At 37.3% G+C, this 72,089-nt stretch overlaps 3 protein-coding genes across 5 annotated transcripts; all 3 read right to left on the reverse strand.

The window, feature by feature from the left end:
• Positions 1-11,280: 11,280 nt before the first annotated feature.
• LOC113069269 (neuropeptide FF receptor 2-like) lies at positions 11,281-15,044 on the reverse strand. Its single transcript, XM_026242301.1, has 2 exons — positions 14,730-15,044; positions 11,281-13,025 (listed from the first exon to the last, which is right to left on the reverse strand). The coding sequence occupies exon 2, from the start codon at positions 12,850-12,852 to the stop codon at positions 11,563-11,565; it is 1,290 nt and encodes a 429-aa protein (XP_026098086.1). The 5' UTR covers positions 12,853-13,025; positions 14,730-15,044; the 3' UTR covers positions 11,281-11,562.
• A 2,706-nt stretch (positions 15,045-17,750) lies between these two features.
• LOC113069270 (grifin) lies at positions 17,751-20,388 on the reverse strand. Its single transcript, XM_026242302.1, has 4 exons — positions 20,303-20,388; positions 18,403-18,482; positions 18,028-18,190; positions 17,751-17,913 (listed from the first exon to the last, which is right to left on the reverse strand). Exons 1-4 carry the CDS (start codon positions 20,312-20,314, stop codon positions 17,752-17,754), a joined length of 417 nt encoding a protein of 138 aa, XP_026098087.1. The 5' UTR covers positions 20,315-20,388; the 3' UTR covers position 17,751.
• Positions 20,389-42,511: 22,123 nt separating this feature from the next.
• On the reverse strand, positions 42,512-49,248 carry LOC113069271 (sterile alpha motif domain-containing protein 3-like). Of its 3 annotated transcripts, none has more exons than XM_026242305.1 (7): positions 48,944-49,248; positions 48,080-48,119; positions 46,602-46,678; positions 44,367-45,325; positions 44,132-44,290; positions 43,962-44,057; positions 42,512-43,186 (listed from the first exon to the last, which is right to left on the reverse strand). In XM_026242305.1, the coding sequence occupies exons 4-7, from the start codon at positions 45,309-45,311 to the stop codon at positions 42,872-42,874; spliced, it is 1,515 nt and encodes a 504-aa protein (XP_026098090.1). In that variant the 5' UTR covers positions 45,312-45,325; positions 46,602-46,678; positions 48,080-48,119; positions 48,944-49,248; the 3' UTR covers positions 42,512-42,871. The 3 variants fall into 3 exon arrangements, with proteins under 3 accessions (XP_026098090.1, XP_026098089.1, XP_026098088.1); XM_026242304.1 differs by having other exon boundaries at positions 46,555-46,678; positions 48,944-49,247; XM_026242303.1 differs by lacking the exon at positions 46,602-46,678.
• Positions 49,249-72,089: the final 22,841 nt, after the last annotated feature.

Genomic DNA, 72,089 nt, shown 5'->3' on the forward strand with positions numbered 1-72,089 from the left:
ATGATATCCAATTTTCCTGTGTCGGCCATTTTAGGCGTCGGCCATTTTGAATTATGTTTTTAAAATGCTGTATTTTTTGAACGCAGCATCGTATCGTTTCGCAAATAATTACAAAAATATTCGGCTCCATGCCCTGAAGGTACTCAAAAAGTTTGGTGGCAGCGCCACCTTGTGGCCAATAGTTATAATGAAATATCACATAAATGCTAATAACTTTTGAATAAATTAGACTATTAAAATTAAAATGGTCTCGCTATATTCTGTGGGTCATGCTGAGAGCATTGATATCAATTATGTGAAAATTGGCTATACTTCCTGTCCGCCATTTTGCTTAATGTTGAAAACCTACTTTTTCGAACTCCTCCTAGACCGTTAGTCCGATTTCACCAAATTTGACGTGAATCATCTTCAGACCATGCTGGCAAAAAGTTATGGATTTCGTGTCGATATACGAAACGGTTCTCATTTAGCGCATCAAAGAATTTCCTGGAAGGGTGCCAAAATGCATTTGAGGCTGTATCTCTGCAACACTTTGACATATTTGCACCAAACTTTGTATGTGTCATCGCCACCTCACACTGACCATGCCACATAAATTTGGTAACAGCGCCACCTATTGGTCAAAAGTAATAAACCATTCATTAACAATGAATAATTGCACTTATAAAAATGCTAATAACTTTTAAATGCATTAGCCTATTGCAATGAAACTGGGCTCAAAATATTCCCTGGCTTATGCCGATAACATAGATACCAAATATGCCATAGTAAGCTGAACTTCCGGTCCGCCATTTTGATTTATGTTGAAAACATACTTTTTCGAACTCCTCATCAACCGTATGTCCGATTTTCACCAAATTCGAATCAAATGATCTTCAGACTATGGTGACTCAAAGTTATGGATTTTGAGTCGATAGATAAAACCGTTTTCGAATACCAAAGTGACGAATTTGAGGCACAATGAGAAAATGACACTTAAGGCTGTATCCCTGGAATGCTTTGGCATATTGACACCAAACTTTTGTGTGTGTCATTGAAAAGTCACACAGAGTACACCAAATTGATTTTATAACAGTGCCACCTATTGGTCAAGCTTGATAAGCCAAGTAATCATGCTACTAGAGGTGGTATTATGATTTTTTTTTTAGCCATTTCAATTACAATAATTCCAAAATTGCTGTTATTGCTCATCAATGTATTTGGTGTGATGCTTCATGCGATGCTTATCTTTTACATTTGCCGTTGGAGTGCTTGGCCCCGTAATTGCTGCTTGCAGCTATATTTATTATTATTATTATTATTATTATTAGGGGCCAAGCACCGAAGGTGCGTAGGACCCTCTTGTTTTTGTTGGCGTTCTTATTATTAGGGGCCAAGCACCGAAGGTGCGAGGCACCTATTGTTTTTGTTCCGGTTCTTATTATTATTATTATTAGGGGCCAAGCACCGAAGGTGCGAGGCACCTATTGTTTTTGTTCCGGTTCTTATTATTATTATTAGGGGCCAAGCACCGAAGGTGCGTAGGCACCTATTGTTTTCGTTGGCGTTATTCTTCTTCTTCTTCTTCTTCTTCCGCCGCAAGTCTATGGCAGCCCATAGAACCGTTTGCGGGAAAGTTGTATAATTTGGCACACTGATAGAGGACAGTCCCAACATTAACTATAGCAAATTTGAAGCCTCTAACTCCTACTCTCTAGCGCCACCACTTGTCCAAACTTTCAATGTTTGTATGCTAATAACTTTTGAACCGTAAGCCAGAAAATGGAAATTCTTTTTTCCTCTGAATCCTTGGCTTAAGCCAAGTCGAATGAACCCTAAAATTCAAAAATCGCAAGGTTTAGTTTTTTTCGCTATTTTCAACTTTTCGAAAAACTTACTTTTTCGAACTCGTCCTAGACGGTTTGGTCCGATTTTCACGAAAATTGGCTCAGATCATCAACAGACCATGCTGGCAAAAAGTTATGGAATTCAAGTTGATTCGTCCAACCGTTCTCGAATGACACGTGAAAAAATATGACGAAAAGCACGCAAAAATACACGTGAGGCTATATCTCCGCAACGGTTTGGCATATTGAGACCAAACTTGGTGTGTGTTATAATAAGCATGACCTGAGACTACCTGCAGTGTTTCGACACAGCGCCACCTAGTGGTCAGGAGATATGAAAAATGCATATTTTGGCTTATAACTTCTGAATGGTTTGGCCAAAAATTACAAAACTGGTCTCTGTAGATTCAGTGCATCATGTCGAGTCGATTGATATCCAATTTTCCCGTGTCGGCCATTTTAGGCGTCGGCCATTTTGAATTATGTTTCAAAATGCTGTATTTTTTGAACGCATCATCGTATCGTTTCGCAAATAATTACAAAAATATTCGGCTCCATGCCCTGAAGATACTCAAAAAGTTTTGTGGCAGCGCCACCTTGTGGCCAATAGTTATAATGAAATATCACATAAATGCTAATAACTTTTGAATAAATTAGACAATTGAAATGCAAATGGTCACCCCGTATTCTTTGGGTCATGCCGAGAACATAGATACCAATTATGCCAAAATTGGCCATACTTCCTGTCCGCCATTTTGATTAATGTTGAAAACCTACTTTTTTGAACTCCTCCTAGACCGTTAGTCCGATTTTCACCAAATTTGACGTGAATCATCTTCAGACCATGCTGGCAAAAAGTTATGGATTTCGTGTCGATATACAAAACGGTTCTGATTTAGCGCATCAACGAATTTGCTGGAAGGGTGCCAAAATGCATTTGAGGCTGTATCTCTGCAACGCTTTGACATTTTTTGCACCAAACTTTGTATGTGTCATCGCCACCTGACACTGACCATGCCACATAAATTTGGTAACAGCGCCACCTATTGGTCAAGAGTAATGAACCATTCATTAACAATGAATAATTACACTTATAAAAATGCTAGTAACTTTTTAATGCATTAGCCTATTGTAATGAATCTGGCCTCAAAATATTCCCTGGCTTATGCCGACAACATAGATACCATATATGCCAGAGTAAGCCGAACTTCCTGTCCGCCATTTTGATTTATGTTGAAAACCTACTTTTTCGAACTCCTCATCAACCGTTAGTCCGATTTTCACCAAAATTGACTCAGATGATCTGTAGACTGTACTGACAAAATGTTATGGATTTTGTATCGATAGACAAAACCGTTTTCGCATACCACAGCGACGAATTTGAGGCACAATTCCAAAATGACACTTGAGGCTGTATCTCTGCAATGCTTTGGCATATTGACACCGAACTTTGTTTGTGTCATTGAAAAGTCACACAGAGTACACCAAATTGACTTGATAACAGCACCACCTATTGGTCAATTTTGATAAGCCAGTAAATCATGCTAATAGTGGTTGTATTTATGATTTTTTTAGCCATTTCAATTACAATCATCCTAAAATTGCTGTTATTGCTCATTAATGCATTTGTTGTGATGCTCCATGCCATGCTTAGCTCCTACATTTGCCGTTGGAGTGCTTGGCCCCGTAATTGCTGCTTGCAGCTATATTTTGTATCTAGTTTTGTGATGTTCAGAGTTGGTCTGTTTATCTGAATATGTTGTTTGTCACCGTTGTTGAGATTCATACGTTGATTATTGTTATCTGTGTGTGCCTAAAATTAGAATTCTTTAATAAAAAAAAATCACTTGCAAGAGATACCTACAAAATGTATAGAAAATACAGATTTTTTCATTGTGGAATCAAAGCTGTGACAATCAATAATGGAAATTTTACTTTGAGAAAAGACTGTAAATGAGTTCAGTGATTCATGTCAAACAACGATTACATTAAAACATAATCATCAACACGCGATGATTTTTGCTCTTGGTTTGACAAACAAACTTTAAAAGTAAAAAGTTACAAGCCAAGATCCCAGCTAAAGCAAACACTGAACACTATAATGGTGATACACAAATTGTGATTTTTCTCGTTTGGTGATTCTGCTTGTTAACATCAGGTGTCCTTAATCATCCTTAATCTCAATAATGCTTAATCATAACTCAATTAACTTCTTAATTATCTCATTAACTTCAACTCTGCTTCAGTGTTACTTTTAACACTGCTTCAGTGTTTATATGAGTCCACACTCAGAGTGTTAAATTAACACTGGGGATTTTGCTGTGTATGATCATATTTTCTTGACCTCATAAGGACTCTAGCTGCTGCATTTTGGACTACCTGTAGCTTGTTTATTGACGAAGCAGGACAACCACCTAGAAGTGCATTACAATAGTCCAGTCTAGAGGTCATAAATGCATGAACTAGCTTTTCTGCATCAGAAACAGATAACATGTTTCGTAGCTTGGCAATGTTTCTAAGATGGAAGAATGCTGTTTTAGTAACATGGAAAATATGATTTTCAAAAGACAAGTTGCTGTCTAATATAACACCCAGATTTCTGACTGTAGAGGAAGTAACAGTACATCCGTCTAGTTGCAAACTGGAGTCTACGAGATTGTGTGTACTGTTTTTTGGTCCAATAAGTAATATCTGTCTTATCTTTAATAGGAGAAAACTATTATTTACATTTTTAACACTCTGTTAGCTTAGATAATTAAGAAAGTTTCATCTGGTCTCGTTGAGATAAATAGTTGAACATTAAAGATTTCGGACACATTTCCATACAAAAGTTAACAGCAAAAGATACCCTTCAAAGAAGATTTCCACCAATATCTGTGGATGTTGCTTAATTCAAGGTTGAACATTTAAGAGTGGTGTTAGTTGACCTTGCTGTCAGTATTTTTATCTCTTTTTATTTATTTCTTTATTTTTTGAAAGGCCAGCTGGCATGTCCCCAGGACTTAACCCAGGGAGATGATTGCAGATGTTTACATGCAGCACTCATCCTCTCTCTCCTCTTGATGGAATGCTATTACAGCTGATGGTAGAGCAAGCCATCACACATCTGCCATGTCACTAAAGTCAGAGCTTCCACCCTCTGTAGAGAAGGTGATAGCATCGCAGGGATGGAGTTGTTGTCACTTTGCTGTCTCCACAGGACATAAGTGTCCTGTAAACATGTTTTGGAAAAGATGTCAGGCTGGGCATATGGCCTGCGGTGCAAACAGCTTTCTAAAAAATGCTGAAACTATGTCTGCAGAAAAGGGGTCAATGATGTGACCCAGATTTGATTTGTCCAGATCTCTATTTTATTTGAAAATACATTAAAATGTATGATGAGTGTACTTTTTAATATCTGAAATTATTAGATTTTTTTGGGTGCATAAAAATGAAAAATAACTTTCTACAAGAATTACATTCTTGAAAAGAAAACATTATTTATGATTATGGATTGCCTAATATTGTGTCAGTCCCCCTTGTTCTGCCAAAACAGCCCTGATGCGTCGAGGCATGGACTCCTCTGAACATGTCCTGTGGCACCAAGACGTTAGCAGCAGATTCTTTAAGTCCTGCAAGTTGCAAGATGAGACCTACATGGATTTGTTGGTCAAGCACATCCCACGGATGGTCAACCGGATTGAGATCCAGGCAGTTTGGAGGCCAAAGCAAAATCTTGTCATGTTCCCAAACCATCCCTGAACAGTTTTTGCAGTGTGACAACTGTATTATCCTTCTGAAAGATGGCCACTGCCATCAGAAAACAACATCGCCATTAAATGGTCTGCAACATTTTTTTAGATAGGATTTACAAGTCAAAGTAACATCCACATAAATGCAAGGATCCAGGCTTTCTTAGAAGAACATTACCCATAGTATTACACTGCTTCTGCTGCCTACCGGTCTACCTCCCTTAGTGCATCCTTCTGCCATCTCTTCCACAGGTAAACAACACACACGCACCCATCCACCAGATCTAAAATCAAATGTGATTCATCAGACCAGACAACCTTCTTCCATTGCTCCATGGTGCAGGTCTGACTCTCACATGCTTATTGTAGATGCTTTCGGCAGTAGAAAGTTGCTTCACCGGCTGTCCTTCTTTGCACTTCTTTTTGCAGGCACTAACCTCTAACCACAAAACTTGCCGTTTTGGACATGCTCTTACCCAACTATTTTGTCCTTGTCAAAGTAACTCAGATCTTTTCACTTGCCCATTTTTTTTTTCTCCTTCCCTCACATGAAATTCAAAAACTTCCTGTTGGTTTTAATGGCTGATCAGGGTATAAGGACCGAGGATTTTCATTTTTTTCCATTACTGACCCTGTCATTTGTCTTACGTAAAGGTCTTTTACACTACCTCTAAATGGATTCTACACATGGACCATTTGTGACACATGACATCCTTCTTGGAAACTGCAAAGGTTTAATTGGTCGGTTATCATAAAAACCTCATCTAAAGATCTGAAAATTTGAGACAATAGCACTTAAACTGTATTACTTGATGATCTATCACTCTAGATGTGATTCAGGCTGGAGATTCAGGTCACCTCTGCATCTTTATTGATGATGAAGTCATCTGTCTCCAGTCTGCATCCTAATGTAGCGAAAGCCCAATCTTAACTATATCCTGCAGCGACCACCCTTGGTATATTTATATTCCCTCTGGTCTTCCCTTTGACATCTTGAGAGAATTTGTGGGCTCAAGTTGATGCGGCACAGCTAATGGATCAAAGCAAAGGAGCTCTAGGGATCCACTTCTTGAGTGTTTGTATTAGCCGTATATAATCTGTGTCCTCTTGATGCGAAACCACTTGCATATCGTGTCCTGTAATTGCATTGGAACACAACATGAGTACTACTAATGTCCTGTGTGTTGGATATTTTCAAGCTATGCCATGGTATGGCTTTGTTTATGTTGGATGTTTTTCGGGGGAAGCGGGTGTGCAGATCATCATGAGTGTATTCAACCCATGCTCTCACTCTGCTGACTCTATCTAGGATTTATCCTAGGAAATTAGTGGCATTAATGGGAATGTCCTAGACTGAATCGGTTGGATGATGTGTGACTGTCTGTATTCACAGACTCATCCTGCTGAGGTTAATGGTAATGTAACCACGGTTAAGATGAATCGTAGAAGTGACATTAGCACTGTGAAGGAGGAGGATCTATCACTGGAAATCACTTGAAACCACTGAACTGTTTGGTGCAGGTTGGATCAATGGAGTTCACATGATGACCAAAGGTGATTAGGAGGGTAAAGAACGGAGGCACACGAGTCGCCCATTATACTTTCTTATACTTGAGATATTACTATCACTGAAAGCTTGCCAAGTTTTTTCTCTAATGATCCAATTTTGTTGATTGAATGCTGTATAGAGGAGACTGCAAATAGTTTTAACCTTATCCATTACCATCCTTAGTGTTTTATAAAAAATAATAATAATAATTTCATTCAACAGAGGTGTATATTTGAAATTTCTATTCACCAAAGAATTCCCCCAAAAATGTTTCATGGTTTCCATAAAAATATTAAACAGCCACAGGGTACGGGTGGGACATGTCCACCACTTTTTGCTAGGGTCGATATTGTGCCTACCATTTTTTGAAAGTAATTTTAAAAATATCTTCCGGAAGGTATAGCATGTTGTGCTACAAACAAACAAAAAAAAAAAAAAAACAATAGTGCTCGTGCGACCACCTGGGAAAGTTAGTCGTAAAAGAGCGACCAGTGGGAAGAATGAGTCTGGAGCCCTGAAATGGCCAGCTTCCTATTAATGATCTAGCACCATGTTTCAAAATTCTCTGATGCCGCACCTGGTACATCGATGTATTTTTGAAAAGTGAAAATTAAGTTTTTCCACCTCTTAACCAAGTCCCTGAGTAAATTAGGTTATTAAATAAAAAACAGGCAAAACGAGTTGCGCTGTGTCCGTGCCACTTGTCAATGCAAAGTTACACAGCACAGCTGTTTTCGACATTGATAATTATAAGAAATATTTCTTTAGCAGCAAAACAGCATTTTGGAATGACTTTTTAAGGAACATCTGACACTAAATATATTGGAGTAATAGCTGCTGAAAATTCAGCTTTGCCATCACAGGAATAAAGTATATTTTAAAATGAAAAACAGTCATTTAACAGTGAAAAAAAAAATGATGTAGAGTTTACTTTGAAACAAATTTCACTCAGGAATGGAAACATTTCGCAAATAATTACACAGAGCACATTAGATTAAATATGAAATTCTTAAATTCTTGTAAAACCTACTTCAATGATCTGTTTTATTTACAAATTTGAAAAAACAAACCTTTACACTAAAATATTTCACAACAAATAAATGAAGCTTTCATAAGCATAAAAGTTTTTCAAAAAACATAAAATAATCTTTCTCAAACTTTTGAGTATATATACACTTTTTTGCATGCAAATTGTACAGATTTTTATACAGATTAAATTTGTTATTGCTGAATTGCGTACTCAACAATAGTCGGTGGAGTCGGTTGTAACATTATAAAAATATTGGACAATCATTTTAATTATCTTGGAGGAATTTTTATTGATTTGCTCAAAACCCAGGTCTTTGTAATGAATTACTGTGATGAGAGTGGACCAGACTCCATAAGCCAACATCAGTGTACTGATGAGAGCAAACCCTGCAGCCATGTTCCGACATCTAGTGGAGGACGTCCAAGAAGAACCAGTTGGGAGAATCATCTTCTTATTAATAAACACGGCTTTGAAATGATCTGTTCAGTGACAGACCAGAGCAACAAATGCAGCACAGGGCTGGTTTGGTCAGCACAAGAGACTGGAGAATTTGCTGTGTAATTCGCAGTTGCACTCTTTTAAAAACACAACAATAACACAGAACAGACTCATCTGATATTTGATATTTATAGCATGGCTATCTTGATTTGTTACTTGATGATCAAACCTGAAGATGATGTTCTCCAGCATGATTTGGGATGATCCATAGAGCTAGAACTCCATGATTCATAGAACTATTTCTTCAATTTAAACATTTTATTTTTCAAAAAAAAAAAAAAAAAAAAAACCTGAAAGATATTTAATAAACTTGTGGTATATTATTTGAGATTAAAACATTAACCTGTACTTTTTATTTTGTAACTCTTCATTAAAACCATGGACTACAAACTACAAATGTAATTTGTTTGTTTTTAAATTGTACTAAAATAACAATGCAATCAATTGGTTGTGTTTAGTTAAGTTTGATCAAATCAACATTTTTATTTTGAATATTCTTTATGGTAAATATAAAATATCACTTTACACCGAAAGTCTCCGATTGTAAGCTTATAATGCCAGTTCATCTGAGGGATGATAACATCTGCCATCTCTCTAAGACATTCTTATACATTCATTTTTTTCCCACTTTTATTCAAGAAGTGCTCCTTGTATTTTCAATGACACCCCTTTCCTGTGAAAGACGTACTGAGCTGCAATCTTTATCTCTCCTGAACAGAATTACTATTCATCAGCTTCCAATATCTGCTCAGTAGACGCTCATTCTTACTAAAGTGAAATACTTCTAGTCTAATCAAGCCCCATTCTGCATATTGAGTGATGTGACAGTTGCTAATCAGAATTAGCATGAATATGAAGAGCACTGCTAGTTTTGATGATTGCATGTCTGTGGAAGATAAAGATGGAGCTGTTGCTGAGAAAAGGATTCTTGACGATTAATATTTGAATGAGGATATAATATATATGGCTTCATGTAAACTCTTTTGTTTCTGTTTTTGGAGTGTTCCTATACTAGGTCATTCAGATTTCCTCAGAACCTGAACAAAATATAAAAAAAATCACACACACACACACACACACTATATATATATATATATATATAATTGTTTTGTAGATTTATCATTGATGATTGTTTGTTTTTCATGTGGTACATTATGTTCTTATATACTTTGGTGTGTAGATCTATTCATACCAAAAGATCCGAGGGCAGCTCTGCTTGGTGAAATCTGATTCTATTCACGTTGGTTTTTATTGAAGAAGGCAAGTAATGATTCACAATCAAGCACAGTACATTTAATGACATCAAATTGCTATGAATCTTCACATGGCATCTAGAACCTTTACCTTCTGTCTGACCTTCATTTTATTAATGCACGCTTGAAACTCTCGAACAAGTAGGAGTTTTTTTTTTTGAATGCAAATGCATGTGTATATGATTATAAGATAGTGTGGTATATCTATTTAAAACAATGTACAATAATAAAAAAAAACAGGATTTCAAAACTTTTAAGTCAAGGACCCTGATATGATGATTGTGATGGTCTCCTTTTCTTAAATATAATTCCATATATTCGTACACTGACATATTTACACTGTTTGAGAAACACAATAAATGTGTGAAATTACAGATAATAGAATAATGAATAGAATATGAAATAACTGAATTGCACCAAAGCCAAAGAAAATGATTAAATATCTAGAAGATATTTACTTCATTTAAGTTTAAAGAGTATTTTCTTTTTTTTAACCAGTAGTAAAGTACAGTTAGATGCATAACCTGAAGCTTTTATTACAGAAGTGCTTTTCACGATGAATAATTATTTTCATAGCAGCTTTATACATAAACTTAAAGCCATTAAGGCAAAAAGTCAACGGTGGCAAAGATAAACTCTTCTGAAAGTTACAAGCATAAAGTAGCATTTAACATATGTAAATCATAAGGAAAGAGAAATGGCTACTTTGAAATAAATACATATTTTCACAAAACTTAATGCAAATTTGTTTCTTACTTAAACTTGGCTGTCAATAGTAAGCAGAATGAAGCATAATAATATCCAATTCAGTAAATGTGTTTAAGAGTATGGTGTTAAATGTTTTATTAATATTATTAATTAAATTATTATAATTAAATTATATATTGTGTAAAATCTTTTATTCTGTGGAGCCTTTGTGGGGCTCCCAGTTTGAAACCCAGAGCCCAAAATTTGGTTTAATTTTTGCATGTGAAGTCAAAAGTATATATTTTCTAACTGCTGTTTAGATTTTTGTATTCACTATGGTGTTTATCAAACAACACCAAATACAAGAACACAGAGACAAAAGTAGTAGTTTCATATAACAGCAGTGGCTCCGGGCATGTGACCAAAAGTGAGAATCCTATTGGTTGGCCAGTTTTCTTCACCTGAACATAAATGCTCAATTAAGGCCTGTTCACACCAAGACAAATGTTTGAATGTGAAAATTCAGTGCGATAAATATTTACATTTGAATGAACAGCTGGTCAGACCAACATGAAAATTCGCATGCAGTCAGTGCGAAGGAATTCTTTTTTTTTACTGGGATATGTTCTTATCTCTTTTCAGTTAGAGGTCAGTGATGTCTATACAAAACTGTCCTTTATTTAAAGGAAGTCCCACTTTACATCAAGCAACTTTTATTCATGTACAATATATGTGACGATACAATGTAACTGTGGACAGTTAGTTATGAATACAAACTATGCCGATGTTGCATCAAATCATCGGAATCACATGCTTTTTGGCAGTACTACAAAGCAAATGATCAATTCTTAAAGAGAACGTTCACCCAAAAGTGAAAATTCATTAAACTTCTATGACTTTCTTTCTTCTGTGAAACACAAACGATGTTTTGGGTGAACTATCCCGAAATGTGAAGTGCCCTGCTTCCTTTTGAGACTATGCACCTTGACTACAAGTTGGATAACTCAGGATTGTTTGTAGACACTATCTTCTCTGAGAGGCTTTGGAGCGACACCATTTGGCTGTTGTTAGAACACCAATCAGAAAGAGTCTCCACCGACACCTGGCTCACGGCACCCTGTCGCCGGTCAGATTTCTGCTTTTTGAGAGAAAGCAAACTGGACAGTTTAAAAGAGCTGGAGGATCTAAGGACGGAAAGCATTCTCTGATGATATCTGGACCTGACTGCTCTGGCAGAGCGGTACAGATCGCCCAAGAAACAATAGCAGATGGGATTGAGGCTGGAGTTAGTGAGGCCAAGCCACTGCGCAAAAGGACGACTCTGCAGAACCCAGTGAGGTGGATGAACCTCGTGGTCAATCAGGATGTCTGCAACGTAAAGCGGGAGCCAGGAGATGGCGAATAAGAGAACCAGAGTGACCACCACCTTGGCGATCTTCTTGCGCATCTTCAGATGTATAGCGTGCATGGCATGGCTGTGTGGATCAAAATCGTCGAAATGATGAGAAGCCTTCCAGAGCTTCCTTCCCGTCAGAAAACTGATGATGAGGTTGAAGGTTACGGGGATGCAGTAGAGAGCTACGAAGAGGAGCACGTTGTAGACCTGCTTGAGTCTCGCCTGCGGCCAAAGCTCTCTGCAGATTGGCACGACGATGTCGATTAAGTGGATCTCGTCCAGCTTGATCATGAAGAGTAAAGGTGCGCAAATGGCCGAGGACAAGATCCAAACGCATACGATGGTGATGTAGATCTTCTTCTGGGTGAAGTACGAGAGGGAATTGAGCGGGCTGTGAACACTGTAGTATCGGTTGATGCTGATGACGGTCAGGCTGAGGACGCTTGCAGACACGGACACGGCCTGGATGAAGGGAACGGCCCGACACAGGAGGTCTCCGTACACCCATGCGGTGTAGATAGTGTGGCCGAGCGTGATAGGCATGCAGATGCAAACCACCATCAGATCACACACTGCCAGGTTGATGAGCAAACTCCGGGTGGCACTGATGCTCTGCATCCTCTTAGTCTTCTGGCAGGTGAGCATTCGAATGGCCATGAGATTTCCAATGAAGCCCACCCCAAATGATAATGAATACATCACGGTGAGAGCGATAGTGGTGGGCTCTTTGATTGTCAGCAGCAGCAGTCTCTCCAGCTCTCCACTCTGGTGGAGGAAAGCATCGTTTGTGAAGTCCTCGGCATCGTGGAAAGAGGCGTTCGAGGACAGCAAGGCATTTGAGAGCAGAAGCTCTTTTTTCAGCAAGCCTGCGGTGAAATTCATATTCCGTTTGTTTCTCCTAAAGGTTCGGGGGATATTTGTGATGTTTGATATGCGGTAGTTAGAATCCAATGGCTGCTTCAGGCATCCCAGAGTCGATTACTAAAGCTCAAGGCGTCTTCATCTTCAGCCAAAACCAATAAGCTAATGAAATCCATCATTTAGCCAACCGCCCTCTATGGAAACATGACACACATTAGGAGGGAAATTAAATTACAAGGTAACAAGAAATTCAAGCAATTGCACTGACTAAACTGTAAGCCTTAACCTCCTGAAACCCGAGAGATTGCCTGTTGTGCATTTTATAATTTTTCTTGCTATTTGGGATATGTAGGACCTAATAAGTATAATACCTAAAATTTGTTTTTGTACAGGAAGTAGTTTTCCCAGAAAAAAGATGTCCTCATGTGAGGACAGTGGGTCTATCATGATGTGAAATGCTGCAAAGCAGTTTCATTCACTTTGCAAGCACAGATGCACATTGCATGTCATGCATCGCACACAGGATTTCCCAGTGCAGCCTTGTGCTCTGCATTCATGCATTTCATTTATAAAGTTATGTTATGTCCTCGGCAGAGGACATCGGGACTCAATTTCTAAAAAAAAAATTAAAAGACATGAATGAAAATGCATAGGCAAAAACAATAGATTTTTTTAAATCACCAATAAATTTTTAATGTTCAAGATTTTTTTTTTTTTTTTTTACCAAACTTTGTATAAAGATGATTCTCAACTATGGTATAACAGAATAATTCAGTATAACATTTTTCTTTCTGCAAAATGTGTGTAAAATTACCATTAATGGGTTTTCTAATTATATACAATGTATCTATAAACTAAATCTAATTTGCATATAAATGTGTTTTTGGGGCAACATGTAATGAAAAAAGAAGTGTAATAATGTGAGTAATAATTGTCAAGATTTTCATAATAATATATAATATTTCATAGAATATTGAAATATAATTTCTTTCTCTAGTCATTTGTTATGTCTCCAAAAATGCGTCATAAGCATGCGTTTAGTCCCGGTGTCCTCATCTGAGGACATGTATGAAATCAATGTCCTGTTTAGTAACAGAAAGTCATATTTTGATTTGAAACCCCATAACATATTTCTGAGATGTTGATTTATGACACAGAATTAAAAAATTAGACAGATTTAAATGATAACTACAATATATTATAGAAATATTATCATATTTCTATAAGAGTGTCACTAAATTAATTTCAGACATTTTGATGACCAAGGAGAGGGAGTGGTCATGTGAAACATCCAATCATTTGGTATCTCTGAAAAGCCCTGAATGTGCTCTGTACAGGACATCCAGATCTAAAACTGTGGCATGAACAGACTCAGAGAAATTCACAAAAATATAATGTCCTCATATGAGGCCACAGGGTCTCAAGAGGTTAAAATGCAGTGCCTGATTAATGATAAATATCACAAATAACATTTTTCTCCACATTCTTCTTATTTATCATGCTAGATTACATTGTGAATTATGCAAACCACAATAAGTCAGCTGCTTAAGTAAGATAAATTGTGTGTGATATTGTGTGATGCTTCTTAGGGGCACCATTTAGCAAAATTACTCTCATTTCAGACAGTTTTGAGCTACATTTTGTAACCAACAAACACAACCTCAAGGAAAAACAGGCATTTGTGTTACTGGTCTTCAGAAATAATTAAAATGTAATCTCAGCACAGGCTAGTACTAATTAATTTCATATAGGACATATATCTCAGTCTTTTAATAACCCATGTTTGTCTCCGCAAGTTAAGTCCTTTTTTCCTTATTTACTTCTGTCATGCATTAGGTAATTATCGAATGCACAAAACTGCATCGAAATGAATGAATTTGAGTAATATTAATACATACCGATGGTTTGTGTGCAGTAGCAGGTGCGAGCGCATCATGTGCAGTCAGAGGAAGGACTGAGTTCAGTGTGCTTCTCCTTCATCTCCAGCTGATGGGAAGAAATGAGCGACTCTCTGCTGCTATGGGAGCAGTTTTGTCATTCACCTCAGAGCTCCGCACACACCGAGCTGTAGCGCCTGAGTAATTAAAGCGGCACTCGCCAATGTTTTGCTAATTAAAAAAGTTGTGCACATAACCAAAATGACATCACTTTGCATATTCGCACGAGATGAAGACTCTACAAATGACATTTTTGTTCAAGAAAAATCCGTTTTATTCTACATGGAACGGGTCGGCTCATCGTGGGTGCCTCCATGAGATCACATGACCAGCTGCGTCATCCAATTAAATAATAATAATATGTTCACCTTACTTAGAACAAAAAGTAGGCTAACATAAAAACACAAAAAGTGCATTTAAACAAAACCAACAAGCACACCAAACAGTCTGATCAGCTCGGGTCAATATTGTTCAGAGTTATAAAAAAGTGTATTATAGGCACTGCTGGAAGCTTTAACTGCATAAATGCTATTGAAGAAAGTTTGCCTTATATAGATATTTACTTTCTCACATTGTGTGGTGAAAGTTGTCACAGAGGTAACCTGCAGGTATACAGTCTATTATCAGCTTTTAATGGCTTTTTAAGCTGTAACGTTATATGATGTGATGCCTTTATGATGTAATGCACTTTATTAAAGCACTTTGTTTGAGCTATATTTAGCCAGCCTGATGTAAGGCTACACATCAGCTCTCTCACCAGGCTTTGACGTCATGTGGAGTCTCTGCCAAAAAACAAGAACACAGTGCATTATCATTGATTGAAGAAAGATTTGTGACCACTTATCACTTGTATACTACTTTTCAAAAGTTTGGGGTCAGGAATATTTTTTCCCCTTTTCTTTTATTTAGCAAGGATTTATTAAACTAAACTGGAAATAAACACATTTATGATGTTACAAAAAACTTTCTCTTCTAAACCTTCTGTTCATCAGTTAATTGTCATAAAGTTAATATGTCAAATGTGTCAAATATGTTAAAAATGGACATATATTTTAACATATTTCAATGTGAATAATAATAAGGAATTTTTAGTGAGAAGCAATTCAGCATATATGAATGATTTCTGATGAATCATGTCACACTGCAAACTATGATGCTGAAAATCCAGCTTTATCATCACAGGAATAAAAAGCATTTTAAAACACATTCAATAAAGTTATTTATAATGATAATAATAGTACCAATTATGTATATATATATATATATATATATATATATATATATATATATATATATATATATAGTGAGCATCAGTGATACAGTAGAAGAATAAAACTTCCAATCCCTGGATTTGCACAGTAAAAAGTATATATAAAAATGAATATAAAATTTGAGAGAGAGTTTAGCCAGTCTTATTTTGTTTTACTTGTAATTTGGCAACGTCATCTTATGAGATCTTCATCTTCATTCTCAGCAACAGCGACCGTCACATTCAAAGCCCACGCTCGGTATGATTCGAATTTAAGATAGACTGTTAAAAAATGGACACAGCGACCCCCTTGGATTCAATGGAGACAAGTGAAGTCAATTAGAAGCACGCACTTCCTGGGGGTCAAACGAACTGCGCAGACTCAAACTGAGCTTGATGACGTAGATGTCACGTGAGCAACCTGTCTGACAATTGTAAGTCTTCTAATCGCTGTGCCAAGAGAAAACTGAATCACACTGAATCTTGCAGACGTTGTTGAGCAATTTTGTCCCGTTGCTTCTATGGACTCTCTATGGGCTTCTCCCTTGACTTCATGCGTCCACGTCCCCCGATTGCCTCATAGACAGTAAAAGATTGCCTGCGAGCTTCTCCTCTGGTCCATACAGTCATTTCTCTACTGTGTGACAGAGAGTCACAGGTTATGGCGCAATCATTAACCTATTTTTACAAAAACTGCTTCTACTGGGCCACAACCTAAGATACAAGGTAATGGGGCTTTTTATACATTTTCGTGTTTCTTTAAACGAGTCTTTAAATGCCTCAGATGTAAAGTTATTCGCTGTCAAAGTTACGCCAAAATGAATGGGAGTCAATGGAATGCTAACAGCAGGTGGGGGTCCACTAGCCAATGAAACCCTGCCCCCCTGGAATTTAATAGTGCCAGTGCGCCACCCTCGAGAAACGTTACGACATGGTTTACGGCACTGATTTCGAACACTCATTGGTTCTCACTTAATTCGTCACAGATTGCGACATGTGTTTCAGTTGATTGACATTTGAAATGAGTGTCGCACCTTCACAGAGAGAAAACCTATCTTTTAAAGTTTTTTTTTTAAGTTATGTAATAACTACGTATTAACAAGGAGACCAGGCTGAATTTGGACACTTTCTACACATATACTTATGTTTTATTCATAAGTATGTTTTATATTGGAAAAAGAGTTTTATGCTAGTTTGACTGATTGTTAAACTTTCATGCTACAGTAAAATGCTTATGTGCAAAGACAAAGTAAAACATATTTTGTGTTCTTTGAGAATGCATGTGATGTCACAGTAGAACAATACTATTGATGTGTATATATATATATATATATATATATATATATATATATATATATATATATATATATATATATATATATATATATATATATATATGTGAGCATATTTTTAGTATTGATTTCTTAGGATGTTTCACCACAAGCAGACCCAGATGGATCTCCGCATCTATTTTTTGACATTGATTTTGTGGAAAAACACAAATTCTGAGTCACCCAGATTCTTTTCAAACCTTCCATTTATTCACAAATTCATATGAATATGAAGTTTAGGTAAGGCATGTCAATGCCAAATATCACACAGAGGATAATTAACCCAAGAGGATAATTATGAGTATTGAAAGGTGTGTAAACAGAAATGTGAAGACAATAACCCACCATACAAACACAAGGCTCACTCCAAACTAATCATCTGTTTGGCCCTATGCCCCACCACTTATAAATGTTTTTTGGCGATCTCTAAAGAGGAGATATTGACGTCATTGACCACTTGTACTTTCGTGACGGTCTTCAGGTCTTCCACACGGTGTTTATACTGCATCACCTTGGTTTCGTCAATGTAAACATGGAAGTTATCATTGTCAGAGTAAATTTCAATCTGTTGAGAGACAAGGAGTTGATGCTGACTAAATCATCCTCACTCATTGTGAAACATAATTCCTGCTGCTCATGATACTTTGTCAATACAAATGTGCTTGCTCTGCTATATCACCTGAAAAGGCTCTTCTATCCCGAGGGGAAAGCTGCTGCACCTCTCCTCCTGTCCCCAGTGGTTGGCCATGTAGGAGTTGCAGATGATATCTGACTCAGTGAAGCGTGGGTTGAAATGGAAGGCTATTTTGTCATCGCGGTCACACATGAAATTGATCTCAAACCTTTAGGACAGAGAAAGACATACGCTATAATGAACAAATTTTTATGGCCAATACTAAACCTATGAGACCGCTGCTTGAAGGGCTATCAAGCAGTAATAAAGACTAGGCTCTCAAGAAACACTCTATTAGCATTACTGGATACGTGTTTGTTTCACTTTGAGAGAATCTTGCCAGAAAGTTCCCTGTTAGCTGGAAAGGGACTGAAGACTTACTTGCTGGCTTCTGCTGGGGTCTCTCCTTTCAGGATGACACTCCATCCTGGACATAGACCATCAGGACAGGATGCCTCAAACTGTTACAAAACATTAAAAACATAACAAGCATTATCACTTTCACTGAAAAGGAGAGAGTGCATTTAGAGTTTCTCAAAAGGATGATGTTTATGACAAAAACTGATAGGTAGAGGCTAATATTATAATGTATATATACACAAATACAAATATATATATATATATATATATATATATATATATATATATAGAGAGAGAGAGAGAGAGAGAGAGAGAGAGAGAGAGAGAGAGAGAGAGAGAGAGAGAGAGAGAGAGAGAGAGAGAGAGAGAGAGAGAGAGAGAGAGAGAGAGAGAGAGAGAGATCAAATTCATTGACTTGGCTGTCGGTAGATTCTGGGTATCAGCCAAAGCTGATAATGTCCAGATGCTCTCTATCAGCAGATATATATAAGCCCAGCACTGATCTATCACTAATGTAGAGTATTTATGGTTCAGGCGACCCAGGGTGCTTAGGAGCTATAATTGTCCAATTACCAAAGGCTTCCATTCAGGAATCACATCTCTGACTTCATCATGAATTAATAGACCATTGTTTTACTGCACGGCTATCACCGTTTAAGAAAGAAATTAAGATGTTAAAGCAATATTCTGTAGCCTGAAGCTATGACATTAATAATCAAGCAGGCAGTAGTTTTTCATGCAGATACAGTAGCTTGCCAGGATTGTCCGTAACTGATCCCATTAGTCACTGCTGAATGAAACCCCATCTTTCTTTTTTTTTTTCGTGCTAGGCATAAAAATGTATTGCCTAATGAAGTCAGAAAATCCCAGTTTGCGAAATGTAAAATATATAAAGGCATAGCATAAATAAAAACAAATAAGAAAATTAAATTAATAAAATGTTATTTATTTTAAACCTAAAACCCTCCTTTGTTAGAACAATGTGCACTTAGTATTTGCTTCTCTAATGTTATGCTGATGAAAGCAGATTAGATATAACATGGTTATATACAAATACTTAGCTGACTTTGAATACTGATTACAGACATAGAAAATTGAACTCAGCTATGTCTGAAAGCACATTAGAGGATGACGTTCCTTTGAGCATAGGTGAGACGTCGCCTGCATCCACATTATCAGTTCAGCTACAGGCCAGCACCTGTTTTATCTCAGATGTTTGTGTGCTACTATGCTGTGCCGCATGCGCTGTTATCTGGATTATGAGTCACTTTCATAATGCTTGGTGCCACAGAGTGAGGACTGTTTGGGGAACCGAGGGGAAATGCAAAACTCGACACGCTTCCTATGCTCATCCCTGCTAGGCGTCAGACTCCGGTTACTGCTTGCAGAGATACGCGTGAGATTTCATGCAGCATATACGAACATATATTGCAAGCAGAATCAAATATCTGTGAACTAGAAGAGTGCAGATTTGGAGCCTTACCAAAAATCACTGCTTGTTTAAAAGCCTCTCAATGACATTGGAAAGGAAAGCAAGCTGATTTCTGGAGTTTCACAGGTAGTGATGGAGTGTTCTTTAGATCGAAACTGAGCCTGTTTTAATGCCTCCACTACTTTAAGCGCAGTCGCATGGAAAATAATTAAAGAATCATTAGTTTAGCTTTCAGAGAGATAGAGAGTGATGAGCTATGCAGAAGAGTTAAGTGTCACGCCACGAAGAAGCTATGCATTTTAAATCAAATATTGAATTATTAAAATTAAAGACCAATGCCAGACCCCAAAACTGCTTTAATCACGCCAGCAACTTTCCATTTATGTGCTCAAGCACATTTCAGCATCACTAATACTTAGCTGTTACTTAACACAATAAGCAAACTTGACCTGATTCTGTTCGCATGTTAGCAGACAGTGTTTTCCTTACCCGTAATGCCATCTTGTCATCAGGGCTGTCTATTGATCAGCTTCCAGCTGGATGTGTTTTGGCAGTGAGGGGTCATTTAAAGAGAGGGCAACACCACGTGAGAGTGAGCTTAGCAAGGTTTAGGCGGCAAAATAGGCTTTTGTGTGTGACAGGCTCATTCATAGAAAAAACTGTAGCGTAGAAATACAATGCAATAAAATAACTTTGCCTTAGGCCACATGGGAAGCTTGTGACATGCAATCAGCAATAACATTAGGTCAGAATTTCAGGTACTACACCAGTTGCATAAACATGACTGCAGGTATAATGGAAACCATATATGGAAATAACGATGTGGTTAACTATCCATCGCTCATTATGCAACACAAAACATCACTTTTGAAATGAATCACAGGATTTGTTTTTCAGCCAATGGAGTGTGTGGGGAAAGATAATGTGATTTTGATGGCCATATTTCAGCCGCCCGGGACTCCTGTAGGAGCTGGCTGAGAGGAATTGTTGACATCAGCAGTAACAAAAGGTGTCATGTGACATTTGCAATGTTTTTTTTTTTTTTTTTTCTGTAGCAGTGAATGATTGGCTGCTGATCCTGGGGATTTAAAAACTATCCATGTGGGTGTCTGTTTGGACTTTATAGCCTATCAAATCTGCCAGCCCTCAGGAATTTCCTGTCTGCATTTAGTCACAATGGCTCGCTAAAGCTCATCAGGGCCGTATGTATGTCCCTGCTTACTGCTGCAAAATACTCTGAATTTCTATACCACCAAGGCCTTAACAACATGGCCTTGTGCACAATATCACTCAAACTTTGCACCAAGTTAAAGCAAGTAACCAAATCAGACAGCTCTCCTAAGCAGGCTATTTTTACTATGGCCTTTGGAGACTGAATGTCCAAAATTACCCACTCTATTCTCTGCCAGTCATCGTATATAGTTTGTATAGTTCCTTGTGCGTGTGTTTACACACATGGCCCCTGGCTCTGGATTCTCATCAGTTGACCAGGCGGTTTCATGGCCGAGGACCCCACCCTAAATTCCCTCCTCCACCCCTGAGATAGCAGGGAAGGACACAGCAGCATTCTGATCACAGTGTGCTGTCATCTTCATGCATGCCAGGGGCTCCGTCCTGCTAGATTACATCTCATATGAGGCTGTGAGTTGCCTCTCGGGTACCACAAGCCCAGACACACAGTGACAACAAATGGCTTGGAAGTGAGTGGGGGTCTAAACAGAATGCTAATACGAACTATCAAGCACAACACGCAAACAAAGCATTGTGACACATCGTGTCGCTTTATAATGTTGGGGCTGTGAAATCAAACACTATCTGGTGAAGTCTGCTTCAGGCTTGTAGGAATCTTGAAATTAAGTGTATGAGTCTTGTGAGAAAAGATATTCACATTTACATAACAATAGAACGTTAGATAGATAGAATGCTAGACAGAATGCTAGATAGATAGATAGTTGATACCCAGTTGAAGGCGTTACATAAAGTGCATTTCTGATTTCACACATGCATGAATGCACTGGGTCAAGGAGTGTGAAATTAACTGTCCAGTGTGGTAATATGGTGGAGGTTTGAGGGAAGGTTGTACTGTCTGATAAAGTGAGAATGAAAAAGTCCTCTATATCCCTTTTTCATACAGCATTATTTATAATACATGTTAATTTAATTTGGTAACTGTAGCATGTTTCATGACCTGTGTATGTCCCGACTGAAGTCCGAATCCAGTGTTTGTGTTGGCAGCACGGGCTCATACTGTAAACTTTCTCATCGCAGAAAATCACTTGTGGACACATCAGCATGGGCTGAAAATTACCATACATACATTTTTATTTAGAAACTAAGCCACAGGGGGAAATCTGTGGAGAAGAGGAATGTTTTGAGTCACCAACATCACATATATGCTGTATTTCTCCCCATCAACCTTCATATGTTCAGATGCTGTCTAGCATCATTACACAGCGTGATCACAATATTACAGATTTTGTCAGTGCAGGGCTTTGCAAAGTGAAACCATTACTGACTTCATGTTCTGGATCTTTATTACTTGTGCCAATCTTATGAAAACTGATGACAAACTTGATAGCACACTGTATCTGTTTGTGTCTCAGAGACCTTTAATATAAACCATGAATAAGTGTAGTGAATTTTTACATGGTAAGACCCTATGACTGGTGAACACACTTTAGATGTTGAATTCATTCATTCATTCACTCACTCCAGCTTTTTCTGGGGTCAAATTGAATTATAAAACATGAATTGAAAAAATTCACCCCAGTCAAAAGCAACATTATTATATATATATTTTAGATATAATTATTATACATTATGTATGTCTTCTCTAAATTTTCTATACATCAAATAATAATTTTAGATAAGTCACAGGAATATATTAATATTTAAAGCTAATATAAAGGTAAATAAAAATATATATTATTATCACTGTTACTCTTAGTAAAAGTGTTAATTGAATGTTATTAACGTCCTCCTTGGTAAAACTTTAGAAATCATTAGCCAAATAAATTGTCAATCCTAACAGAACATTAGGGATAGGCAGGTCTACAGTTGGCCAGGAGAGGGCGACAAATATTCACTTATATTAATAATGAATCCATGAAAAGTCTAATCTGTGAAAGGAAAAACCCTGTTGCTAATGGCGTCAAACTAGACCATTGTAATTTTTATAACATTGTTAATTTGTTTTTGTGAAAGGTGGGGACATACCATGGGTGTAATGGTTTTTATTCTGTACTATATTCTATGGCCCTACACCAACCCTACCTCTAACCCTAACCCTCACAGGAAACTTTGTGCATTTTAACTTTCTCAAAAAAAAAAAAAAAAAAAAAAAAAAAAAAACTCATTCTGTATGATTTATAAGCGTTTTGAAAAAATGGGGACATTGGTTATGTCCTCATAAGTCACCCTCTCTCTGTAATACCTGTGTCATACCCATGTCATTAGACAGAGTTGTGATATGTCACAAAAACAAGAGCACACACGCGCACATTTTTTTTTTTTAATCATCAACTCAACTGTCTTCATTGACCTTTAAATGATGCACTTCATCTCCATAACATAATTGTATTGTTAAGGCAGCCGAATACATTCTAGTTTTCCACTTTAATTCACACAATATTGAGTTAAACATCACCAAACATCAGGGCTTGGGAGAAAACTCCTGTGAACTGCATTATCAGGCTACCAATACTCCCACTGTACAAAAAGCAAACTACCCTGGTCTTCACTGAAGCGATATTATGTTCCATAAATATAAGCTCTAAAAGGGGCCCATATGAATTCGTCTTTCTTTTATAAACAATCAGGCTATACGTTATTCCAGTATATGTCACAGATAAGTTTTACCCCTTCCCAAAACACCCCATAAAATGCTTCTTTGAGAGACACAACCAGACACATGAGCTACACAGAGCACTAAACAACTCAAGCATGTTCCCAGATGATTCTCAAGGCCTGATTTCTTCAAACCTCAAGTTTGTTGTTTACATCTCAGTCCTGTCTCAGGGTTTAAAGCTCTCATTCCCATGAGAGTCTAGACAAAAAGCCAAACATGCGTCAACCATGTCTCCATTTTTAAAAGGCCTCCATTCTCCACTGTGTCATTATGCCTTGTCTTTGTTTGCTCTGTCCTGTGTGCATAATAATGAGAGGAGGCTGAAGTTTCAGCCTTGTATGCAAGGCCCCCACTGATCTCATAATCTCATTTGCATAATGATGCAGTGAGTCTCTGCTCTCTCAGAGGCTTGTGAATATGTGCCATATGGTGCAGATGGGACCAGACTACAGCATGACAGCGAGGGCAGCCTGATGGAGCTCTGACAGGCTTTTTCCCACCCTGTGCCAGACAGAGGTCACACAACAGGCTGCTCTTGTGTGCTTTTCTCTGTGACAGTCAAAGCATCATGAATCATCCCACCTGTGTTGGAATGAGCCATATGAATGCTAAAATCCTATAATATTTCATGGGTAGAAAGACATGGAAACTGTTCCCTGGCTCTGGCACATCTTACATGCCTTGAATTTTGCAACCTGAAATTTAGCCACCTGCTTTCATGACTTGAACGTAGACTTGAACTAGAAGAACAATAGAAGAAGAAAATGTGAGAAAATTTCAAATATATTTCAAAATATACAATTAATGAGCTAAATATATACATTTTCTACATATTTATATATATAAATACATTTCACTGAGCTTCACTGTTTAAAATATATTTTTGCCAGATTATATAATTTTTTTGCCCTATGGGACATACCACCAGGACATTTTTCCAACTATCTTTTTTTTCTTCTCCCAAGCCATAATAAATAGCATATGAAGCTGTTTATAAGTATAATCTTCCACAAAGCAACGTTATGACTCAAATTCTGATTTAAAACACATCTTCATGTGGATCTGTTTTTCCCAAAAAGCACAGATTCACAAAAATATGCGCTCACACGGATATACATGTACAACAGATGGACAGATGCATCACTACAATAGGGTAACTAGGTCCAGATGGGGGCTATATTAGCTCTACTAGCCCCAGCTGCTGTCTGAACATGACTATGCAAAATCTGTCAGCTGTCCCTAACAGACAGCGAACGGTTCATAGTCATCACAGCAGCTCGCCTGCCTCGTCTGGTACCCTCAAAAGCAGGATCACATGTGCCTAACTGAGCAAAGGGGTACGACACATGTATCAAGCGCTCTGATTGGCCGATTGGCCAACTGGCCTCCTGCTCTTTAGCTCTGTTTGTGTCTCACTATGGGGCAAAGGCTGGGGATCCTTTGAAGATGACAGTCCTCTAACTTCTCATGACTTGTAGAGACAAAAGGGCACACAGAGTTAAATTTGATTGCTTGGAGGTTGCTCTTTTATAGCTTATGAGACTTAATTGTTTTTTCAGATACGTTTCATTTAAGAGTCAACTTTTCTCAGATGTTTCTCTTAAAAATCAGTAGGAGACATAAAAGTCAAATTTGCAGACCTGTAAAATGAATGCAGATAGCATGGCTCAAATAATTTGGTAAAAAAAAAAAAAAAAAAAAAAAAAAACTGAGTGAGTAAATTGAGTGACTTCTTTTTGAAATATCTGATTTTTAAGTAACTACTCTAGAGAAATGATGTTGTTTTGGATTACTTTTTTTCTCTTTCTCGGGAGAATAAATGCTGTATCCAAAAATGGCTCTTATACACTCATTCATTATAACAGTTGACTAATATAGTTGCTTGGAGTCAATGAAATAGAAAGAGAATTTGGTGCAAATTCAGACGCCCTGTGACGCAGAAATGCCACAGATGCCATCTTTTGGCAAGATTTTGGTGGGGATTCAATCAGTGGTTTTCTCAAAGTGCGCTTGTATTTTGTAGTACATTGGTTGTACACGCCCACATGAAAAAATACCATAGTAATTTATAGCAAATACTATAGTGTTTTTGAACCAAACTATAGTAAAGTGTATTATACTGAATATATTACAGTATTTTGAAAACTTTATTAATGAATGCTACAGCATACTGATAATATGTAATAAATACTGTAATATACTTGAATTTGTGTATTGTAGTATAATATACCCTATAGTTACTATTGTTGTTATATTACCACAGCAACTACAGAATTTCCATAACAAATGAATTCAAGTACTTTACTACAGTATGGTTCAAAAACACTATAGTAATTACTACTATGTTATTGTGGTGCATTATGAGGATGAATGAGTGCACTTTAAAATGTTCACTATGGGTTCGGACATCACTACAAATGGCTATGCCCTCAAATAGTGCATTACAATTGTATAGAAGACAATTTTGGATACAACTAATGTTGTTTTAAGTTGGCTTACCAAATGCCATCAAAAGAAAAAAAAAAGAAGAAAAAAGCAGGTGAACACTTCTGCCACCTATTGGACTGGAGTATGGAGCACTGCATGGCTCACAGGACAGAACTGCAATCTTACTGTTAAAATTGTTTGCGCATTAAGCCATTTTCACAAAAATTTATCAGAGCACAAAAATAATCAGCAGGCCACACTTTGTTGTCATGATGAGAGAAACAAAGCTTTTTGAAAATTTGAATGAGCTGAAACAAGTGCTTCACTAAACGATTCACTGTTTCAAATCTAGTCAGAATGGTGCAATTAAATAGATTTTATATTATACATATATGTTTTTATTTGATTGAAATGTGTAGTCTATTAAATGCAATTAACAAATCCTCCAATATGCTACCATTAAATGTCTGTATAATTGTTTTTTTTTGTTGAATTGTAGGACTTGTTTTGTTTGTTTTATGAATGGCTTGGCCAAATATGTCAACAACAGACTAATAACTCCTCATTTATATTATACTAATTTGTCATTAAAAATATCTACACATTTCTAAAACTGATCTGAGATCAGGTAAAAACCATACAGACATTAGTTCATGGATTCATCCTCAAGCCCAAGCAACAAACCACTGAAATTAAAGTCATTTCAAAACAGTTACAACATAACAAAGCCCCATTTACTATAAGTGTGTGACTTTGCCAGTCTCTGAATCACTGCTTCAAAACGAATGATTCACAAATGTCTTTTGATTCACACTTTTGTGTGTTTTATTAAGCATTAGTAACTGTCAGTGTACTGAATTCACACAATTAGATATTCACTAAATATCTGCTTTAGCGCTACACGGAGGACAAAACATCATACAGGTTTGGAACAACATGAGAGTGAGTAAATTATGTCAGATTTGTCTTTTTGTTAAACAAAAAACCTCCATCTAATCTCTAATCTCAGTGCTGTCTTGGGGAAATCATTGAGATATTAAAGAGAGATGTGCCTTTCCTATTGACTAAGTCCTCAGCTACTGTTTATGTAGGAACCACCCCTGACCCAGACCAGGTCACACACTCTTGACTCCTCACAAGTCACGGGGGAGAGGAGTGAAGGGCTTGTGTGTGTTTGTTTGTCCGCGAGCAGCGCATGTGGCATGCCTGCCCATCACAGATGATAGGCATCCCAGGGGAGACCCCCTGCAGAAATGCATTCCTTCAGCTGCAGACGCTGTGGTGAGTCTTATGACCACAGCTCTGATCAAATACACACCCTTTGATGAGGACCTAAGCCCTCAGGAACCGTCTCACAAGCATAAAGAAGTAACTGTTCACATGTTCAGACCACTGAAGAGCTGTCAGGACTTCTGTTTAAACTATTTGTGATATTGTGATTTGACGATATTTAAAGGGACAGTTCAACCAAAATGAAAATTCTGTCATCATTTAGTCTATGTTTCAAACATCATTCCTGAAACAAAAGGCACAAAAGGCTGTACCTATTCAAGATGTGCTGACATGTACCATTTAGGTACAAATAAAACATTTAAGGTGCTAAAGTGCACTCTTTATAGGTAAATAAGGTACAAAGGTGTATCTTTGTGACAGCTTATGTAGCTTTTTTCTGAGAGCGTAGTATGACTTTATTAACTTGCATCACTTTATTATTGTGGATTTAATGAAGTTGGAACTAAAACAATGTTGAACCCCATTGACATATTTTTTTCCATATAATAGAGAAATTCATATAGATTTGGAGCAATATCAGGTGAGTAAATTATGATAAAATGAAAACAAATATATGCAAAAGAGCTTATTCAAAGACAGTCCATACATCTCAGATATACAAATCAGATCTTCTTACGGTATAACTGTTTATGCTACACGTTAATGAGAGTAAATGAAGACTTTCGCTGAGGTTTACTGCTTTTCACAAAAAGTAAGTATCTCATGGGTCTCCTGGGGAGATGGATGTCTCAATCAAACTGCTCAGATTTGCCAAAATTTCCAACATTTTTCGCAGAGATCAATCACTATTTTATTTTGTTTATTGACTTTTATTTAACTTAATTGCCTCATTTGTTTCTATTTACATTTTTCTTAATTTTAAGAATAAGAATGTCAAGAGAAATGACTGAGACAAAGTCAATACAGCTGTAACACCTGAACAAAAAATATCCTCTGGGAATATATGGTGAAGACATAAAAATCTATATTGGTCTGTTAAAAAATAAACTACAGTCACTGAAACAGTATAAAACAGCAGGAGATATACACAGTGTAAAACCTATCACATATCCTCTTTAATTTCCATTCTTTTATGAGGAGCCATAAACAGCCCTGGCTCCACTAATAAAGACCTACCATGGCCTGCTCAGGACCCATGAAAGGAAATGAACGCCTTTGTTCTCGAGGAGGTGAGATGCTGTGGCACAGTTAACATTTCTTTATCATTAACCGCTTTATTGCACAAGTGTATGATCTTTAGGTACTGAAATGATAATAAAGTTGTAAGCTTTCATATTTGGTTGCTGTCTTCCTTATCTGCTTGGACCAAAGTCCTGGATTCGTGAAGCATGTCAGGAAATACTGCTGCGGGTTTTTCACAGTCAGACTCCGTTAGGCCGTCTGCATCGAGGTCAGCTCAAGAAATGAACAATAACGCCATTGTGCGAGACAATGATAAGGAAACTTTGACAGATAAAGCAACGCTTGAACTGCAAGCCAAGAGCACTAATAGAGTACTAATATTACTCTGTAGTTTGGCAGGAACAGTTCAACATTTGGAGATGGTTATTTAGTGTTTACTGAAGTGTAAGTTGGGAAATAATAATCGGATTTGTAGGTTCAGATATGTTTTGTGATATTCTTCTGGGAACAGCTATAAATCCAGCACACGTATTTGCACTCAAGGAATAATGCACAAGGTTGGCAAATGTTCCCTTGTCATGATGTAATGCCCCTCAATGGTCCCTTCTGTTTCAAGGGAAAACTGTGAGGGGGAGACAGAGACCCAGGAGGACCTTTCCAGCTCATTCGCTTGTTGACTCACAGGATTTGAGCCTCTAAATCTCAGCTAAACAAACTCCTTCATGGTCTGGTAAGACTTACAGACCCTTTTAGGAAACATGCTGTCTTTACTATTGAACCAGCAAATCCCCCAGAAAAGAAGAGACCAAGAAAGGAGACAAAACAAGACCAAATAATATGAAGAGATGGGATGAGATTAGAAAAGAAGATGAGAAGAAACATGAAGGGGTGAAATATGAGTAAATGATGCAAATAAATACGAAAATTAAATAAAATTATAAAAGAGAAGAAGCAAACAGAGACCAGTGATGAGATGAAATAATAAAAAATATTCCAGTGATGAGATAAGACAGGACACGAAAGAAGAGATGAGATTAAATGATAAGAGAAGATAAAAATAGATGGGATGAGAAACAAACTAATGAAACATTAATCAGAAACAATAACAAATAAGAGGCAAGACTGCTCCAGTTAAACAAAATGATAAAAGAAGAGTGAAAGAGACATGAAGAGATGAAGAGAAGACAAAACGTGAAAAGAAGAAAGAGAACCCTAGAAATTAGAAAAAATGAAGAGAAGAGAATAAATCAGAAACAAGAAGAGATTAAACAAAGCATTGATAGAAGTAAAGAAATGGAGACAAAAAGAGATGCTGCAAAAAATAAATAAAAATGGGATGAGATTAAGAAAAAAGTGTGAAACAACAGACAAATCCAAATAATAAAAGAAGTGATGAGACATGAAAAGAGATGACAGGAAACAAAAAGAAAAAAATGAAGAAATTAGAATATATGAGGAGACGAGGTGAGACAGGACAATAAAGTGTAGGGAAGAGAAGAGAAAATAGAAAAGAGATGCAAGGAGATGAGAAATGAGGAGAAGAACTGAAAAACTGTGACACTCTCTGTTAGTGCTGCATGGGAATGTTTGCAAATGCCTTTGTAAGACAGGAAGACAACATTTGTGTCAGTTCCCAAAAGGTAAAACAGTACAGAGTCCTGCACTGAACGGCCCATCAACAAGAGGCATGTCTCCTGCCCTCCGGTCTGCCCTTGACAGGCCCAGATTAGACTGTGTGGGATCATTAGGATCAGAAAGGAAAGCTTTCTGCTGTCCTCCTCACAGAAACCCAGACCCATTCTGTCAAGTTACACTAAACACTAATACAGCACTTACCATAATTACCATCATTCATATCCTGCTCATAATTCTGCCCATTTGACAATCCGTCTCTTGAGTTGTTAGTACATGGGGGCTGCTCTCTGTTTGCTCAGCTTTTAATGGCCTCATCTCAGAGAATGAAATGGCAGCAAGTAAAACAGAGGCCTTATGGTGCCCAGCAGGGCTCCTGCAGAAACAGGGACCAGAGGTTTGTGGGCCCCGGGTTCTATTTTTTCTGCCTTTCCTTTCAAACTATTTATTTTCAATGACCAAAGACGCATGCAACCTGTTTTCCGGCAGCACTGCTGTATGAATGACATTTACAGATGGTAGATCACCAGGACAGTAAACGGCAGGAACTGTGGAAAAGCATGAGCTGCTTTCACTGAAATAAGGGAAAAGATGATGCAGAGGACATGAAGAATGACACAGTTTCATCATTTAACATCCATTACAGTGTTTTAAATTCAGATAGATTATTATTATTATTATTAAATGGGATTTATTTTTCAGTAATTACATTTCTACTTCATGAATTACTTATTTCAGCTGTTGCATAATGCAGGAAACTGTAGCACAGAGAGTGGCAATACTTTAACTCAACTCTAACATAAATCTTGAAAATTTGCATAGTTTTTTTAAGTACTCTCAGCCACAATGTGTGGCACATAACGCTGTGTTTGTGACATTTTACACCCGTTGAGACAGCCGTAGTGTCACCCTGTCCTCTGTTTCAAGCGCTTTGATAAAATTAGGCCTCGCAAACCTGACAGCTCGACTTTTCAAATTAAAAATGTACATTTACACTAACTCAGCATAGATATATGAATATGAGAAGAACATGGTATTTTCCTTTAAAAAAATAGAATAAAAACACAATAGATACTTTAATTAAAATGCAATCTTTTATATAATAATGAAGCGATAGGCTATGACTGGCTGTGAGTTATAATGATTTTATCACCGGTAAAGTGACCAAAAATCAGTGTTTGCTGATGTGAATGCACAAAAGACACAATGTTAAACACAGTTCTGCTTGCAAGTTTACATACCTCTTGCAGAATAAGCAAGACGCTAATTATTTTACCAAAATAAGAGGGATCATAAAAATTGCTTGTTGTTTTTTTTAGTATCATCCTGAAGAAGCTGTTTCACACAACAGTCAAAATAATATGACAATTTACACAAATGCACTAGTTCAAAGGTCTATTTGTGTAAATTCAGTTATCATTTCCTTTTATGTAAAATTATTAACATCTTGGATAATCTGGCGCAATTATTATAAACAGAACTGTCTGCAAATACTTAAAATCAGACTGAACAATTATTCTAACAAGTAATACAGTTCAACCTTTCTTATGATTGCCAAGCAGCATACATTTGTTGTATATTATTATATATTATTAATTATAAGATGATATTAATAACATGCAATGTGTTTAGTCACTATTTTATAGTAGTGACAAACTTGGCTCATTCAATCAAAATTTATGGAAAAAAAACTGAATATTACAGTTTGTCCTTTTTGGTCACATTTTATTTAAAAGGTCAAATTCTCACCATTGACAAACCATTAACTGCAACTTTTGCCTCAATAAACTCATAATGTGATGTTCATTAATAGTAAGATAGCTGTTAAGTGTAGGTATAGAATATGTGCTTTATAAGTAAAAAGCCAATATGTAAATAATAGGGATGGCTAATAACAAAACTAGTTAATAGTGAGAATTGGTCCCTATTATAAAGTGTTACCTTATTTTCTATTTTATGATTAGATTATGAAAAAGAACAATGGGTAAATAGTTCTTTATATAATTGATAACTGGTCTATGACTATAATGTAGTCTGTACAGTGTCAGACTAGCATTCCTGTGCTAATGTGCCGTGCTGCTTTAGCCCGTGTTGAGACGTTTTGTTTACCAGACAAGCGTAAATCATGATATTGGAGGTCTTCTGGGGCATAGGGCTGTGTTTAGGGTCAGAGTGGGGTCATCTGCAAAAATCATTAGCCTCTTAGACGTGCACAAGCGCATCTACTGCATCCACCGTCCTGCAACAAATCTGGCCAAGATGCTCTAGACGCTTGTCCATTTCACCCGTTCAAAACAAGACAACCAGGCACTCCAAACGCCCCACCATTAGACATGTTTGCAAGATTAATGAATGGAAAGAAGCCGAGAACAGTCTCAGGATATATGGCGACATGGTTCAAATGCGAGATATGTTGATAATTAGCAATTCTAAGCATGTTAGCCAGGGTTCAGAGGTCACAGATCAGGCCTGAGGTGTATGTTACTGACGAATATACCATGTGTGAGAGCACGAGGTGAGTTGCTTTAATAATTTTTGAGTATTTTCCCAGACGCAACCCAAATCATACTACCAGTCTGTTGCACAATTTTTGGTCTTGTAGACAGCAAGTCTGCAGTTCCCGGATGTTTATCAAACACGGACAATTCACTGAGAACGAGAAAAATGTGCTTGGCTTGTTGAAAATCAAAACAGGTAGGAACACCTACATCTGTTATGTGAGATCTTCAGAGGGTACCAAGATTACGACATCTGAGAAGACAGTGTTTTGCCTCTTTTAAAAGTACAGTCACCATGTGACCAAGAAGCTGTGAAGGTCCCACGGTGGTTTTTGGATTTCTTTTGAGCGATTATGTTGTGATTGTCCACATGCAGATAATGACCCTCGTGCTCTGAAGCCTGCGGGCCAGACAGCAAGCCTTAATTCAATATCCCTGATGTTCTGCTGTGTGTCACATCTGGAGTGATGGTCCACACGTGTGTTAGAGGAATCATCTCTGATTTGACACCTTGGCCTCAGATCAAAGGATGGCCAGGACTGGAGGTGCACAAAGCAGACGCTGACAGATTCACGATCTGACCAGCCGTTCTACCTGAAAAAAACCATTTGTGCAGGATGCGCCACATATTATACTGAGTGACACCCAGGATAATCTGATCCATACACCAAACCTGGAGATGAAAACTACCATTATTCTTCATCTTAAGCATAGCAAGATCTTACTGCTTGAAGCCAGGGACCCCCGAATATGAAAAAGCCCTTTGCGAGGGACCACCTTCCAAAAATACAAAGGAAGCTATGTACAAATATACAATAACTGAATTGACTTTCATTCAGGGTGCAATAAATTGCTGAAAAGTGACAGCAAATACATTTAAAATGTACATTCATAATATTACTGCTTTTACTGTATTATTCATCACATAAATGCAGCATTGATGAGCATATGTGACCCTGGACCACAAAACCACAAAGCCATAATGGTAAATTTTTTGAAATCCAGATATATACTGAATAAATAAGATTTATGGTTTGTTAGGATAAGACAATATTTGGCTGATATGCAACTATTAGAAAATTTGTAATCTGAGGGCGCAGATGAAAAGAAAAAAATCGCCATTAAAGTTGTCCAAATTAAGTTCTTTACAACAAATATTACGAATCAAAATATATTTACGTTTGGACATTTACTAAATATCTTCATGGAACATGATCTTTACTAAATATCTTAATGATTTTTGGCATAAAAGAAAAATCTATAATTTTGACCCATACAATGTATTGTTGGCTATTGCTAGAAATTTAAGAATGCTTTTGTGGTCCAAAAACATTGTTGTGAACATTGTTAAATGTTTACACTTACTAGAGGAAAAAAATAAATAAAAACCCTTAAGTGTGATATTGTAAAGACAATATGTTGTATGCTAAATTTAGTGATTAGCTTGCATTAGTCTTTGTACTAAAATATAAAATAAATAATTGAAGCAATATCTAGAAAATATAATTTTTATTAATTTTGTTTTATCAACCAATTCTTCTTCTTTTTATTATTATTATTTTGATCATTATTATAAATAAATGAGATGAGACTGACAGAAATAGCATGTTGCTATGATGTTCGCAGGTGCTCTCTGGTCTTCGTCCTGTTAGCCATTTGAATGTAAATTTTGGTACCGAAAGCTTCTTCCTCCACACTTCCTCACATACTTTTGTTTGCATTCTTCTATACTGTTCTCTCACTTACAAGAGCACTTCCGTTTCCCTTAACTACTAATGGATTTCCAAACAGAGCTCAGTGCTGCCTGGTGTGTACTGAACATTTACAATTAAAGTAAAGAGAAGACTTTTTTTTTTCTTAACAACATGGTGCAATTGGAGTGAAGTTGTTGTTAGTTTCTATAAATCTCTCAAGTTCCAGGGTGTCTAAAATGCCTGTAAGATTTAATTTTCACTGTTTCTGAAACTCAACCGGGGGTAACTTGAGGACAGAAACAATCACTTTATGTTTTCCAACTGTTTTACATTCAATAGACCCAACAAAGAGCGGAAACAGGTCAAACTGCGACGAGAGGCTTTGTGTGGTCATATCACTTACAGCTTTCTTTGTTATCTACTGTTCTGATGCTGTTGCTGTTCCTTTATTATTTGACAGACAGCATTTGTTTCAAGGAACAAAAATCATAAGAGACAGACTAGGGAGAGGATCTAGAGAACCAGAGGTTCTTGGAAACAGGGCATGAACAGTCTTATTGAACTTTTTGTGTGTACAGCTTGATGACAGAAGAAGCAAGTGTAAATGTATCATACTTTTCACTCAAAGCGACCAGAGGAACATTGATTGCAGATGTGAATCGTGCTGTAAAGAGCATGTACATGAGCATGTCCGAGGAGCGAGGGAGAGAGAGAGAGAGAGAGAGAGAGTGTGTGATGGCAGATGGTGGGGCAGATCCCCTGAGGCTAAGAGCAATGTTATACCCTGAGACCAGGATACCTAATAATGCCCTGTTGAGCTTCCCACCTGCGGCTCCCCAGCAGACAATGTTATCTCATCTCCCTGACCTATTGTGCGTCTCATTGGCTGTAATGATGGTGGAGAGATGCACACTACAATCCAGATCTCTCCCTGGAGAGACGGACCCTGGGAACGGCTCTACAATCAATGCAGTCTCCCCATTACACCCCAACATTAACATCACCAGCAATGCACAGAGATTGGATAGAGATCTGTGAGGGTCAGTCATCTACACAGAGACATGCAAACTGCATATTTGGATGTGAGGGTTAATTCCTGAACTGTGCTTTATTGGTGGTGAGTTGTGACCCAAAAATGGCTTTGTTTAAGGTTTTTTATTTTTTCTGTGCAAATGTATCAAGCATTTGACACCAATGTGCATGGGTTATGCAATATTGTCTTCAAAAACCACAAACAAGCTATGCAAGCTAAAAAGTGAATGTCTTTAAATATGGGTTCACTTTGAAAAAAGATAAATGTGGTTTTTGCTGACCACTGTGTGTTTTGTGGGCTAAATTACTGACTGCTCTGAGTATGAAACTACCAAAATTCACCCATAGAACCAAAATTATCCATTTAGCTTTTCCATCCATGTTAAGATAATAATTTAGCATACTATTGGACATACAAATGCATACATATACATATACAGACAACACATCCTTTATGAAAAAACAAGTATAATTAGTAGTTTAATACTTTTAAAAAGAGCACAGAAATAGTAACCAATCTTTTGACCCATTGAAGTAGTTATTTTAGTAAATGTTTGTGTAATTTCATTGAAAGGCACTTTACACTGAATGTACACATTTATGGTAAACTAAAATACACTTTGGTGTTGTTTCAATTAAAACTTGAATGTCATTGTATTTGTAAATGATGAAGTTGTATATAAAATATATTCACTTTAAATGTAATATTGAATGACACTGCAGCTAGTGAAGACATTAAAAAAGGAGCTCTTCTTCAAAAGCATGATAAAAGATAAAACAAAATGTAATTTAAGTAATTGCTTTTAATTTGACATAATTATAAATTGCACTTATTAAAAGTGTACTTAAATGTGTTAAGAATCTTTTTATTTCATTAATTTTATATAATCTACAAGCATAGTTAGTAATAAATTGCACATTTGATACAACAGTTCATCTAAAAAAAATAAAATTGAATTTACTCACACTGATTTTGTTTTAAACCTGTGTAAAAGAAGATATTTGGAAGAATGTGGCTAACCAAACATTTGCTGGATGCCAATATATTTTCATTCTTGATTTTTTTGTTTTTGTTTACTTCTGTTTTTTGGAGCTGTCCGGGGTCACCCCTTGATGTCCACTGTAAAATCCAAAGAGAAAGCTAACTTTATATACAGCCTGGATTTGCATTGTTTGTCTTGCATTTGAATGTGTAGATACAGATATACAACCGTATGTTCTATTGAGCTAGCAATTAGTTGTCTCAACATGACCATCAGTTTATTTATTTATTTTAATTTTGGGGACTTTGCCTTTTTGATTGGACAGTTACAGGAAATGATGGGGAGAAGGAAGGGGTGAGACCAGCGAATGACCCAAACCGGGTTCGAACTCAGGCCACCCAAACACAATCTACAATGCAAAGGTCTCCAACTGTAGACTTTATAATATGTATTTATATAAAATATTGAAAAAATATATTTTTTAAATACATACTATAAAGTTTGTACAATAATGTCATTGTGATAATTTTCATGTTTGCTTGTTTAAAAAAAATGCATATTGTAACTATAAGCTAATTGTTTTCAACATTGCAGTGGAGTATCTTTCTCAGCAGAAACTTGTAAGTTTCAGTAGAGATATGACACAGACACACATCACGCCTAACACCCCCCTTATCAGTCCAAACACAGGCGCAGTCCCAAATCCCTGCACTCTCCCCACTGACTTAAATCCACACATGGAGTTTGACTGACCCAGCCTGGAATGTGCCGAAACAAGGGTCCCCTCGGATATTAAATAGCAATCAAGTGAACTTTCACATAAACAGCCGACATACAGAATATCCGTGACCCTCAGTTTTATTGGGTGTATCTATCTTGAATGATTTATAGTGTTATTCTTCTGAAACACAGCACCAGTGCAGTGCTGGGATAGTTATCTCCAGTAGCTTCAGCTGGAGGTTTTATCCACAGATCCTCCCAATAGCTGTGCTAATCACCGTGTTAGTCTTAAATCTGAACAATCTCGCTCGCTATCTTTGACTAATAAAAGAAGCGGCTAGGAAAAACACACTGCCTCAAATGCTTTCAATGTGCTGAGGGGTTTCATGAGAGCACCTGGGGCATAAAACCGTTACGGAGAACAAATGAATCATGTGACAGGTGGAGCGGGGTACCTTTTAGAGGTACTGTCAGTTAACTTATCAGTTGTAGGACTTTAAAAAAGAAAAATCTGTATTACTTACCAACCTAATTGGACTTTCAATAATCTTGTGAACTACTACACTTTTTTTTTTTTTTTTTGAGTTTTCATCTTCCATCTCAGATAATTAAAAATACAATGCATATTTCTGTGATAGGCTACACTCCAGATAATTATCTAATAGTGTTTTTGTAGAACAGCCATTAGCAGTTCAGACTGGCCCTATAAAATCAAACATCTAAGCACACAAAGAGAAAAGGCTCTCAGGAAACTGTAACCCAACGCTTTGTCCTACCTCTAATCTAAACGTCTCTAGAGATGACCGTTTCCTGCAACCCTCTTTCCCTGCCTTACTTTATACCACCCTTCCCATCTTAGAAAACCGAGAAATCAGAGTTCAGCATTCACATCTCAGGTAATTTCAGATCTAATCAATCAAATGCTCATCCTTATTCAGTATGCTGATTTATTTGTAAATGTACTTTTACCATGCCATTGTGTATCTCATCTACATTATAACAGGTTTGCAGAACAGCAGCAGGCTTATGGGTTGAGATACTCTCATTCACATTCAGCGGGATCATTATTTGGTGCCATGAATAAAATAAACAGATGCTAACGTGTAACTAGTTCTGTCAGCTCTTAATATGCTTGGCTAAGTAAAGGCCTATTCGGTGAATATTCGCTGCCAACAAGGCTTTGAATCAAAACAATGCATCCCTACGGATCTATTCACACAGAGGATGAAAATCCATCTGACAGTAAAATGAGGACTGTGATATTGTGGTTCTCAAATTAGCTTTTTCTCTGAGAGTATTAATGAGACTTCTCAAATATGTCACGGCAGCGGATGATGGTCTGTAATCAGAGCTCAGTGCCATTCTCTGACCCCTGACATCAGCCCGTTTCTCCTGCTTCCAGAAAGGCCTTGACGCTGAGGTGAGATTGCTTGTGCCTCTTTGCCAAACCATGCTGCTGCTGACCGCAGGACATTTCTCTGCCGCCCTCCGCACAGTTTGTGGACGGAAAACAAACTCATGGCAAACTTGCTGGAGAGAAAAAACAAAGCCTTGCTCTCTCCTGATGTCAAAACAAACATCTCTCCTGGTTATTTTTTAAATGATAACATCTACAAGCACACTAACTCAAACAGTAGGATTGAAAGGATCCTGTCATTTTAATGCAGTACTTGAGGACTGCTGGGCAAGTAGAAATGGCATCAGTATTTATGTGTCCATCTTAGATTGAAACTTAAGACACTCAAAACTAATTTTTATAAACGGCTCTGCCAAATGAATACGTTCATGCCGAATGTCAAATGGCACCTTTCAACTGAAATGTTATACATTTTAAAAAGTAAAAAATGCATTGGGACACAACTATACTCTCAGAAAAAAGGTACAATGTTGTCGCTAGGGTGTAACAAAAGAGAAATGGTCCAGTTTTGTTCCTTTTTAACCCTTAAATGGTACATTGAGTTGCACCTCAAACATACTTTTAAGTAGTACTTAAATACATATTCGGACCTTTTGAAAGTGTACCGCCATAGTGACAGTTTTGCACCTTTTTTTCTGAGAGTGTATAGTTATTTATTGTTCGGAAGAGAAATTTCATTGATCACCAAACACAGGTCTTTGACCTAAAGCAACTTTGTGTTGATTATAGATTTTTCTTTAAGATGAAAATAAATGTGACTTAAGCACAATCGTGGTGGATGATCAGTCTAAAAACATCTATTTACAAATGATAAACAACAATAAAATCAGATGCTGATTAACATTTTGGTCACATTTCATTTTGAGGTCCATTTCTCGCTATAAACAAGCCATTAACTATGACTTTTCCCTCAGTAAAGGTTAGGTATTGAGTATAATTAGGGATGTAGAATATGCTCATGCAGAATATGTGCTTTATAAGTACTAACAAATAGCCAATATGTTAATAATAGGCAAGATAATAAGGCAATTATCACTTTAACATCTGGTGTGTGTCCTAGAGGGTTTCCAAATATATTTAAGACAATTCTGATAAAAAAAAAAAGTTGCACAATTTTTCAGCATTAAAATAAATAAGACAAATCTTTACTTCTAAGTATGATTACATGTGAATAATTTTATCAGTACTATTAACCAACACTATTTTTACACTATACTATCAATATAGTATGTTTTAAGCTAGACTTAGTAAAATTTTGACAGAACTGATGCAATTGGTGCAATTTGGCTGTATATATGCAGAAGTAATCGAAATGCAACCTTAATGAAAGCTCAACCATGCACAAGCAGACAGGAAAGGGAAAGAAGAAAGGATAAGTGATTGGTTCGCAGACTGACAATAAAACTGTTGAGTTAGAGGTTTAGGACAGGATGTTGGTCTTAGTCAGAGTCTCTCTGCTCTTATCTCGCTCGGGCCAGGAGCTCTCATCCGCCCGAGCAGTCAGACGGGGTCACACATGCCTTCAGTCCATGAGCCAGAGCAGTTCTGTTTACACACTCTCCCTAAAGCTGTCACAATGACAATTAGTGAAGATTTACACCACTTTCTAGGAAGAGCTATAATCTTAGGGCCTTTAAACAGCAACCATCTGAGACTAATCAGTGCAGATAAAGACAGAAGGAACATTCTCTTAATGAGCATTTCTAGTAAGTAGCCATTTAACAGATGCCTTTGTCCTATGTAACTATAAGGGTGAGCTCACTAAAGAGCTTGTGGCATTTTAGGGAAACTAAAACTTGTACACTAACCATCTGAGGTGAAGCTTGACCAGGTGCCATCTGTGCTGGTTAAAGCTTTGGCATAGATATTTAGATTGAGTTCAAAATGAGTTCTTCAGAAGGTGTACACTACCATTTAAAAAAATTGTGGTCCGTAAGATTATTCTTTTTTTTTTTTAAAGGTTTTTGAAAGAAGTCTCTTATGCTGTCCAAGGCTGCATTTATTTGATCAAATATACAGTGAAGCAGCAATTTTGTTACCACTTATCTTTTTTTTTCTATATTAATATATTATAAAATGTTGTTAAAAAAAGCAGAATTTTTATAGCATCATTACTTCAGTCTTCAATGTCACATGATCCTCCAGAAATCATTCTAATATACCGTTTTTTGATAAAGAATTTATTTTATAGATTTTATGATAACAAAAAACAACAACACATTTATTACACATGCATTACACATTTATTTACTCTCACTTTTGAATTTGTCACTTTTATTTAAAAAAAAACACAAACAACTGCAAAAAAACAAAAACAAAAAACATCTAACTGAATAAACTGCCACTTCTTCCATCATCTCACCACCACATCAGTTCCACCTCTATTAGGTATTACTACTATATATTTTAAATACTTCTTTAAATAAGTAGTCCAGTGGGCATTTATAATTTCAGTCATGTAGACGAGCCTTCTAGAACGTATCTATCTTCCTTCATAATTATGTGAAAATAAGACCTCGTAGAAAGTCATTGTCATTGTTTTTCAGCGTAGACAATTACTTTCAATTGAAATAGTTGACCCATCAAAGTTCTGTCATCATTTAGTCACCCTTACTTCATTTCAAACCTGTATATAGTCTTCTGAATTAACCCAACATATATTTGTATAGACGAGTGCTATTTTAGCATTCACCTGAGCTGATTCAGCTGAGCTTATTACAGTAGTAAAATAATGCTTCAGGCCAGATCATAGCATCTGCTGCGTCCTCCAAAACTGACCATTCAGAACTGACCTGCAGGATGAAGAACAGCAATGTGCAAACTGTCAGATGAATATAGGTTTTCTGTTTAACGCAGATCATTTACCATCAAAGCTGTCCATGCTTTAAGTCATCATTCAGACTTGCATGATTAGACACAAACACAGCGAGACTTAAATGAGGCATTCCAATGGAAACTCAAAAATCCCCTGGATGTTCCACAGCAGCACTTCCTGTGCTCTCTGCATATCTGTGTCCAGCAGCGCTGATCTGTTTGCTTAGTGGCTATCGAGTGGAAAAACTGACTCATGGTGTGGCTCGGGAAGCCCACCGACGCTATTGGCCCCGCTGCTGAGCCGGCCACAACATAAACACAGATCCTTTCAGCAGCCCACACTGTAAAATGTAATAAGTTGAGTTAACTTAAAAAAGTGAGGAAACCGATTGCCTTAAATTTATAAGTAAACTAATGTATTACTTTTAAGTTGGTAAAACTAAATAATATTTGTAAACTAAACTTATTCATTAAGTAAAGTATAGTATTCATTTTAAGTTGGCAAAACTAAATAGTATTTGTAGACTAAACTTAAACATCAAGTACAATTAAGTACTGGTGACTCAAAAGCATTAGTTGAGTTAACTTATTATTAGTGTTCACTTTACTAGTAAATTTAAGGAAACCGATTGCCTCACATTTTTAAGTAAGCTAAACTAACAAAAACGAGTAAAGCAAAAAACGTTGTCAAAACATTCATTTTAATGTAACCGTGTACAAAATTGTTTTTTAAAGCAAAAAAGGGTTGATGGTGAGTGATTAAAAGAACCAATTAATCAACCCTACAATAAAACATTTGTGTTACTGCACACAGATAACCGATTAAAACATTTTTGTTGTGGGTATAGGGATTTGTCACCCATCAACCTGGATACAACACCCTAAATGCAACAGACACAATACGAAATCTTTGTTATTACTAACAAACATCTTGACTAAAAGTTTTGGTTTTGCATTCAGGTTGGAAGGTGTCCGATTAAAACTATACCAAAAAAATTAAACAACAGACCTACTGCAACACGGTCTTGTTTCTGCCATCAGAAACACAAAGAACACACCTTGACCAAAACATCCAATTTATGCAGCAATTAGAGTTTTGTTTTTGTTCTTGTTTCTGCAAACACTTAAGATTTTAAATAAAACATTTGTTTTAATCAGTCATCCATCAACAACATTGCAAAAGTGCAACAACAGACCTACAATCACATGGTCTTTTTTCTGCCATCAGAAGCATAAAACAAAAACAGATAAAAACATCAAGGTTAAGTTGCAGGTATTAAGATTTTTAATCAGTCACCCATCAATCTGGATACAACACCCAGAAGGCAACAATAGACCAATTGGTTTCTGCAATTAAAAATATATTGAACAAATTCTTGACTACAAAGCTTTTAGTGACTGGAGTTTTTGTTTTGTATCCAGGTTGGCAGGTGACTGATTAAAAAAAAAAAAAAAAATGCTGCAACAGACCTACAGTAACATGGTCTTGTTTCTGCCATCAGAAACATACACGCAAAAAACAAACCTACAGTAACCAGACTTGTTTCTGCAATCAGAAACAAAAAAAAACAAAAAAACATTAAAACAGTAGGTTTTTTAGTGATTGCAGTTTTGGCTTGAGAGATTTGTGCCCCAGGGAAAGAAAAACCCTTTGAATGAACTCAAAAGTGTATTTAAGCTGTGAAGGGTACTCCATATTTAAAGCATAGATCAGTCCAAAAACAAAACACATGGCATGTGGAACATTCTCAAGTCCATCCATTGCTATAAGACCCTCCAAAATGATTGCTGTATCAGTGACCTCCAATGGCAAACCTTGTGGAGACATGGGGCTGTCCTCTGGCACCACAGTGAGAATTCCTATTGATACTTGAGGTGTGACAATATCAATATCCTAAGAAAGAAAGAAAGAAAAGCAATATTAAAATACATTCTTATATTGCAAACGCAAACAAGTGCATGTTCCTTTTAAAAATTTAAACTGCTTAAGGTGCTGTTATTAGTTCTTGAAGTAACTATTTGTAACAGGGCTTCAGTGGGAATTGTCAGTGATAATTTGGACCTTTTCAGCAAAAGCATCTTTGAAACATTTAATAACAATATCTTTTTAGTAAAACAGTTACATCCATCCCATGATCGGTTTGGTTTCAAACATTCCTCAAAATGTCCTCGTGTTCATCAGAACAAAAATGTATACAAGTTTGTAACAAAATGAGATCCTTTCCCTATCCTTTTAATGTTTAATTTATTATTTAACAATAATTATTGGTCATCGAAAGGAGTTTGTTTTTGTTGTTACTGCTGAAACCGTATATACCAGCAGAGAGTGAAGCGATAGAGTGGAGAAGGGATGCTGCTAAAACTGTCACGGGACATAGGTAAAGAATGGCTAAATATAGAGACCTCTTTGCGCAGAGTAGTTGGATTGAAATTGAATTGGAAAATTCAAGACACTATTCTATATGAGATTTTTATACTTTGAAAACAGTTTCATCCACATTTTAAGATTTGATCAAATGTTATGGAAAACAAAGAATATATTTTACTTGCATTTTATTTATCTTCTATGTACTTTATATAAGATCTCTTAAATAAACGTAATGCTGACACAAAAATTGGGAGATCTTTCTTGTAGCATTTTTTAAAAGATATTAAATTAGAATACTTACAAAACATGTTTTGAAGAAGTCTGTAGTGTCTTCTCCAAGAAGGACTGCAAGACCACGGAGAACTGCTGTCCGTCGAGCAGTGACATCAGTGATGTTCTAACAAATAACACATAAAACATCAAGATCAAGAGTGAAAACAGATCACTTTAAACTTGACAAAAAACACTTACTGCAGACTTCATTTGTATTAGATACTCTGAGAGCTTTTTTCCAGCTGTGCCTTTCTTGGATTCAAAAATCTCCAGAAAACGAGAAGTATTTTTAGCAAGGGCTGAGAAGAATTCTTGCTTGAGGTTTTTGCTTGTTATCCGGTTGAACTCAGCAATAATCTACGAAAAGGAGAACAAAAACACATTAAGACTTGAAACATTTTTACATGCCCTAGATAAAATGTGTCTTAATTACCTGACTTTCCCTGAAGAGTGCTGGCCATCTTTGTAAAGTCTCTTTTACTGAAGGCTCCTTTTCAACCAACTCTTTTCTTCTTAGCGAAAAAGTTATGTCCATGTACTGTGCTATCAGTGTAGAACTTGGATGTCGTTTCTTCATTTCCTCCACAATTTCTAATCGTTTTGATTCCATGCTGCTTTCATTTTCACCAGCAGGCATATTGGGTAGAAAATTTATCTCGAATCGTTTGGGTTTCTTGACATTTCTTGGAGAATCTTGGCTCCCTCTTTTCATTGAATTAACAAGAACATCGGTGCATCCAGCTCTCCTTAGTTTGCTCCTGTAATTAACCATTTTAAACTTTATACTGTTTTTCCATCCGTTCCATCCAGTGGAGGAGCCTGGTTCAAAAAGGCATGGATGTTTTTTGACAAGTGCCGATGCAACATCATTGAAATCTTCTTCACGGGGATATGCTTTAAATTTGTACATGGCCTCGGCAAGCTTTTCAAGTACTTCATGTTTCATGTCCCTGGGAACTTGCAAGTATGTCTTATCTCTCATAAACAAAAGGTTTCCCTGGCGCAGTCTGTATTCCACATTCACGGAAAAGCTGGGAATTTCAAATGTTTCTGGCCATGGATCCTGGCGTGTAAGAGGTGACTCTTCTTGAGAGTTAACAGACATAATGTCGGTGTCAGCCTGGCTCAGTGTAGGTGATGTCACAAGAGAGATTACCTTCAAAGTGGGCTTCTCAGGTAAATCTGCAATGTCAGTAAGGTTAACAAGTGCATTGTTAAAATCAGCGTCTTCATACTGAAGAGAGAACGTGTATGGAAGATCAAGATGCTGCCCAAGCTGTTCAATCAGGGAGTCCAGGGTTTGTGGTTTGCTAGGAAGTGTGACCTTCCGTATATCATTGTCAGTCACAATCACTCTTAAAACAGTTCTTGTCTCCATTATGTCATGTGGACCTAAAAAATAATTTGAGAAAACAAATGATTTAGACACGTTCCACAATTTTCAGTATTAGACCCCAGACAACATTCAGCACAAGATGAAGTGTTTAATTGTAACAAATATCCTGCCTTGTATTTTGTAGGTTGGCAGTGGAAACAAGTCATTCAAATCAGACAGCTTAATGACTGACATAAGTGGTACATGGCTGGACAATTCATAGGAACGCAGATGCTCAGTGTACCACGCTGTCTGTTCTTTGCACACAAACAAAACATCTGTGTTGATGACTACAATTTTAACAATTTGCCTGAAATCAGGAAGACCTGAACAGGAGCCGACAGAAACAACTACATCAGGACAGTACTTAATACCATCAATGCATACTGAGGATGTAACAAGGACAGTGCTTTGAGCACCAAAGTTGTTCTGAAGAACATTCTGAACATTCTCAGGAAAAGATGAAATCAGTGTAACTGCAACTTTTTCCATCTGCACAGAAGGCTTGAAAAAAGAAATTGAATCCATGTGGTACGCCATCATTCTTTGATGTCGGACTGCCAGAGTTTGAGGGACATTTTTGAAATTCTTTGTGTCACGAATTATTTGCTTGAAGAACTTATGTTTGCCTTCAAAACGCATTGTCCAGACATCTCTTAAAGGCCCATACATTCGTATAAGTTGTGGGTAATGCTCAATGTAATGGTGTTTGGGACGCAATGCAAAATGAGGAAATGCTGTTAAAAGCAAACCTCTATGCTCTGAAATTTTATCCCCAAGGAAATCAATAGTTTCCTCAGTGAATCTGAAGGACGTCGCCAGTTCCAAAATGTCTTTCAAAAGCATTAAAATCTCCCATGATGGATCGTTCTCTGGGATATCAAATCCAATCATGAGGGGAAGAAGTCTTAGAAGTGCCCAATTTTCATGGCCATTACCACCAATTGTGCCTCTAGAGGCAAAGGCAACTGGAATAGTTTGAGGCTGATCAGTCTTGTCCATGAATTTGTATGGAAACTGCTTGATTGTTCTGTTTAAGTAGTCAAGAGTAATGTACTTTCTGTTGATCAAATCATTAAGACACATTGCCATTTCAACGGGTATGACACCCTCTAAGAGATCATGCATGAGGTCAGGTGGAAAGCCGCCGATAGTGTGAAAATAGTCTAGCTCTCTGAAGACACAACTACCTTTCACACCATACTGTTTAACCAAACTCTGATCTTTTAAAACTTCCTCAACTTGCCTTTCGTGATTTAGCTTGGTCCTGGATTCAAATGCTCCTGTCCGTACCTCTCTTTGTTGGATTTCGCTCTTCTTCACCATACAGAAGCGACAGGGGTGTTCCACAATGAAACTCTCTTGGAATCCTGCCAAGGAGTGGGCACCAAGGTTATCAGCAGACACACAGAGAACAGTTCCCAATAAACATTCTCCTAAACGCTCTACAAAGACGCCATGTTTCTCTAATGTTTTCAGATCTTGAACAAGAGGGTGTAGGACTTTTTCATATCCACACCGTTTCACTGCACTAGCTTTGCATAAGATTGCCAACTGAATTGCATGAAGAGAAGACAGATACTTAGAGGGAAGATTGGCAAGGACCCAGTAAACACTGAACATCTTGTGTTTCTTTTTTGAAGTGCCAAGAGGGTTGGCAATTTCAAATTCATCAGTGTAGAGGGTAAGTAAAATCCTACATTTTTCTGCCATCAGAAAAGGATTCTCAGAGTAGTTAGTGCCATCTCTGTAGGAACTAATTCCACATGCACTTCCATCGGGAGCAAGAACTTTATCAAGGACCTCTGATCGGTTTAAAAGCAGCTGTAACATGTTCAAGATTGGCACATATGCAAAAGACTGTGATTCTTTGTCGAGTTTGTATTCTATTGGCATAACTATTGGAAATTCTTTCTCAAAGTATGATGCTCTTTTACTGATGGTAGATAGAGGCTCACCAGACTCAGTCATTTTTAAGAGCAGATTATTTTCTGTGACAACTTTCACAATTTCTTTCAAAACATTATCACTATAAGTGATTTCATGTTGATTTAAAATCTGTTGAATGCCATTACTCAAAAGTGGCCTTGACAGAAGAAAAATCTGAGTAATTTGTTGTATTACTTCTTGTACTGCTGCATCAGATATATGCAGAATGGTTTGCATCTTAAGGAAAAGCAATCCTAAATTATGCTTTAGTTGTCTCTGTAAATCATCTAGACTTTGATTTGGGTCACCTTCTTCATATTCATCCTGGCCAAACTCTGTAGAATCAATTGAATCATAGCAAGAAGCTGTACTTTGTGTAACATCTTGCTGTAAATCGGCAGCAATATTTTGCAACTCCACTAAAATGTTGGGCTTTAAGTTCCTCTGCGTGCTAAACTGGTGTTGCTTACTTTTATGAGCATTAAATGTGGAATAAATTCTGCTTTCAAAATTGCAGTCTTTGTATGGGCACTGAACCATTTCATTATTTTTCAGATGTTGACGCAAATGGCAGAAAAACAAGGATTCTGTGCAGGGTTCTTTAAATTCACAGAGAGGACAATGAAATATCAAAGGTGCTGGTTCTGATCCACTTGTTTGTTTTGCATTTTCAGAGTGATTTCTTGTTAAATGCACTTTTAGAGCATTGAATGATTTAAAAGAACACAAACAGTCCGTGTGAAGACAAGGAATTTGGTTGGTTCTTGTGTAGCTTCCATGTTTAATCCGATAATGCTTCAATAGCAGAGCTCTCTTTTCACAGAAATAAACACAGAACTTACACTTCCACTGCATGTCCACTGCACTCTTCAAAGAAACATTCTGCAAAAAAGTTAACAGAGTTAAAGTATATGGATTAATAACAAGCAATTTGTAAAAACAATTTTTAGCATCCACTTTAAAAACTTGTATAAAATATTGGTTTCTTTGCAGCACCTCTTATTTAACATTCTTTTGCATTTTAAGGCATTAAATTAATGGTTTTCGTGTCGATTCGTTTGAAAAGACAACAGAGAAAGACGATTTAAACTGGCTCACGAATCACTAATTTGTTCAGTATATGGTCTGAAGGCACGTGAGGTGTTTAAAATCAGAATGAGTTTTTAGTCTCAAGAAAAAAACGTCGCTTAGACACACGTGCTTACAGAATATATAACCTTACACATTATTGTATTTATTTTAGAACACAAGGCAAAAATCCTGTATACTATGCTCAAATGTTCAATTGCAGGTATGAGTAACGTTACACGTGTAAAGAGCTTCTCTCGTCCATCCCTAATCTGAAAACCGTTGTTTATATATAAACGACATCAACACTAATTATAAACGTGTTACTTTTCCATTGCATACATTTTACTCAAGTAATTATTAAGACTATAGCTTCAACTAATCATTTACACAGTAACTTGTATTTTACTTAAGTTTTTGTTACTCTATCCACCTCTGAAACTTGTCTGTTGACCTAAAACACGTTTATCTTTAAAGCGAGACGATTACCAATTATTAGATTGCTAAGAGCAATCCAACGTCATCCATCGATTTTATATAAATATTTTAACAAAATATTACTGTTTATGAACTTTGATTGATATATTATTATTTTGTAATGAAAATGTAGCAGTTAAACTATAAAAAATGAGACTCACCTTATCATTCTCTTATCCAGCCACGTGCAAATTAATGAACCTGCTATCTGAACCAAGTAACTAGCATGTGCAGTCGTCTTCTTCTTCGTCCAATTAATGATCTCTCACTCCTTTGGAGTATTATCGCCACCTACTGTATATCTGGTGCATTCACAATACTTAAACTTTTAAGTTGAGCTAAATGAACAAGTTGAGTTTAAGCACTTTGAGTGGGGAAAAAGTTGGAATTACTTAGTTAAACTAAGTAATATCAAAAAACTTAATAAAGTAAGTTAAGTTTACTTAATCATTTTAGTAAGCTCAGCAATTACATTTTACAGTGCAGGGTCTATTTCCCACTATGTGCATTGAGGCAAACACATTTCCTGCTGAGGGAACATTACATTCCTAGCATTAATTCTCTGTCCGTATGACTGAACGGGTGCTTCAGACAAATACGTCTGATGGGAAGTCATAATTACAAGGATGAATGGAGGTTATATGCGCCATTATGAGCTTTTCAGCTGCACTTGGCAGACTATCTTAACACTTGCCTTGGCGTGGGTGTTTCCAGAAAGTGCACTTAAAATGATATCAAACCACCGACAAGAATTATGATTTGCTTATCTTAAAATGTTTTTGCTTTATTTAGATCACTGAACATGTTGGAGCTCAAACACACTGAGGTCGCTCTAAAAGGCAATTTTCACTTTATTAATCAGTGCTTTTAAGTATTTTCCAGAGTTATTTTTCATTTCCTGTGCAAAGAGGCAGCTTCATATCTTATATGGCATTAGCCCAACTGAAACAATCTGACAAGTTTTCCCTCGGTATTCACGGCACAGCGGCCGATATGATCTTCGGCCTCCAATTCCACGCCACTTGCCGTGTGGGCCCTACCCAAAAAAATCAGAGTTCACAGTTCGTGTGATTAGAGGAACAATGATAATGTTCAGTGTGAGAGATGGTGTGTTCGGTTCTGCGGCCCTGAGGGAGTCCCACCCATGGAGAGGGAAGAGGAAGAGTGGAGGAGGGTGGTCAGTCGCGCCGGGCCTTCGCTCACAGTGCTCGCTCTGTTTGTTCACTCCTCTGCGAGAGACAGACAGTAAGACTTTATCGGATCAAAGTGCGCACTAATAAACTTACACCATGTTCCCACACATAACATCAGCTAGCAAAACAAGTCAGATAATAAGGGGAACAACTGAGTTCAGTATTATTTTCAGTTATGAATGCCTTCCACGGTTTTCTCTGATGAGGAACAATTGCTAAAAATTGCTGTTAAACATGAGACTACATTTACAAACCATTTTACTTTTATAATGTGTTGTACTTTCAAGTGAAACAGGATATAGGGCAAGACTTGATTTTATCTAAAAGGGAGTTAATTGGATCGTGATCATGGGCATTCACCAGAAACGCAACAAGATTGCAAAGACAAACAATTTCTTTCCTTTAGAATAACATGCACTGATGAAACGTGCACAATAAAGATCAATAATGTACGTTAATAAAGTAAATAGTGAATTTTGATTTCTTGTTGCCTTTTGGATTGCTGGGAAGTTGAGGTTTTACAGCCACGTCTGCATTTGTAGCCTAGTGTACAAAACAGTGTCAAATAAAGGAAGTAACCCACTTTTCAACTGACTAACAAAAAAGGCTGACTATAATAAAGATATCCGAAAAGGCATTACGTTTGTAATTGTACGATTATCGGGTTATATACAGTATTGTAAGAAATTTATCTGGCACACAACGAGGACCTCAAACAGGGTGAGAAGATAAAACTTTAAAGGCAGGGTATAGGTGATTTGGTAAAAAAAAAAAAAAAAAAGTTTTTGTTATGCTGGATGAAAGTCTCTTCACATCCCAATTACAATCACTAAGTAAAGTGGTCTAAATGGGTTTATTTGTATTTATATCAGCTGTGGAAGTTGTAGGACCATAAAATGTTTGTCCAATCATATTCCTAGGTCCGCGGGCCATGATAGGCTATCCTATTGCATGTAAATTTATGTATTTGCATATATCTACACACCCTTTATTAAATTAAATTTGACTGAAAAACAGCAGTACTGACCAGTTTGTTGCAAAAAAATAAAATAAATAAAAATAAAACAATTCAAAAACATTTAAGCAACACTCAAACAAAGCACCCAATTGGCTGTGATCAGGGTCCACTTGTTAGGATCGAATACAATTAACAGAGATGAAAAACTGTACAGTTTTATGCTGTATGTTATGCTGTAGTCGCATGGTTATAATACTGAAATAAGATGAAACCATTTAAATCTGTACAATAGAACATGTTAAGTGTTATTTTATCTTGCTAGTGAGTTAGCATTGTCTGTCGAATGTTGTGATGATAACAACAGCCAACACATTGGCTCCTTCAAGGCTTTTAATACACTGCCAAACAGGATTTATGGTTCTTGCAGATATGTTTGAGCCTCCGTGTAAGCAGTCCAAGAGAGACAGTAGGGATGTGATAAATAACTCCCAAAACAGCCTATGAAAATCTGTGGACAATGGTGGGAATCTCCACCGTAGATGATGAAGCGCTTATGTGTACAAAAACAACTGACTACACTATAAAGCATGACTGCCATCTCAGCTCTCTGTGAGCTTCTGTCTCAGCAGAGGATGACTGATATTATGATTGTTGCGCGGTAGGAAGCGCATGAGGAATGTTTCTCTGACATCTGAGACCTCTGAGTGTCCAGGTCCACGTCCAGGCTGAAAGGGAAACGAGGGTGGAATCCAGGCAAACGGCTGGGTGTTTTTGTGATCAGGGGTCTTCCTGGAAATTTAAACACATTTACATTACGCGGGTCAGAGGAGCAGTGGCTGGTCACGTTGATATGAAAACACAGAGCTTCCTGTGGACACCCTAACCTGAATGGAAATTGATGTTTTTTCCATTTTTACCCCAAAGAAGAATATGACTAGATGTCAGAGGAGGATGACTTTGCCCTAATTATCAGTCTCTGGCTGGCTGGAAGGAAAAACCTCCTCCCAAAGCATGGACCCTCACCCTATGATAAGGTCTCTGTGTTTATCTTGGCTAACAATAAAAAACAAAGTGAAGAGGATTGATGGCCATATCCTGACTGCTTGTGTGGACAGTTTATGAATGACTGACCTGTGATCCCTCTCGATCAAATACTGTGTGAACTGGAATAATATTTAAAAGTATGTTATATTAACAGAAGGGATACAAGACAAAAACATCAAAAACAAAACATTTGTACATCCCAGAATCGTTCTTAAAGATGTTGTATGCAACTTTATGGTGTAAAAATAAAAATATTTTCTTTGTCTATCCCTTGTGAGAACAATTGAATTGAACTTGTAGTGTACTTCAAATATATATATTAAAAAATACTTGCAGATAATATAATAATAATAAAATAAAAGGGTCCTTGAGTGCACTTAAATAGAATACATTTTCATGACTGTTGAGTACATAAAAAAGTGCACTTTGTATTAATGTACATAAGTGCATTTAAATCATTGTTTTAATAACATTGCTTTGAAGAAGAACACTTATATAGTTTATTCTTATATAGTTTATGTGTGTGTTCCTGTAGCTCAATTGGTAGAGCATTTCACTATCAAGCACAAGGTTGTGGGTTTGATTCCCCGGGAACACATGATAGGTAAAAATTGATAGCATGAATGCACTGTAAGTCTCTATGGATAAAAGCATCTGCTAAATGGATAAATTCTGCTAAATGGATAAATATATTTTAAATGTACTTTACCTAGTTACTAAAATGTAAAAATAAGTTTTAGTTCATGACATATGTTACAATATAAATTACATTAAAGTATATTTTAGTATAAGTAACTGTATTTTAAGTACATTGTAATAAATGCTTGTCGGTACACTTGTGAACACACACTAACCATAGCAAAAAAAAAATTACAATTAATTATTAAATTATTTAAAAAGAGGTTCTTAAGTCCAACTTATTTGGGTCAAAATGAATGAATGAATGAATGAATCAATCAATCAATCAATCAATCAATCAATACATAAATCACTCTCAGGTTAAGCTAATTGCATTTAATATAAATGTAAACTATTATTCAATTGGCTTTATTTGTAATATGCATTTTTTTTGTCTGAAAACATTACATTCATTTTGCATTTAAGTATATTACTTTAAAGTATATTTTTTCCATTGTAAGTACCCCTTACATATTTTTTTATAGTTTTTTTTTAAGTTTAATTCTTTTTCAGAAGACAGTGTAAACCATTTTCCCCTTTCAAAACGAATCTTCATGAGCAGTCGGACCAACATGTGGCCTAAATTTAGGATGGGACTGTTTATCCAAACAATGGAAGATGGAAGGAGTGTTTGGCATTGGCAATACTGCCACAGACCAATTTTATGCATATTAATAGGATTCCATCTCCTCTTGTCAAGATATTTTGGTACAAAAATTAGACATATTTTAACTGCATATTACCAAATTTCTTCTTCTCCTCCACTGTCAGTTTGGGTGATTTAGATGTAAAAAAACACAGCATATATGAGCACACTCCCCAATAAAGAAGGGTGAAGTTCATAAAAGAGGCCTGAAGCGTGTCAGATAACAGACCCACTGGCTACAGCTGCCACTTCCAGCGTACAAAAGAGTCCATATGACCTCTGACTGACTCACATTTTCAACTACATCAACGTCCATATGATAACACTTGAAACATGCTGCAGCTAAGCTACCTTTAACCTCTCACTGAAGTCGACCTTCCGAATCCTAAATTCAATCTTTTTCATTCACACTGTAAATTAAAAATAGATTTTTTTTAATCCAACAGTCTTAATTGAGGTCTGTCTCGCTTTCCAATATAAAAAGGTTTTGTAACAAATCCTACTTTGTGAATAAAATTGTGAGCATGTATTGTCTTTTTCTCATGAATGCCATGGTTTGCCCCAGGCAAGCAGCTTATTTGCTCCAGAAGAGAACAAAGAGAGAATTTATCTTTTGAACCACTTAATCCACACAGATCTCTCAGACCACCATGAAAACCAGTAAGCAGTACCTCAATCTCTGACTCTGCATATGAAACAGTCAATGAAATATCAGTACTTCATCTAACCTGACTGTGCCAGCAATCCCACAGTTTACAGTAAATAACAAAAGTAAAGACTTCAAGCTTGTTCACAAGTCAAGGATGTGTGGAAAACAGTCCAGATGAACATATGACTGAAGCTGGATGTTCATTCAGGGCTAAAACTTTTTGACTTGACCTGGGCTTTTCACTCAGTGGCTAAAGTTCAAACCTCTGCCCCATTCTATTCAGCAGCCAGACCAATGCTTTCCTAAACTCTCTGCACTCTCTGACCCCAGGCTCAGCTAATGTCATGCATTAGCAGACCGACAGATGCCATACAAATGGTTGCTCTAGGCTGTCAGGAACTGCGTGCACCAGCCGAGGGGACCTCGATGAACCAAACAATAGCATTTGTTGAGCGAAGTCACGCAAACAACAAAAATCTCGCTATGAGTAAATTTGCTGAATGCATTCAACACACTTCTCAATTCAGTCATATCACACTGAGCCTAGATTTACATACTTAAAGGGAAAGTTTACACAGAAACAAAAATTTTCATCATTTAATGACCCTCAAGTTGTTCCTAACCTGTATACACTGTATGGAAGCCCAACAGCTGTTTAGTCACTTTAAGCAATGCATTTTCCACCAAGCACCAAGTGTAAGTTTCCCCTTTCACAATACATTTTGTATTGATTCTGTAATTAGAAAGCGCTTGTACTCTTTGGCTTTGCTCCAGTTCAGCAGCACTGCGTTTTGAACTTTTGCACTGCAGTTCTCCATCTTCCTTTGCATTACTATTTTCAATTTCTGCAATGATTAATAAACTAATTAAATTCATTCCTCACCCCATTTTTCCTTCTGAAATGTTGTTTCAAGTCTCAGAATAAAACATTCTGAACTTCTCCAGACTCAAATAGCTCTCTCCTGTGATTTGTGTCAGTGCTTTCTGCCAAAAAAGTGCTTTGAATGTTCAATTTGGTATTTCATGTTTGTTTGTTACTTCTGAATTATGACATATCTGGCAGTGAGTTATGGAATTTGCATGTTCCTGTGGGAAATCTGATTGTTTTAATCACATCAGAATGTGTGTCTTAAAGTCTCCTGTACAAACTCAAGCTGTGGCTGAACACATTGTACTCTTCTAGTTTGCCGTCTTTGTGGATCTTAACTTATTGATTGACACTAATAAGCTACAACTAAGGAAATTTCTGGCAAGTACTTAAAAGTTCTAAGAACAAGCAGCTTTTATCCTTATCTTGTGTCTGCAGCTCCCCGTGGTTTGGAGCTGCTGCAGTCCAGCGATGGGATTGTCTGTAGCCGGTGCATTCCACAGCTCCTTGTGTAAAGCTGTGCCAGTGACTTCATAGCGTGGGTTCACTACTGCAGGCCTCCAGCAGAGCACCATGTCTCCTCCCAGACTGCCCTGCCGTCTGCCACAAGTGCCATTAACCCACCACAGCTCTTCAGCTCCTAAATATGTTAAACAGGACACATGGAAATGAGCTGTTCTGATGTTTAGACCATATCAGTGGGTAGATTGCTAAGCAATTTACTTTAAAAAGGAAAACTGGCACAAATTGAGTTAGAAATTAACATGATTTCACTTTTAAAAAAGCATTGATGGTTGAACATGTATTAGAAATATAATTCAAAATACATGGCATATGAATAGTATTTGGACACTTCAGCATCGGACACTTAAAGGAATAGTTCACCCTAAAAATGAAAATGTTGTCATCATTTACTCGCCCTCGTGTTGTGCCAAACCTGTGTGGGTTTGTTTCTTATGTTGAACACAAAAGAAGATATACTGAAGAACTGTGTAGAATCAAACAGTTATTGGTCTCCATAGTAGGGAAAGAAATACTATGGAAGTCAATGGGGACCGTCAACTGTTTGCTTACTACCATTCTTCAGAATATCGCCTTTTATGTTTAACATAAGAAAGAAACTCATGCAGGTTTTAAATGACATGAGGTTGAGTAAAGTTGTACAAAATTGTAACTTTCGGGTGAACTATCCCTTTAAAGCACACAGATATCAGACCATTTGCATCAATGCAAAGGTGTTAAAACTCATTGACAAATATTGTATCTCTCTCTCTCTCTCTCTCTCTCTCTCTATATATATATTTATAGGTGTGTAATTTTTTGAAGGGAAATTTAATATTCAAAGGCAATCTTACCATCTGACTTGGAAATAATAAGTGTTCATCAGCCAAGTACTTAAAACTGCGAACACATGATAGATTTGAGTTTTGACAGCCTGAAGGCTTTTAGTGTTGACTAGAGTTTATGAAAGTATGTGGAGTTGGAAGGACTAGTAACATTCAGCTCCAAGAGCATTCACTGTCGCTGTCATGGCAACTGTTCTCCGTGGAGACAGGCCTGGTTGTGAGAGTCTTTCTCTATTGTGCGATTGTTCCTCTATAGCACCACACTTTCCCCTGGGGCATTCCCCATACAACATCTGTCCCTCTCAAGTCCCCGCCCCACATGCTCTGCGCCCCTCTCTCATGAAAGCTCGGTCACTCACACCTGCTGGGAGGGTCAGAGGTCGTCCTCCAAGCACGCACACATTACTGCTTCTTTGCTTGACTGCAGGCCGCCGCCGTCCAATCATGACCCCGCAGCTTGGCTTTGTCCCTCCATCTGAGGAGAACTTTCCACTGCGCATGACAAATTCACCATCTAATAATTCAAAACTAGGATTCAGTGGCTCGTTCAGATGGTTTTCTCACTCGTCTGAATATCAAAGGCACTGCCAGTTATGGACAACAGCCCAGGCGACCGCATTACGCAGCATGCAGTTTGTGCTCTCGTTTTCAGGACATTCAAACTAAACACCAGAATACTGAAAACAGCACAATTTGTTCAAAAGAAACGTCTGTGAAATGAACGATGACTGTAAGAGGATTACATGTTAAGCTGCTTTGATCTACAACATTGGTGGGCTATTTCAAACTAACCTACGAACCACTCCCGACGTTTCTAATTCAGATCACAAAACGGGCTACACTCTTTAGTGCAAGGGTTCTCAAAGCGGGGTTTCACAGTGATGTCATGGAAGAACAATTTTTGGTTCCATTTTGGCTAAAACATTCTTTTTCTTAGTGTGAAGAATATTTCTGCAATCTGAAGAACATTTCACTATCCATCCCCTTTTATGGAATGGAAAACTTCCAAGGATGTTACAGGTTTTTCATGGAACCAAAGACGCCAACATGGAATGTTTATTTCCATTTTTGGTTCTTCGAAGACCCACTTTAGTATAAAGAACATTTTTAAAATCTAAAGAAACTTTTTCCAATGTAAACATCTTTTTGTCAAATGCAAAGGTACTTCATGCCACCAAACAGCATTTATTTTTAGGATTTCCTAGGCTTTGGAGGTCATCAAAGCATACATGTGCTTGGTACATGTTGCTGAAAACGCAGGCTGTATCTGCGGTGTGGAAAGAGTCCGACCCCTGTTGCTCATGCTGACGTCCCTGTAGGAATGACCCATGCAAACCCTCTTCAATCTGCCTGAACATTCCTCTAGCATGGACAATAGCAGCTCTCACTGACTCTGGCAGATGGCTCGCCTCGGGCTCTCCAAGCCAAGCCTCTTTTATTTACCCCTGGGATTGATGCACACACTATCAGTCATCCTTTTCACTCTTTTTCTGTCACTCCGAGCACCATACTGAGAGATGAGCAACAGATCTTATCCTGGGAGACATCGACATAGAAAAAGCAGAGGCTCTTCTGAATATGTAGGTGCTGTCTACAGTGGAGGGCAAATGAAGACTGATTGGTAGAGAGCAGAGATGGCAGAGAGCCACCGGTGCCTTCCATTCATGCACTGAGAAAAAAAATGGTTGTCCATGGCTGGCTAGATGCATGCCCTCAGGGATGAGTAATACTCAAGTCCTTTTACGGACACTTAACTGTGGAATGGTGATATTAAAGGGAGATCTTCCCATTGTGAACTCATACAGTGGCAATGTACAGTCACTTATTGACTTTGCCATGCTTAGCCATGTTTTGTTGAAGGGGCATCAGGAATTACTTGGTGCTTCTTGCAAAATAAAACATCAAAACAAGTAAAAAAAACAAAACAAGTACAGTGGTACTGTCCCTGATGACAGTGACCAGACAAAAAAAAAAAAAAAAAAAATATATATATATATATATATATAGATAATTTCCAGCTCTGACATCTGATTTCTGAGGCAAAAGGATCACAGCATTAGTTCTTATTCCAGATAATTAAAGTCAAATGACAAACATTTTATGTTTTTTGGTTTCAGTTGTTTTACCTGCTGTTTCAAATCCTCTAAATTCTGAGGAAGCGTATGCCTCCATCAGTTTTAATGAACATGATGGATCTGCTTACGTTATATTGCACTACTTCAGCTGAGGGTATGGTAAAACCACATGAGTGAAGAGGCAGCATCGAGGAGCTGTGGGGAAGTGAGGCGTCTATTCCCCTTCAGACTTTACTGGCACATCGTGCTCTTGGTGCCAGTTTGCAATAAAAGCAAGAAGGGAAAAGTTAGTCACCGTGGTTAAATTGTGTCATGACTGCACTCACCACAGGCCCGAAGGCCAAGAGAATCCAAGTTCTCTAACCGTCTGCTTGAAAATTAGCATAAAGCTGTTCTGAAGAAAACCAAGAGAGCTTATTCAGAGTTTGTAGCGACAGGCTGTGCTTTCTTTAACACATCTGCTGTGTGCATGTCCGTACAGCTCGCACACAGGTCTGTTGACAGCATCTCCTTTCTTCAGATCTGAAAGAGCCTTCCCACCCTCTGATAGATAGCCTTCATTTAAATCAAAATAGCCTCCTCGTCGAAAGAGAGAAAGGAGAAGCACCACTCCAGCGCACCCCTGCATAAAGCCCCTAAAAGCCGCATTCTCTCCAAGAAGAAAGAGTTCTCTTAAACAGCCTGATGCTGAGCCTAATCACATACAGAGAGAAAGAAAAGCGCTTGTGTCCCGGCCTGAGGCTTTGTACGCCTTCTTAAAGCACAGATCCTCTGCTTTAACATGTCTGCCATGACACACTGTAAACAGCCAGAATAAAAACTGTGAAACCCCGGCCATGTTATGAACACCTTTACTTTGTCCACATGCAATGGAGTCTGAAATGTATTTAGGCAGTTTTGGTTCAGATAGAGAGTTTATTTAAACATAATACAAGATAACAAGGCCTGGCAGGACAGTCCGAGTTTTCTAAGACTCAATGCATAAATAAGAACGATGATGTAAGACAGCTGGGAATCAGAGGCTGTGTTTTTGAAAGTGCCAGCTTGAATCATGGATACAAGATCAAGACCATACCTAATGTCATGAAGTTATTCCAACGGGAGAACGACCAAGGAAAACAAAAAAACTGGATAGATTGTGATTATGAAAGTCTTGAAATAGTCCTTATCATGCATCTGATTTATATCAGACACATGCTGTGCATGTTTTCAAGGTCTAACATACTGTTTATTTCCAAGTCAAAATGTAACTATATTTTTCTTCAGTCTTGTTTGTAGTTGCATCTTCATAACTTGTTTATGTGACGAGGCTTTATAAATAAAGAATCTTATTTGTGGTTGTGGGTGGGTCAAGATGTTTTGATAACTTTATTTTAAGGACCAATTCTCACTATTAACTGCTTATTAGCATGCATGTTACTACCATATTGGCTGTTTATTAGTCATTATAAACCACACATTAATGCCTTATTCTGCATGACAATATTTCAGATCCCTTATCCTAAATGTAACAACTACCTTACTAACTATTAATAAGCAGCACATTAGGAGTTCGTTCAGGGAAAACTGTTTCAAGATAATTTTTCAAGTGTCTACATCCATACATTTCTAATGTGTTAATGCTCAACAGTAGGCTACATGATGCCTGTTTTGCTTCCTGATTCAGCAATTAAGATGAATAGAAATGTGAGGTCAGTGAGCGGTTAGCATTTATCAGACCCCAGATCCGAACAAATACAACTGGGCTCTGACTGTCAAAATAACATGATTATACTAACCGCTTTTTGACAGCATGAGGGAAACAGAGTAGGATTACAAATGGTGATAAGTGATTCACGTTTTTCTCAAAGTCAATAAAATCAGCTAATGCCATACTGGAGTCATGCTCATTTCAAAAACAATCAGTCGTAGCATAAAGAAAAACACTCTACATGGAAAGTTTTTGCTGTGAGAGATGTGTTTTTCATTGGTGAAGCGAGTTCCAGCGCAGGGCAACATGCCTCATTTGTCATAACTCATATCCAGAATATGACCTGAGCCAGTGTGTAAACTATACATGGCTTTCAGGGAGGTCTGCTCCTTTATGTACAGTATGTATATATATATACATATATAAAAAGTCATTTTTATAGTAAATTTTCTATGCAAAAACTGTTGATGTTCATCTCACGCTATCCAAATTTTCCTTTCGGCACCCCTAGTAGTTAACTAAATGTCTATTTATCTTAAACAGAACAGTTGAGTAGTTTGTTATGTTTTTGGTATACGTAAACACAGCATTTATGTTTTCTAAATGGCTCATCAGATAATAAAAACACACTCTTATAATTAACTTTTGTGATTACTGAAACATTTGAAAACACTGTTGATATACAGATTTATAGCTCCCTTGTCTCAACCTTTATTTTGACTTCCTTTTGGGTTTGTGCCTTGATTAAGGGAATCAGGCCTCCTTGGACGACCCCATCATTTGAAACCTGGAATTTATATTTTCATATATTTAGCACAAGAGGAAGGCACATGTGGAGAACATACAGTACAAAAGAACAAAGGCCTGGTGGAACTTAGTAGCAGTCCTTAATAGCACTGCATAACAAACACTGCACGTCAGAAGTGATCAAAAAGGCTCATTCAAAATAGACACATTTTATTGGGTCACACTGGCCACACTTGTCAACACATTTGGCAGCAGATCAAATAAACAGTAAATAATAAAGTAATTATATAGTAATAAAATAAAGTAGTTTGAACAGTAAACCATTGCGCCAGCAACTCCAAGGTTATGGGTTCAATTCCCTGTCATACCTGTAAAGCACCCATATAATAGAATTATATTAGTGTTTACATGTCAGGGAATATACACTACTGTTAAAAAGTTTGGGGTTGGTAAGACTTTTTTTGTTATTGAAGTATCTTATGATCACCAAGCCTGCATTTATTTGATAAAATATGCAGTAAAATAAAATTATAATATTGTTACTGTTAACTACTCTTAATGTTTTCAGCACCATTACTCCAGTCTTTGGTGTCATATAATCCCTAATATGCTGATTTGCTGCTCAATATACATCTCTTATTATTATCAACAGTTGTGCTGCTCACAAACACATCCTCATTAGGACATGTTGTCCCTTCAGAGCCCATGCCATCTCCCCTGTTTTGTCTCTGTTGGAGCTCCATCCTAAATCAGAACAGACAGATCTGGAGCAGCACAAGGGGCCTCATTGTTGGGCCCTGAAAGGCGAGCATGTGCTTCGCTAATGCTGCAATCGCCACAGCCAACCTCCAGGACAACTTCTACATTCAGCCTTTGATTAAGGAGGCACATTAAGGCATGGATGACTTCCTCAGAGGTGCCTGGGGGTTGTGGGAAAGAGACGTGGAGCAAGTGTGGCCTTGTCTATGGCTGCTGCCGACCCGACTGGACACAATCAGAGGTTATTAATAGTGGGCCTAATATGCTAGTCGGCTCCATGATGATCGGGACATGAGGTTACCCCAGTTAACATGGACGAGACAAGAGGTGTTTAAGGGATTTCCTCAGAGTTGAGAGATCTTACATAAGTCTCATACCTCAGATTAAGTGGTTTCAAGAGCCCAATTTGACATGTGTGGAATGAGGGTGTGTGTCGAGGATAACAGGTGGTATTTGTACAAGCTACAAACTTGTTCTTGTGGCTAAAAGGACATGTGTTTGGCCTCATTCCATGACTTCTGTCAGCCTAACCACACTCTTTAGGAGTCTCTTGTATTTTTTCTCAGCATGCAGACCAGAGGCAGTTTTTTTGGGGGGAAGGGGGGAGGGGCGGGGTTGGGGGTGCATTCCTTGTTCATTGGTGCCATAGACAAGATTGAAGAAAAGAATAAGGAAAAGAAAAAGGTTAACTTCTTTGTTTGTATTCATTTATTACAGTTGAGAAATTTTAGTGTGCTATTTTTGTAACACTTTTTTATATTTGACATTTTTTCATCATTTATTAATGTACTATTTAAAAAGAATGTTAAAAATCTACTAGAATTGCAGAAATGATCAATAGCCTATAGCTTAAAAGGCAGTAAAAGTATCATTCATTTTTATTATCGTCATGATAGAATAGTACAGAATCTCACTGTAAAGTGAATATTATTTAATTTTTTAAAACAATTCTTGTTTACCTTAACTAATCATCTAACTTCATTTTCAAATATACAAATAGCCACAAATGCTACTAATACTATACTGTAGAGTAAATCGTTTTTTTAATAAATAATTGTTACCTAAAAATAAACAAGCAGCTTAATTTTCAAAGAAGAAATGCTATTGTCATTATTATTATATTATTATTATTATTGTTGTTGTTGTTGCTGCTGCTGCATTTAAGAAGCTGTTTACGCATTTTAAATGTAGACAAACGCGGTTTACTCAGGGACAAGAACATCTTTCTGGAAGCCTCATGTGACTGAGGAATGTTTACTCTGCCACAAGCGTTCGGAAAAATCAAAGTGACCACAGAATGAAACATGGAGAGATCAGATGACACAGTTATCAGCTATGGATGTTCATTCTGTGTCCAATCTCTCTATTCATAGATGCAAATTAGACTAACTGGAGCCTTAACAGGTTTGCATTTATCCTTACCATAGAGTTTATATTGAGCTCGAATTTCTGCTCGGTGTGTTTACCCTAATGAAAACACCAGTGTTATGAAAATCACCTGGGTTTTGCTGATCTGGTGATGGTGGAACAGAAGCAGATTTGTGAAGAAGCTGGATGACTAACCTGTTTGGATATCTAAAACTGAACATATGCTGATGCCCAACTATGCTGATCTTCACAGGACAGCCAAGACCCCCTGCTGTTTCCTCCCTCCAATCAGATGCTCGAGATGTGGCCAGAATTACACCCCTGATGTTTTACCACAAAAAAAGTTTTTATGGCTGAACTAAACATTAAAAGCACACCAGCTGAACTACAGATGCATATTTAGCAAGCTGAAACAGAGGGAAAACAAGAAAATGAGTGAAACATTATGAGAGGTACACATCTGTCATGGGGGGAAATATAAATTAAAGGATCAATTTTGCCTTAATGAGCTAAGACTTAATGGTCAGACTCAGAGGAGTTTGTCTATGTCACATCACAACACTTTTTACAGCTCATTTGAGCCGCTCGGTTCCTTCATTTAATAGCCCCATGTGCTTAAAGCAGTCCCTTAAATGAGTCCAAATGTGGCGAGTTAACCTGCTCCTCTGTGATTTCTCTCGTGGGAAATCAGGATCCCTGTAACCTGTGGAAATGCAGTCTGTTCCCACGCTCACTGTATGAGTTTAGAAAGCTCACATACACTCACAAGAGCTGACCAGCCTCCTCTGGCTCTGAAAGACTTTCACCTAAATCTAATCATACCACGAGACAGTGCCCATTATACACTGCTATTCAGGAGTCAGGTTATTTATTTATTTATTTTTATATTTAGCAAGGATGCTTTAAATTGGTCAAAACTGGCAGTAAATACCTTTATGAAAAATATTTCTATCTCAAATAAATGCTGTTCTTTTGAACTTTCTATTCATCAAAGAATCCTGAGAAAACATATCACAGATTGCACACAAATACGAACTCTTTTTACATTGATAATGTTAGGAAATAAACAGCAAATCGCATATCAGAATGATTTTTGAAGGATCATATGACACTAAAAACTGGAGAAATGATGCTGAAAATTCAGCTTTGCCATCACAGAAATAAATTTCATTTTAAAAATATATTGCAATAGATCACAGCTATTTTAATGTGGCAATTATTGCTGTTTTAACTGTATTTTGGTTTAGATCAATGCAGCCTTGGTGACTTATTTTTTAAAACTTTTGAAATGGTATTACACATACAGTAAATTAATTTTCAAACATAATGTTGATTACTACAAAAAATGTGGTTAGAGAGCATCACGAACAATGAAAGTAAATGTGGCTTATTTGTGGAGGATTGAAAAGCAGAGATGTGACTATATGCTCTTTTTTAAGGTTTTAGGCCTTACATTATTTTGCCAACAAATCTGTAAAACTGGATGTCCCTTTACACAGAAAAGCCATTTTTACACTAAAATTGTTCATGCTCTTCATGTTTTGTGGAAGTACTATTTTATTTTATTCTTAAGGATTGACCTTAGAAAGTGCCTCACTAACCCAGATATTTTTATAGAAATGAAAGACAAATGGAAATACATTTTAATTACCATCATGCCAAAAAATGCTGTCGATTGAGTTTAACTTGAACTAAACCCCTGAAATCTTCCTGCAATGTTTCTAAGAAAAGAGTGACTCTGGGTAGTTTTTCATCTGATACTGTCCTGGAGAGACGGGGTGCGATAATGTAAAGTGGACAAAACCTAAACAAGAGGGGTCCTGTTTAACTAAAAGGTCGGACCATGCCTGCTCTGCCTCTAAAAAGCTTTTAAATGGCCTTATTGAAGGCTGTCAGGTCTTATTGAACAGACCGAAAGCTGGGACGGTTGCCGGTGTCCACCCACTAGAAGAGAGCAGGTCGTGACCCCAGAAGGTGGATACATGGGCTGGCATGTTTACTACTGACCATGGGAATGAGCCAGTCTTAAAGAGAGACAAGTAAAGCAGAAGATTCAGTCAGCTGACCAGGGCAGCACGTCTAGAGAGAGCAGGGGCCCGGGGTCTGTGCATGTGTGTTTGTGTATGTAATGAGAGGGGGGCAGCTGATGGCAGACAGACTAAATCTGTGTTTAACAGGTGGTGGTCTGGGTATCGTGTGGCGGTTTTGACCCTACACATGCACACAGAGCTACTGCTGCCAGTATAAGTAATTCAGGAAAGATACTATCCATCTCTTTAGTATCTCTATAGCACAAGATTATATAGAAACTAACGAAACGACCCCCAGTCTGAAAACACTATAGTTATTAAACATTGTAGTCTTCAAAAGTCCAAAATTTTAATATAAACCCAGACCAAATTATCTGAGGTATAATGTTTTCATTTTATAGCTCCTATATTATATAGCTATTGAATATAAAAACATAGGCTACACTAGCATTCAAAAGCTTGAGGACAGTAAGATTATTTCTTCTGAAAGAAAATAATGCATTTATCCAACCAGAATTAATAAAATTTGAATAAAAGAGACATTAAAGACTTTTTTAAAGTAAATATCTAATTTTGTTTTTTGAACAATGTCAACTAAATGCAGTTCTGTTATTCATTAAAGAATTAAAAGAAAAAAAGGAAGAAACAATTATAATAATGAAAATAAAAAATACATTTTAAGCAGTACAACTGATTTTGACATTGATAATAGTAATAAATGTTTCTTGAGCGGCAAATCAGTATATCAGAATGATTTCTTAAGGATCATGTAACACTGAGTAATGATGCTAAAAATTCAGCTTTGTATTACAGGAATACAATACATTTTTAAATATATTTAAATAGAAAACAGTTTAAACAATTGTAACAATTTTATATTCTAATAAAATTTCACAATATTGATGCTTTTAATGGATTTCAAATAAATGCAGCTATGCAGATCATTAGAGAATCCTTTCAAATGTAAAACAAATTTGTAAGAAATCTTTATGACCCCAGACTTAACCTTAACCGTAGTGCCTGGATAATGTGGTATTTATTTATTTATAATTAATTTATTTCCCTTTCAAATGAAATGAGAACAGTCCATTAAATATATTTACACACACACACGCACACACACACGCACACGCACACGCACACGCACACACGCACACACACACACACACACACAAATATTATATAATCAATTGGATTCAAGAAAGAAAAACTGTGCAGCATTGAATAAATCTGGATGAAGATGAACGAAATGAAATAAGCCTGAACTGAATTATAATCAGATTTATGGCCCATGACTGAAAGAGTGCTGACGGTATAAATTTACAGCCTCCCAAAGCAAATTACCCAAAAAAGCCTCAAAATATGAGTCATCGTATTACGTTGCCGTTATGTAAGAATTAAGGCAGACGAGTGAAGGAATAGAAACCCATGTTAGGAAGTTTGTCTTGTGATTATTGTGGCCTGCTTCCCTTTGTGTCGTGGACCCAGTATATGTCTCACATGGCTGTAAAGTTGCTGTACACAACTTCACAGTCACATCTGCTTCACATCGAATGGATGCAATTCCTCTGGCCCCCCGTGGACCACCACATAAAAGCCATCCTACTCTATTGCAACTGTACATGGGCCATACGAAGGCCTTTCCTTGCGCTGACAATCTTAAAACTGCTTCACAAGAAACAGACTAAAGATTATCTGCTGGAACCATGTGTCTTGTTTCATTAATGTGTTTTTCTTTATTCTTTTCTTCAGTGAGTTGAACCCATAACAGTCAAACTTCAGTAAATCAAACATCAAAATGGAGACAAAGACACCACCAGGGACTGAAACCTGAGCCGCAATAAAAGCGGCCAAAACTGTGAAATCCAAAATGGATTATAAGAGAAGTGTATTATTACAGATTGGCTTGATTACTGACATTGAATGGCTGTCCCATCTGTCATGGTTTCTCTTCCAGCGCACACAGTGATGGAACAGCAGCAGGGTTGAGGGTCCAGGCGTTATACTCAAATGTTTGGGCCTCTCTTGATGGGAAAAAATTAGTCAAACAGGGCTTCAAAAGCTCTAGCGGTTACTGTAGTAGAGACAGATTGACTCCATGGGGCCACTGGTCCATCCCGAGCCCTTGAGGGAAGGGAAGTCAGGGGGTTCCCTAGGAAGCAGATCAGGTATCGGGCTGGTGCGAGGCCCAGGACCTTTATGAGCACTTTGGGACTCGGACAGCTCATAATAATGACATTGAGGCGCCTAAGACTAACTCTACCTGCAGAGAGCACCAAAACAGGACTGAGACACGCAAACCAAAGCACGGGAAGAGACGGAGCTCACAATTAATGTGATGTATCACATAGTGAGAGCTTGGATAAAAACAAAACATGACCATGAAAAAGGATCCTGCCCCATTTAATGTGTGTAATATTTCATATGAGTTGACTTTGTAATAATATTAAAAACACCAATATAAAGAATGGCCCCATTTTTCTCATATACTTTGGGTATTGTGTATTTGCTATAATAACAAAGAATATCTTATTATTACATATAGCATTTTTTATATATATAAAAGCAATAACAGATACTTCAGATGTGCTACAGTAGCTTGAAACCAACAATACAAACATTGGAGAAGTTAGGACTCACATGAGTCTCTTTTCTAAAAACATTTTGTCAAAGAGGTCCACCAAACATTTGACATCAACTCACCATCTTTATCTGAAAGTAAAAAGGCAGTCGTCTGAGAAGGCCACTGACCTTGAGGTAACTGTTCCCACAACTTGCATGTTATTTTGATGAAAAACATGCAATTTCCAGTCTTACTGTGTGAGAAAAGAGCAACAAATACATTTCTGAGGTATTTTAATGATCCCACTCTTACAATGGATTTAAGAAAAAAAAAGAAGAAGAAAAGAACAGATAAAAACTTGGTAATGTGGCATGTCACACGCAAACCAAAATACAAATTTCAAACACAATTAGTTTAGCAATGAGCTCCTGTTATTTGGTCTTCTACAGCTAAAGAAAGAACAATTAACGTTTTATTTTTATCTAACGACAGCATTTTTTAAATACACACTACCATTCAAAAACGTGGAGTCAGTAAGTTTTTTATGTTTTTGAAAGAAACCTCTTATACTCACCAGGGCTGCATTTGCTTGATGAAAAATACAGTCAAATGATAACATTGGGAAATATGAACAAAATAACCGTTTTCAGTAAGCTTTACTGTTCTACAGGTTCTACTGTAGAAAAGCTCTACAGTAAGCTACTGTAAAAGCTCTACAGTTTACTTTACATTACTCCAGTCTTCAGTGACACACGATCCTCCAGAATTCAGTCTAAAATGCTAATTTGGTGAATGTTGAAAACATTTATGCTGCTTAATATTTTTGTGGATTTTTTTTTTTTCAGGATTCTTTGACAATAGAAAGTTATAAATATAAAGTTCAAAACACCATCATTTTTAATATGTCTGTAACATTTTAAATTGTATTCCCTGTGCTGATAATTTTAATAATAATTAAAAAAACATATAATAAACAATAATAATAATAACAATAATAATAAATACTGACCCATAACTGTTGAATTATAAATATGTAATGTGTGTGTATGTATGTATGTGTGTGTATATATATATATATATATATATTTCTTCCAGCATGGAAAAGTTAAAGATTAATAAATTAAATTAAATGGTGTATGGTTATCATGTAACTTTTACATGTAACAGATTCTTCACTCTTTATGCAATTTTTAAAAAATATTATATTACATAATGAATGACCCCAAAGACTGATGAGTCATTGACTATTTCCTCTGATGTCTGTGATATTATTTTGACAAAGCTCCGGTGAATCAGGGATTACTGCGGAAGCTGGCAAACCACACATTATCTAACATCGAAAACATCCACTGCTTTGCTAAGTCTGATGAGACTGAAAAAATTAGGACAAGTGAGCTCATCAGCCAGTCCTATCAGCCAGTGTTATTTTTCCCACGTCTCACGCCTCTCCCTCGGTGGGTAAACTGCGATTAGCATCACACACACATACAAAGAGAGTCTCAGCGTTTTCCCAGCACACTCACTCTCTCCTGCTCAGCACTTTATGAGACGTCCCCGTGAGATTCTCACAGAGCAGCACTCTCTGTCATCCTACCCCTCCACAGCCTCTCTCTCTTTCTCTCTCTCTCTCTCATTTTTGCCTACAGTATCGCTTTCCAGTGGCTTCATTCTCCCCCTTGTGCCACACTGCTGGATGGTGTCCCCTGTGACCACACAGATACTTCAAATCACAAAGCCCATCTGAAACTCAAAGTAGCTGACATGAGAGAAAAACGAGAAGAAATGAGCCAAAAAGAACATAACAAACAAACAAAATCAAGCAGTCTCGACTCTGTTAATTGGTACTGTCTCGGGACACTGTTCTCACTGCTGTTGCAGATCCACCCCCATGTCCTCTCACAAACTACAGCCCCAATTAATATACAGACAGATCTTCTCTGTCTCACAGGGCTGGCTATAAAGGCAGTCACTCATTAGCAGGTACTCAGGATAATAGGCCTGGGTCAAAGGGGGAGTTATGGGAAGAGAGTGGAAGTGGAGGAGGGGTGGAAGTAGGACAGATTTGGGGGGGGGGGGGGTTCAACAATTATGCAAATGAGCCAGTCCAGATAACAGGACAGTACAGACACCAATTAGCACAATAGTCCAGTCTCGGTTATTCTGGGATTTTAGATGTCATACTGTTTTATGAACTAAGCAATAAAACAGACGTTCAAAAGCACAGACTGTTTCCCTCTTGGGGTCTGCAGTTTTGGAAACTATAGCATGACTGGGCAACATGTGGTTCTTGTTAGGGGGACAAATAGACATGAAAACAAACAGATCAAGAATTCATTTTGGAGCTTGTTACAGTTAATGAGCGTCTACAGGGATTTCGTGTTTGAAGTTGTTGCTCACTTACCAGCACTTAGGCTTTTGACGCTTTGGACAATTACTTTCACACTTGTAGGTATGACTCGTGTGGCCTTCATCATCATCCTGAAATGGTGTTTAACTTCCACACATCCGTGCCACACACCACCAGTTAAGTGCAACGCCTTCCCAAACCTTGTTCTGAACTTTTACACCAAACTGTAGGATTGACACCACATTCAACACTCATAATCGAGCTACAGCAGGATTTAAGTCAAGCTGCAATCTTCCTGTGTCTGTTCAAGTATACATGACACAGTTTGTAACCAAATACAATAGGGATTAAATACTCGTCACACACCATTTCTGTCTTTTAGTGCTAGAACACAATGCCAAGGTCAACGTATACATAAAAAAAGTGTATACATGCCGAACAAAGTCAAGATACAATCACAAGATCTTTGTCTGTTATTCTGATTGGTAAAAAATACTGCAGTTGACTGATATGACTAAAGGCTGGAATCCACTTCACTACTTTTGCCCAGATTTTTCTCTGCATTTACTGTTTGGAGGAGTCGACACTAAAGTTGCCAAAACTTAAAACCAGTCGACATATTATAGGCAGTCAGACTTGATTTTTTAGCTTCAGATTAGAAATCCTTTCAGTCAGAGGAGATAAAACTTATTTGATATTTTGAGACATTTTAGGCTCTGAACAATCATTGTTTGCGTTTGTCATTATCTTCTAGCAAAGAAGGCGCATGATTCTGCATGAGTTTGTGGTGTTCGGAACGACTCAGTCATTTAGTAAATGAAGCCCAGGTTTTCTTTGTGACCGTTTACAAAGTCGGCAAGTGTATGATGACTAGTGTTTTAAAAAGTCATGTAGCGTTTTCAAGTATTTCCAAGTGTTTATGTTACATTAAGTGAAGAAAGAATTACTGTTTCAGTAAGACTGAAATCTGACATTTTAAAGGTGCATGTAAGCACAATTAATGAGGCTGTGTTAAACAACACAAATACACCACAGTTCCCCTGAGCGCTATTCATCCAGGTCAAAATTTAAATATCAACAGTAGCTTATCTCTCCATTAATTACAATTGAAAGCACCAGGAGACCCACATAATGAGATCTCTTGATATTCTCCCAGAGGAGCCATCTCAGCATTCCCAAATGGCATTTAGCATTCAAATACCCAAAATGGGCTGGAGAAAAGGTAATTTACTCAACAGTGGTCACCCCACCCGAAACCCACTGCTGCAATATCCCATTGTTTTCATTGAAAACCCGATGCAGGCTGTTTTAAGCTACTTCCTACAATGCAAATATATAGAATTCCAAGCATTTAAGGATTAATCATATATGTATGTATATATAGTAATGGCAATGTGGTCACAACAGCATCATTGCATAGACCAGATCGGAAGAGTCATGGGATAGGAATGAGATCAGTGGACCCAATCCCAATAGGACATGTGATTACATCATAACAACTGGCAGCGTTCTCAAAACCCAAAGGTGGGGAAACCCGACAGCTTTAAACCCATTCATATTTGTGGCTGGAATGCGATGGGAGCTTCTAGCAACAGGCCTATTGGCATGCAGCAAGCCATTAGAATGAGAATAGAGGCCTGATGAGAGAGACCTACAGTAGTGCTTTAGAGCTTAATAGGCTCCGGGCAGCACAAAAAACATGCCTCAGTTTTCAGTGGTTGGCTCATTGTCCCGCTCAGCAAGGTAGTGGCAGGCCACAAAGGGGAAGGGTATAGGTTGAAGAGAACTCTTTCAAAGAGGCTGATCTAAAGTCTGATTCACCCACAAACAGCAGCGTCCTTGTCCCAGCTCCACTGTTCCAGCACTATACAAAGAGAGCCAAGCGGCTCCTTTCCCATCGTTCCACCTCCCACTTCTTCCTCAAACTGTAATCAGCTACAAAATGTTTCTGCTGACAGGTTGGGGAGATGATTTGCTTCTGCTCTTGTATGCAAATCTCTCATATGGTTTCAATGCTGCTCAAAACTGTATTTCTAAGTATTTATGCAGTAAATTATGTAGATGAATGAGCAGTTAATTAAACTTTTCCTTGTGATTGCATGGTGTTTTATGTCAGGGGCATATTTAACATCACTTATCACTACATTACATACATTGAGCATTTGTGGTTGAGGACAAGCCCGGACTAGCCAGGGGTGCAATCTGACCCCCCACTGCTACAGAAAGGCAATCTAATCCATTGCTAAATTTCTCATAATCCATTTGACATGGTGGAAACAAAGCACAAGTTACAGCAACAACAGCTGGCATTGTGACACAGACCCTGGCTTCCAACATCTGCAATTC

Source organism: Carassius auratus, unplaced genomic scaffold, assembly GCF_003368295.1.
Source record: "Carassius auratus strain Wakin unplaced genomic scaffold, ASM336829v1 scaf_tig00001250, whole genome shotgun sequence".
NCBI lineage: Eukaryota > Metazoa > Chordata > Actinopteri > Cypriniformes > Cyprinidae > Carassius > Carassius auratus.

Bases quoted from the DNA above. Each gene is read 5' to 3' on its own strand.
- LOC113069269 (XM_026242301.1), bottom strand. From the start codon at position 12,852: ATGAATTTCACCGCAGGCTTGCTGAAAAAAGAGCTTCTGCTCTCAAAT.
- LOC113069271 (XM_026242303.1), bottom strand. The intron at 44,058-44,131 runs GTAAGTGTTTTT...GTTATTTGTTAG, and splicing joins TAATACAAATGAAGTCTGCA to AACATCACTGATGTCACTGC. The intron at 43,187-43,961 runs GTAAGTATTCTA...TTTCTTTCTTAG, and splicing joins ACTTCTTCAAAACATGTTTT to GATATTGATATTGTCACACC.
- LOC113069270 (XM_026242302.1), bottom strand. The intron at 18,191-18,402 runs GTAAGTCTTCAG...TCTGTCCTAAAG, and splicing joins ACCCCAGCAGAAGCCAGCAA to GTTTGAGATCAATTTCATGT. The intron at 17,914-18,027 runs GTGATATAGCAG...GTCTCTCAACAG, and splicing joins GGATAGAAGAGCCTTTTCAG to ATTGAAATTTACTCTGACAA.